General features: G+C 42.8%; 1 protein-coding gene across 1 annotated transcript; it reads left to right on the forward strand.

Moving 5' to 3' along the window:
* Nucleotides 1-390: 390 nt before the first annotated feature.
* On the forward strand, nucleotides 391-34,151 carry LOC139750819 (uncharacterized). The gene is made up of 6 exons (XM_071665586.1): nucleotides 391-528; nucleotides 30,606-30,716; nucleotides 31,755-32,760; nucleotides 32,896-33,001; nucleotides 33,280-33,596; nucleotides 33,729-34,151. Exons 2-6 carry the CDS (start codon nucleotides 30,660-30,662, stop codon nucleotides 33,899-33,901), a joined length of 1,659 nt encoding a protein of 552 aa, XP_071521687.1. The 5' UTR covers nucleotides 391-528; nucleotides 30,606-30,659; the 3' UTR covers nucleotides 33,902-34,151.
* Nucleotides 34,152-72,089: the final 37,938 nt, after the last annotated feature.

Below are 72,089 nucleotides of genomic sequence, written 5' to 3' on the forward strand. Positions count from 1 at the left end.
TTTCCCGCCGAGGAAACGCCCAGCTCTACACCAGAACCCGCCTGTGACCACCCGACGGGCCAATCCAGAGACCGGATTCGCATTCCTGTCGGAGGGGGGAGGCGTGTCTGGACCAATCGGGAGCAGGCTGGTGGGTGCGGCCGCCTCGCCCAGTCGCTGCTCCTCGCAACAGCTGATGGTTAGTGCTTCCCTGACCGCTGCAGGTGAAGGGTCTGTGTGCCACCTCCGTCTGGGATCAGGTGTTCTGTCCTGTCCTGCCAACCTTCCCTAGTCGCTTACTTCTTTTGGAAACCAGAAAGATAAATATATAAGAAACAAGAGAAATCACTGTGTTGAAAGATTGTGTCAGACACACCCTGTTGTATCACGAGAAAAGAGGGAGGTGATATTTGTGTTAACTTAGCAACGTGTGTGAAACAAACTATATATCTTTGGCCATGTACAGATCCAGCGGAATGAACTGCGCGTCATGAGCTGTGCTCTCGTGCACCTGTGGTGATCTATAGCCTCACCAGCTCACCTTTCCTGGTAAGTGTTCGATTCGTAGTGTACTTTGACGAATGTGTATGTGTGCGTTGAATGGTACATTTCAGCATGCCTTAAGCTCTGTTGTTTATACCCGCTGGAATACGAGAAAACATGGAGCAAGTAGATTTAGTCGAGGATCATTTCATGGGTTGTCCTCATACATAAACCACTTTATGCAGATATATATATATATATATATATATATATATATATATATATATATATATATATATATATATATATATATATATATATGGAAAATCAGCAGAAACGAACCCTGGAATATCTCTGATAGTAATACAAGAAGAAGTGTAGCACTAATGTACTACGAGCAGTACTGTCGAACTTCTTCCAGCAAGACTGGGCTCGTCTGCTATAGAGTCTTCCCTTCGTGGACACCGAGACACGCAGGGGTCGTGTGGTGCAGCCTATTTGCTGTGGTGCCATACGTATTCTGTCACCTCCATTCCTTTCTACCGTTTTCGCAAATCTCAGATTCCTCGAGTGTAACAGGTGAAACTTGGCTAAGCCAGCACCTGATGACTCTCAAAGTCAAAAGGTGTTTTTTACTGATAGTTTACGGTATATACATTTATGTGTCATGGACTCGTGTAATTAGGTCCTTTCATCTGTAACTATTTGCGATATTTAACCTGGAGAACGATTAAGTACGTGACAATACAGTAGTTAATCTGAAAGCAAAGCCTGTAATTTGACATCATATTGTACACCAAACCACTTACAGTAACCCTACATATCTGTCTCAATCCTAACACTGTAATACTAGTATGGTTCATACTAGAATTGTTCTATACGACCTAGTGTTGCATTGACTGGCAGTATAGAACACAAGACGTTCCGTCTGAGGTGCAGAAATTCGTGAGGATATCACCACGAACCTTAGTTCTGATACCATTTACCATCGTAAGTCAAGCTAGGCTCTTGGCTTGCAAGCAACTTCGTCTTGTTTATTCTCCTCATTTCATCAAATGATTCATCACCCGAAAATATAACGATGAGCTGTAAGTGCCCCAGGCGAGGGGTGCGACCACCCAGCCAACACCACGCCTGACTCAGGTTGAAACCCTTTGGCATCTGAGTCACAAACCCTCATCGCCAGGGAGAACGAACATCTTCGTATCCTGAATGAGACGTGAACCCTTGCCTATTATAATCATTACCGAAAAAAAGAAGTACTTAGTTGTAGGTGTGTGTGTGTGTGTGTGTGTGTGTCCTGGGTGGGACAGATGGAGGGAATCCCCTTCGCCCTGGGGCGGGCCAGTGGCTCTCCCGGCAGCAGGAAACCTACTTCTTTGTGCTCCTCCCGACCCTCTTACTGGAAGGTGGATGTTGGTCTGTGACGAGAGGGTGGCCACGTAGCCAGTCAGGAAGTGGAGGGATGAAGAAAATGATTCTGAAGTATGATCACTGACGAGACATTTTATATATATATATATGAACTTAACTTCCTTTGCGCCCCTCTTCCTTCACTCCCACGCACCTGTTCACCCTCCACCCACCCACACATCCCTCCCTCACCTATCACACCCTAGGGCACCAGGGAGCGTGTCTGGACTTCATGACTCCCCGCCCTCTCTATCAAGTGTCGCATCCCTCAGTGTTCTCAGATCTACCCCGTCTCGTGTATCAAGTGTCGCCCCGCCCAGTGTAGTAAGCTTTTACCCCACCCCTTGTGTGTGTGTGTGTGTGTGTGTGTGTGTGTGTGTGTGTGTGTGAAGTGCTTGGTACGTGGCACATATCAGAGTCTTCCATGTGTCTAACGGCTCCCTAGCCCAATGTGTCAAGTGGTGCCGTGTGTCAGATGTTGTCTATATCGTCTTTCATAACATATCACCCTGTAACTTGCGTGTCAAGTGTTACTTCGTCCTGAGTGTCAAGTGTCCTTCCTCTCCCAGTGTCAAATGTCTTAACTAACTCGTGTGCTAAAGGCCGAACGAACCACTTAGCGTGTAAAGTTTTGACACGCCTCAGGTGTCATGTGTAGTGTCATCCAGTGCCTTAGAATTTCGCAACGTCGGGCGTGTCAAGTGTCACGTGACACTGTGTGTTAAGAAGCACCTGATGTGTCAAGTGGAGCTGTAAATCCATTACCTTAGATTTCATACTCCTTAATGGTGGAACTTCACTGTATGTTCATTATAACATGATCACTATTCACATCCACTATATCCAGTGGTATTGCACTTACATCCACTGGCGTTCATTTTGGCCTACGTTCTCCCTCGTATTCGCTAGGGCAATACGTTGATGAAGTGTACTGAAAGGGTATTTTTCTACGGCTTTAGCCATGGGTAATTGACCCACGTTGCACCTTAATTCCAGTTATTACTGATTCATAAACCATTCTGGCTCGGTAAGCCTTCCTCACTGTTACCAGTAGTGATGAAGTCTTATAGTTCTATTGTACATTGTTTCTTTTACATCCGAGGCTTATGAACATTTAGTGTGGATCGCGTCCCGATTTCATATTTCGTAAGGGATTCAGTACCACGCCAAAGAGGTGAGTAAAACGTTCGTACTTATTGGTGAACATCTTGATAGTCTAGGAGTCTCACTGGGGGTAATGATGAGACGATAAGAGATATTATCTACTTGCTTACGAATCCTTGCGAAGAGGTATGGCCAAAGAACAGGAGGTAGCGAAAGTCGTATGTTTTAAGTGTTGTCAATTGTCATGTGTAAAATGGAGGGATTATATATTTGTGAACTGAAAGCCAGCCGCCCTGTGCGCGGGGTTAGAAAAAAAAAACAGCTGCCTGGGACACAGAAGTAACAATTGACAGCCACTGAAGTGTTGGCACCAATACGCAGGCCGTCACTGACGTTCCCGTTATAAGATCACCGGGGAGTATACCTGTATACACCTCCCAGAACTACGTACGAGAGAGAGACGAGAGAGAGAGAGAGAGAGAGAGAGAGAGAGAGAGAGAGAGAGAGAGAGAGAGAGAGAGAAGTGAACGCAAGGAAATACCTTTACAGCAGTAGCGTAGTAGATTTACCGAGTGACTTGCCGAGAGGATGTGGTTCATAATGGATTTTTTTTTTTTTTGGGGTGGGATGATGGAAGTTTTTTTTAGAGACTGGATAATTCCCTTTGAATGAGAGGGAACGGTATTTAAAGAATATCCTCAACTTCCGGATAAGGTCAGTAGGACCCAGAGGCCCTTGTGGTGACCGAAGTGTGTGTTACGTATTGCGGTTCTTTCACGACTGATGATTTGCTAAGATATAAAGGTATTCAAACAGCAACAAACCAAAAGGGTTTTAACGAAGCTGTTTGTGATAATCGAAGAGATGAGAAACTCATTGATTGGTGTGATAAACGTACATACACGTACGTAGTAACTAAGGATGTCACACACGGAAATTTTCACATCTGAATCGGTCCATCTCCACAAATCTCAATCTTTATAATAGATGAGGTTGGGTAGTCTATAGATCTACAGGAGGAAAGACTGTTCTGAGTTTGTGTTGGACAAGTGATCTTGGAGAGCATGTTTAGAGTGTCAAGAAATGTGTATAAATGATTGAAAGAAGAAAATGATATACGATTGAATTCTATATCAATACTGTTCTATTGAATTATGATAAATGCTCAGTATAAGAATGGAAAATGCAGCGAGATTTTGATGATGAAATATAAGAACATCAGTGTCATCTAGATTGCAACAAAAATATAAGTATTTCTGTCTTCGTTAAGTCAATGCAATGTTGCCTGTCACTTATAAGCTCATATATTCATTTCAAGGAAAACCTGATCGTGTATATTGCTCGTGAACTACAGTCAGCTGGTTGAGAAATGTGATTTGAAAGTAGACTTTCATTTGTGTGTCAAGAATAAAGAAAATTGGATCGGCACTTAATTGACAACTTGCATCTAAGTTCTAGATTATATAAAACTTTATTTATATCGATATTTGTATTAAGGCCAATGCTGAGAAAAACAGTCTCCTGCTATACAAATCAGAGGATGAAAAACATCGAGTTACATACATAACAGAAAAAGAAATATGCTGAAATCTAACAAGCCTGAATTACAAGAGAGAGTCAGATTCGACAAGAGAAGAATGAAATATCCTTGACACGTCAGTGTCCTGTACAATGTTTTGTTGACAGACTCCAACTCTTCCGTTTCGATTAATCTTTGCTGATACGTTTCTAAAGTTTCTGAAATCTGGTAAGCTACGAGTCTTGTATTACTAACTGTCAGTGGTATCATTCTGTGGTTTTAAAAATCTATGTTAGTCGTTATATCATCTATACAAATAGCAGTTAAGATCGAGTCTTACAAACATCAAGTCTTCAGGTCTTCCAGGAATACTGAATACGGCTTTCTTAGTAGTGAACCTCTCTAGATCGTTTGAATATGATATCAGAAATTAATTCAGCTATGAATGAACCCTCTTATTTTTCCGGCATGAAGATGAATCGTCCAAAAAAGGTTGCTTGGCTGTGAGTTATCTTTTCAAGGAGAGTAAAAGACGCTTTCATTTTCCGGTACGAAATAATAGTCTAACTGAGGATTATATTGGATTGTATTGTTCCCTCTCCCATCCATGAATTTTCTTTAAGGTTTTGAAATAAATCAAATGTTTCAAAACGTCTTTTAAAAGATTATGCTGTTGAATAAGTATGTGTGTCTTCCATAGGCTAATATCACTTCCCCCCTGTTCATGCCAAATACCTTTGCGTCTATTACGTACAGCCCTCTTTCTCCTGCATCCAACTAGCTCAATCTCTTCTCTCTGAGGGACACACCTTTAACAATCACTTAGGGATGAGGTGCGCCAGGCAGTCTCACATTAGTCTTAATGCTCTATACGTATTCGATACTCCTTAAGGTTATGTGCCACAAGTTAAAGGACTTTACGAAAACAAATCATATCTAGTTTTGGAATGGGTTCTTTCAGTATTATGGGCTTGCTAGTAGATTATACATCAGTTTTATCACAGTATTTTATTTTATGTGAGTTTCTGATCGTCAAAACCTCCACGATATGAAAACACGATTAGGTAAAGATATAGTAGAGGCGAGTCTACTGTAAAATAGATTCAAGCTTACGACAAGAACCTCTATGGTGTAAGCATATGACAAAGACTTCTTAAGTGTAAGCTTAGAACAAAAACCTCTATGGTGTAAGCTTAGGACAAAAACCTTTATGGTCTTAGCTTCTGGCATAAAACCCTGTATGATCAAAGCCTTCAGTGGTACGTTACATACAACACGATAGATCCTTCGATGCTTCAAGCCTACAACACATTAAACTATACAGTAGAGCATACTAATACGAGATGCTATACTCCAAGGGTCTGTCACAATAAATGTGTCAGTAGTAGAAGCATGTGGTATCGTCAACGAGCACTAAGTCCTTCTTAAATACAACTCTCTTGCCTCCAATATGCTGTGGACAACCAGTACTTCAGTGATCACCAGTGACTTAAAAAAAAAAGATGAAAATGGAAAGTTACGAACCTCTGTCGAGAATACAAAATAGATGATTTGTCCTTGGTGTGTCCAAAGCCAATCCCATAAAATATGTTTAATTATATGGCTTTCAGGAGGGTTCTGTACCCATGCCTTGGTGCAGGGTTGTGCTTCGCCCTCTTTTGGGTGTGGGAAAACATAATTTGCATACACAGTGGAAATTACCCTTTCGCTTTATATTCTATGCACCGTATGGTGTAAAACGTATATTTAAATCGCTAACCGTTCGTGTGACAGTGGTTTGTACTCTTAGAAGCGTATTGCTTCGGATTGTAAGTCAAATATGACACTTTGCACCTCTTATGTTAGAACGAGAGATTTATCATAACTAAACAGTATGCAAACATAACGCCACCATCTGGGGATGGTAGAAATGTACAATTAAACCTTTTCTAAGGCCAAATACATATATATAGAGAGAAAAGTAACAAAAGAATAATCACAGGCTAGAAAATAGGTTTATTCTTGGTATGTTTTCTAATTGCTCTCCACAAATGGCCACGAGTGTTGACGCTGGAGCCGAGGCATTGAGGGACATCTGTCATGTTTGCAGTCACACGCTTTCACCCCTCATAAGAAAATGACAAAAGTCAAGATGCAAATGGGGTCTCGGGTTTTATTGGCAGTTTAAGATCACACGTAGGTGTTTGGCTTTTCAAACTTGGCAAATATCTAATTCCCTGTGAAAAACTAAGCCCGTTATTCAAACATTTGTAACCAAAATAAGAGGTTCTCTCAGTGATTTTCTCAAGGGGGGGGAGAAAAAAAAAAGGAAATCCTAATATACTATGAGTTTTTTGTAATGATAGTTTAAGGTTTTCCATAATGTCATACGGTTGTTTGAACACATCGTCTACGTATGTTAGACACAGGCCCATCTGTTGTATATGGTTCGTAACTCAGGGTCATGTGAAAGTCAGTGACCATCAGAGGTCCTTTTTTTTTTCTCTCTCTTCTACCATCACCATTTGCCACCTGAATCCATGTTCATTTTCTTTCGCCAATAACTAGAATAAAGGAAAAAAAGAGAGAGAGAGTGAGAGGGCTGCTTAAACAGATGTGCCATCTAAATCATCAACATTTTTTGGGTATGGACCGCTGAGACGAGGCTCAATGAGAGAGAGAGAGAGAGAGAGAGAGAGAGAGAGAGAGAGAGAGAGAGAGAGAGAGAGAGAGAGAGAGAGAGAGGAGAAAAGAGAAGTCAAGACAGTAGAACAGACACAAAGATCTCGTAATGAAAGATGATTGAGGTGATTTCCTAAAGCTCTTATTTAAAGCTATCTCGGTCGCATCTTTACTGCATGAACGATCGGGCAGAAGGTTCTCATGATACGTGGTAAATTATCTCTCCTCAGATCGGAAGAAGGGCTTGTACTGAGTCTTTCCTTCGACATATCTCTTTTTTTTTTCTTCTTCTTCTTCTTCCTTTTTGTAACATGACCTGACCTAATGTAATAGACCAGGGCTCAGCCTGCATCGGCCGTCCTCGTGAGAAATTATTGGAAAGTTTGGGCTACGGAGGCGTGAGGTCGACGGCGACTTATGCTGAAGTAGTGGTGGTCTGAGTCGTGAATATATTCGTTAGGCACATTGTCATGCGGAGGAGGGACGTTTTTTCTCTCTCTCTCTCGCGCTCTCACATCTTTCCCCTGTCTATGCAATATCTTTTTCTTATATCTGCTTCCCGTCTCTCTCTCTCTCTCTCTCTCTCTCTCTCTCTCTCTCTCTCTCTCTCTCTCTCTCTCTCTCTCTATCTATCTATCTATCTATCTATCTATCTATCTACCCATTTACCAATCTATCCATCTATCAATCTATTTGTCTATCTGTCTATCTCTGTCGCCACCAGCACTTCACCAAGTACTCCCACCGATACCGCTCACCACCATCACACCAACCACCCACCACCAGAAACCTCCACTAAGACACCAGCTGAAAACAAGCACAAGCAGCACCTATAACCATCACTAACCACAACTACCACATCAACCACACACACACTAGAACCACCACGCTAACCACGTATCACCATACCAGGCAAGACTGCCACCGAACCATCATCACCATCCACCACTACCACTAGAACCGAGAGATGACACCCATCGACCTTGGTGCACGAGGCAGGTTGCTGCCTCAGCGTTCTCACGCCCACACGCCACCACTCCTGTGACACCCGCGCCGACTTCCTGCAATCCTGAGAAGCTGTGATCGCCTTGAAGATAGCGTGGCAACGCGTCCGAGACTCCTGGTGTTCTATAAGGGCGTTGCCAAGAGGGTTCTGTGGGACTCGGGGAGGAGGGACTGGGCTGTCGCGTGGGTCGGTGGCTCCCCAGCGTTGGCAACACCTCAACGCCAACGCGGAAGATGAGCATTTCTTCGCTTGCAGTGGGGGAGGGGACAAAAAAAAAAAAAGACAGTGTCCTTGTCTCAGCAGCGCTTCACCACTAGCAAAAACTGGTTAAAACTAACATTCCCGTTGCACCGTTAACCCTTGCCCTTGCCCGGTGTCGCATCGGGACGAGGCCCGCCAGGTGTTGCCTCTTTAAACCCTCATTCTATGGGAGAGTCAAGAAGAGAAAAGAATATGATGTGTCAATCCCATGTACATGATGGGTATCACTTCCTCCCTCTCCCTCCTTCATCGTGTGGAAAGCAAATCTACCACTCGTAGATTACAGTCATTGCTTCCTCATTCATCATACAGTGGTAAAAACGTCCACTGCGGTTAGCCTGTTTCACCTCCAAGTGAAGACAGCTCCAGAATTCTCTTCAGTGAAACACGACGGCCTCACCCGGAGTTATACACCTTTACTGGACGAAGCAAATCCCGTTTGCTTATAATGTCAAGCGTAATAATAGTTAAGGGAGATTTTACAAGAAGTTATCAGATTACATGACCTGACCTCATGTGTAGGTTGCTCAGATATACGTAATAAAACACGTTTCGTTTTTTTTTTTTCACTTATACGCAGGAAATGGATGCCCTGAGCAAGATACAGATGACCTGTAGTTATCTAGTGATAATGATTTTTAAGAATATGCCCACGTTACTGGTGGTAATCAAAGTATTCATGATAGTAGCACCAGTGAGGAATATTCTGCCCTCATATGTTGGCAGGAACGGTAGGTCGGCTGCTCCACCCTCACATGTTGGTAAAGGACAGTAGAGGCCGTTCCACCCTCACATGTTGGCAGAAGCATTGATAGCTTTTCCATTCTTTTATGTTGGCAGCATCAGCGGAGGCACCTCCACCTTCATATGTTGGCAGAAACAATGGAAGCTTGTTCCAGCCTCAAGATGATAGTGGCGGCTGTGGAGGACGATCCAACCCACCATACACAACTCGACCCTGAACCGCCAACAAAGATTACGATCTTGGATAAAAACTTGATTTCCCTGGCCATTAATCGGTGTAATGGTACTTTGAGAGAGAGACTTACCTCTTTATAATGCCTGGGACACGCGCGAGGAGGTAGACATCAGGTGTTCTACAACTTTATGCCCGTGCTCAAGATTACCGAGATGTTGGCGGTGATCGACCACTTCAAGTGTAGACATGAAGGTTAAATGGTTCTATCGTCTTCCCACGGTGATGTTCTGAGGTTACCGGGGCTTCAGAAGATTTGAGGAGAATTCTCTCTCACGTCTCTTTGAGTTCTGTTATACCCGACCACTCTTAAGCGCCCTCCCGTTGCATTACGTGAGACCTTGAGGAGCGCGTTTGGGAAGGCGATTTTGCTCTCCGTTGCGGAAACCCCACTATTATGTCAGCATGACGGGGCTTTTGTGTTGTGAGAGGCCGGCGGCAGAGGGGTTAGCCAGTCACAGACGCTTCGAAGTACTTCGAACTCGCCTCCTTCATCTCTTACATGTCCATACAGTGTGTTTCTCACCACTTTAATTTTACCATCTTATCAAAATCTGTGCTCTTATAACGATATCTTTTCCTAAACCCGAAATAACTGGGAATATAGTTGCTAACAATAAGAAATTTTAAAAAGAATAATCCTGGATTAGTAACAACGGAGAAGGAAAAAGTAGAAGAATGAATGCTCTTGAGACAACGGTGAGGAACTCAGGAGTAGTACAGTAAAGCAAGAGAGATTATCCATCACTCATAATATCTTCTGACACAAATCTCAGCGTCAAGATAGACCTTCAAGATTACACAGCGAGTGAGTGCTATTCCGTCTTGATATATGCTTTCCCGACTAGTTGAATTACAATGAGTTTGTACTTCAGTATTCATAGGATCGTCTCACTATCTCCATGCATGATGTAGCAGAATCTTTATGCATATCTCACCGCTCACTATGAATACCTCACCATCAGTATGGATACCTTAAAACTTGTATGAATATTATGGATATCCTCTCACCGCACTACAGACCAAAGAGACTGCAGACGACTTGAAGGGGTCGGTTAAGATCAGCTTTGCCAAAGTGTCATATTAATCACATATGATAGGCCTTGATTCATAGCCTGAGCTACATAACCCTCATCCTTTATCTTGATCAACTAGTCTGTTCAAGTGTGGCTCAGGCAGCCGTTCCCTGCGTCTCATTAGGTGAATTAGACGCCATATCGACAGACCCTGATTCTCATGGCGCTAGTTTTTACCCGGCTGCTGCAAGATAAACATCGTCCCGCTTAAATGAATGTTTGCAACGAGTGTGTCAGCATGTGCTACCTTCTCTTGACGATGTGTAAATCACTCGGCTTTTTTGTTAAACTCTAATATTATATATATATATATATATATATATATATATATATATATATATATATATATATATATATATATATATATACATATATATATATATATATATATATATATATATATATATATATATATATATATATATATATATATATATATATATATATATATATATATATTTCTTTTTCTTTCATACTATTCGCCATTTCCCGCGTTAGCGAGGTAGCGTTAAGAAACAGAGGACTGGGCCTTTGAGGGAATATCCTCATCTGGCCCCCTTCTCTGTTCCTTCTTTGGGGGGGAAAAAAAAAAAGAGGTGAGGATTTCCAGCCCCCCGCTCCCTTCCCTTTTAGTCGCCTTCTACGACACGCAGGGAATACGTGGGAAGTATTCTTTCTCCCCTATCCCCAGGGATGATATATATATATATATATATATATATATATATATATATATATATATATATATATATATATATATATATGAAGGAATGAACTAGGCTTTACGTTACAATGGCGTTATTAAGAACTGGAGAAGGTTCGTTCCTCAAACTACTACCGTAAGGAAACATTATCATTATCCCTCACTACCTCCATCATGCAGCTCTCAAGACTCTCTCATCCAGTCTGCCCTGCAAGATCACGTCATTCAACCCTCAATACCACCTCCTCCGGCCCCCTCAAGTCATCCAGACCCTCAAAACTCCGTCATCCACCTTGCTAAGCCCCTTAACCCACCCTGCTATGCCCCGTCATCCACCCTTCTATGCCCCGTTAACCAACCAGGTTTCCTCCATGTCATCCACCTTGTCTCCCTCACTCCGTCTGCTGTTCACATTCTCATTAACATAAGATCAACGATACGAACGAACCATTTGCGTAACATGTAATGAAGGTATCTATCCACTTTACATATATATATATATATATATATATATATATATATATATATATATATATATATATATATATATATATATATATATATATATATATATATATATATATATATATATATACTCAGTTATTTACAATCTATTTATGAATGTTCGTAGTATATACATTTTCATGGAAACACTGAAAATAACCGATTTTACTTTTCACCATCTGCCATTTCTTTTGTTTTTTGCCCTTGAATCAAAAACACCTGCTCTCAAAGACTATTGCAATATCTCTCAGTCATACATATTTCGACAGAATTTACTCACAACTTTCAATGAACCTCACAATCAACTTACAGGAAAATGAAAGATGTATTAAGATATATATCTTTTTTTTCAAGAAAGGCATCTCTTACCATGATAACCGCTTCCTCCATACTATATCATCCCTACCCCGATCTTCTCTCCCTGCGGTCATTCATTGAGCCACCCGCATCCAATGGGTCGATTCCGTGTTTGAAAAGACGAACTTTCTCTGACGTCATCCGCTGGTGTGGTCCGAACACAGATGAGCGAAGATGAGGAGTGTGTAGAGTGTGTGTGTGTGTGTGTGTGTGTGTGTGTGTGTGTGTGTGTGTGTGTGTGTAGGGGTGCATTCGGGTAAAGGCAGAGTGGAATGGAGATAGAAGAGTCTCTCACTCACAAGGTAAATCATCAACACCACATGAACTTCATAGTTGGTGAGTGATGGTCGGTTTGGCCTAATTCTATTCACATAAAATAACCCACGGAAGATGCTGAAGCATACAGCTCAAATGTGAGGCCTTAGGCAAGATCTGCATTGTTGCTATGGTCATCTGAGGAGATCTGCCAACATTCTCCCAACCTACTACTCTCCGTCACCTAGCTATTTAGGGTGAGAGAGGAGTGTCTTCCATCGGTGTATATCATCCATAAGCTCCGTCAGGGACGAAGCTAAAAGGGCTATGACAGTATTATACCATGCCTACACCCATATAACCACCACGCCGCCACCAACACCACAATACCGTAACATCAACGCGGATTCACACCGTCACATCGCCGTAACCACATCGTCACACTCACAGTATTCACAGGAACAGGTTTCTCTCCAAGGACGTCGTTTCTTGTACCAAAAAGCAACGGTTTTCCACACACTTATCTTCCGTAATTTGTGATTTTTCGTATTCGAGCAAGGAGGCTCCAAACGTCGGCCAGATACATTTTTTGCAAAGCTTTAGTCCCTACAGAATTATCACTACGAATAATTCAGATAAACAAGAAGATGCTCCTGTAATATTATGAAACCAGCAATGAATGTATCATGAATCATATATATATATATATATATATATATATATATATATATATATATATATTTTTTTTTTTTTTTTTTTTTTTATACTTTGTCGCTGTCTCCCGCGTTTGCGAGGTAGCGCAAGGAAACAGACGAAAGAAATGGCCCAACCCCCCCCCCCCATACACATGTACATACACACGTCCAGACACGCAAATATACATACCTACACAGCTTTCCATGGTTTACCCCAGACGCTACACATGCCTTGCTTCAATCCACTGACAGCACGTCAACCCCTGTATACCACATGACTCCAATTCACTCTATTTCTTGCCCTCCTTTCACCCTCCTGCATGTTCAGGCCCCGATCACACAAAATCTTTTTCACTCCATCTTTCCACCTCCAATTTGGTCTCCCTCTTCTCCTCGTTCCCTCCACCTCCGACACATATATCCTCTTGGTCAATCTCTCCTCACTCATATAAAGAGAAAAAGAAAGATAGAAAGAAAGAAAGAGTGTGTGTGTAAATCATATGATATGGGTTTTAATCATTCAAATTTAAAATGATTATATAATGCATTCTCATTTATCATGATCACATTCTACAAGAGACTTACATACCCACAATCATCACACAACACTGTTGTTAAACTCTCCTGCAGACTTTTACGAGTTTCTCTGGCATTGGTTTAAGGCCCCCAAAGATCTGCCTTTTGCTTTGGAAGGTTGCCATGCTGGGACCTGAAGGCCAGTAGGGTCGGCAGCAAGATGGGCTCACTTACTGGCTCAAGATCCGTCCTGGGTGACGCTTGCAGACAGTAAGACGGTGTGGGTGGGTCAGGCACGGGAGGGAGGCCAACAGGAATAGTGGAGGGTGGGAGTGAGGGGAGGGAGGAGGTCTGGGTTCGGGGCGAGAGGGTCGTCCAGGGGAGTTGAGAGAGAGAGAGAGAGAGAGAGAGAGAGAGAGAGAGAGAGAGAGAGAGAGAGAGAGAGAGAGAGAGAGAGAGGAGCGAGTTGGGGGAGGTGGATGCAAGAACGCGTGGGGGACGAGCGGGTCGAGGACGAGCCGGGAGGGTTGGTGGGGCTGATGAAGGGCAAAAGAGTAAAAAGAAATCGCAAAAGGCTGATAAAAAGAATAGCGGGAGTGTGTATAGGGCGTCGAGCGGGGTGACGGGGGGCAAGGGTATCGCAGAGAGAGAGAGAGAGAGACTGGGTCCTCTCTCTCTCTCACACACCAGCTAAGCTCCGCCGGGACCCCGCCTGTCGTCGTAACCAGGTATTGTCACGAGTCCACGCCATCAACACGCAGACAATAGGTGAGTTGCTTCGAGTCATTTCGAAGCAGCTTCGGAGGGCGAGAGAGTGAGACGTCATCCAGTCAACCCTAAACCTTTTATTTCTTCGCTTTTTCATGGGCAAGCTCATACATCTTTTTTTTTTTACCCCTTTCCCTACATTTCTTTAACTGTCTTACGAGCTACAAAATGATTTTATCAAGTCATACATAACTCCTGTTCTACATGATTTCGTCAGCCTCTCCCCCTCATGAATAACCTCAGGGGTCGTCTACAGCGACCCAGATCCTCCGGTACTCAGCATATTTCTACATGCAGGAACCGTTCTCCACCCGTCACCTACATGTACTATCATCCCATCTATCTTTACCGTAAAGCAACCCATTCTTGTGGCCCTTAATCCTTCTATAGCTTTCCGATGGTTCCCAAGAGCCCTCTCTCTCTCTCTCTCTCTCTCTCTCTCTCTCTCTCTCTCTCTCTCTCTCTCCGTACGTTGCATGACACCTCCCGTGGCAGGGTTTCTCCCTCCCATGGCCATGCACCCCACATCATAACCGTTTAGCCCCACATCATTTTCTCTTCACCTTGTTCGATCAGTTCCCACACACTGGCCGCTCCGCTCCCTCCTGATCCCTTGACGGGTCATGAGGCCTCTGATCCTCATGAGACCATCTTCCGTGACTCATTTTCCCTGCCTCATTTTACGTGTCTCATCCTTCGCCGCCCCCACACCTCCCCTTTCCCATTCTTTTTTTTTTCTCTCTCTCTCTCGACGACAAAGAGAAACAATACTGTTAATCAAGCAAAACATGTAGGGAGGGGTACGCTATAGTGTTGCGTGATGGAAAAGTCTGGTTGTAAGTACTCTCTCTCTCTCTCTCTCTCTCTCTCTCTCTCTCTCTCTCTCTCTCTCTCTCTCTCTCTGTTTTCTCTGTCTCACTGTATATGTGTGTGTGTGTGTGTGTGTGTGTGTGTGTGTGTGTGTGTGTGTGTCGTCTGTTGGTTTCTGTGCCTGAACCCCCAGTGTTTGGTGATTTCTGTGTCCCATCCATTGTTGTCTGGTAATTTCTGTTCCTCATACCTCGTTGCATTGAGGTTTTTGTGCTGAAACCACTAAGCCTGTTGCTCTCTGTGCCCATCTTTGGTGCGTTCTGTTTAATGTGTCCATTCTAAGTTGCCTGCTGTTTTCTGTGTTTCATCTCTCGTTGTCTGCTGTTTTGTATGTACTCATCTTCCATTGTAAGTTCTTTATCCTCTTATCGTCTATTGCTTTCTTTCTCATAAGGATGTTTGTTGGTTGCTGGTGTTATAATCCCCGTTATCTGCTGTTTTCTGTGTCTGATTTCTTTGTCTCAAATCCCGTCCTATGCTTTTTCTTTTTTTTCATTTCCACCCTTTGCTGTTTTCTCTGGTCACATTTTCCCCTATCATTTGCTGCTTTTACCACATCTCCTGTGTTGTTTTTCGTTCCTCATGTTCCTCGTCCTTTCTCGCCTTCTCGTCCTCCTCCTCCTCCTCATCCTCATGTCCTCTCCTCCAGCGAGGCCACACCAGCACCATCACCAACACGACCTCCTCCTCCTCCTCCTCCTCCTCCTCCCCCTCCGCCCCCTCCGCCGCCCCCGCCAAGGTTTGCGGCCGCGGCCCCATTGAGAAGACACCACCGTTACCCCATGGAAGATGCCAGGCAGCCCAGGCGGACCATGTCACTTCCCGAACCTCACTCACACCCTCATAACCGTCACCCACCAATGGACGAAAATGGGACATTCCTTCCCCCCGTGTGTGTGTGTGTGGACAATGTCATCACTCGTCTTCACATATTTGTCATTTTCCATGAAGTATAAAGCCGAATAGGGAGGTTTAGTACCATTTGTCCAAACCATTACGACTCATTTTCTCCGGCATGCGATGCCATATGGAGATGCCATTAACATTTACCCTCACGTTATGGTGATAATGTTTCTTGCTGTTGTTGTCCGAGAGTGAGGCAATCTTCCTCCTTGGCCAGTCGTTCTTGTCCAGTGTGAAAACCTCAGCACCAGTCAGTACACTGGACGCTTGGAGAAGGTCGCCAGTACTTCCTTCTTCCTTCTTCTTCTTCTTCTTCTTTCTGCTGGCGGGAGGGAACCTTGGAAAGTACGGCTACTCTGTGACCTCTCGCCCTGGCCGAGATATGGTATCGAGCCACAATTTAAACACCTTCATTTGACGGTGTGGGATCATGTTTTGGCTGAAATTGGATGGGTCACTCAGGTCTTTATGAAGGTGTTGAGGAGCGTCACACACGCGCATACCAGGAACAAACAACTTGCGTGAGTGTAATTTCGTCTCCCTTTTAAACACGCTAATCTATTCACCCTTGCCAAATTCATCGCTACAACTCAATCCTCAACACATGGAGAGGTAGGTGTGTTCGATCAGCACAGCGGCTGAACGCCCTCCCCACCCTCAGACCACTACATCCTCGAGCTTGAGCAATCCTTTACCTGACAGTGAATGGCTCCTTTTGTGCACCTTAATGTGATAAGATGACAGGCTCACCCTTTCTGAAGAGGTGGCGGAGCTCTACACTTAGCGCCTCAAGCAAGCTTTCCCCCCCATTGTCTGTACGTCAAGACTGGAGACCATCAGGCCGATCTCCATGCCTTACAGGGGTCGCGCACCCACCCAGTCATATCAGTTAAGTTCAGGTTCTTCCTCATGGGTTATGCAGGGCTCGTGGCACACTCAGCCAGTCTCTCTCTCTCTCTCTCTCTCTCTCTCTCTCTCTCTCTCTCTCTCTCTCTCTCTCTCTCTCTCTCTCTCTCTCCTACAGAGGTAAAGACGCTGATGCTGCTGCTACTACAACACCCACGTCTACTACAGAGTCGTAACATTTACTCCAGTGTCTCTAGGTGAAGATCCACTTCTCGTGCTGAGCTGGAAAGAATTAAATGAGTTTTTGACGATGATAAAATCGGATTTGAAAACATGTGAATGAATATAGATTTTCTAACTCGATAACGAAGTCTCCTTTAACCTCATGTTTACCATCTTACATGACCAGAACGACAGATTTTTGCGTTAAACTATCATAATTCCAGGTTTAAAACCACATCACCAGGACGGCAGACTTACACACCATACCACCAGGACAACAATAGATCCACACCTTACCAGGTCACCAGGTTTACAACCACACCACCAAAACAACTGATATAAACACAGCTCCATCAGTACCAGGACACTTGACGTACACAGTGTGACCGCGTCCGTCCATCCGTGTGTCTGTCTGTCTCCGTCTGCCGTGCGGTGCTCGGCGTCATGTTCATCTTACATTCAGACAGGCTTAGGACTCGATGGTTCGTGACCCGCAGCGCAGCATCATTACCGTGGGCAGGAGGAGTGGTTTCTGCCGACCGGATTGGCAGTCCACACCCACACGGAGACTACACGTACCTCTTGTCTGGCCATAAAACCCACCTTTTAAGTCATCTGATTGGCATAAGAGAACCAAAAGGAATTCGTAAATAAGGATACGTATTCTTGGTGGATTCTGCCTTACGGCACGGCTCGTCCCCTGCCACCAACCTCCTCCAGCCCTCTGTCCAACTCCTCCTTCCTCCTACATCCGTGATTCTACAACGTGTTTGGATCTTATCCACTACCAATGATAGCTGGTCCCTCACTGCACTTTGTAGATTATTAAGAACAGGTTTTTTTTTCTCTCAGTCGTCTGTGGCAGAGGAATGTTAGGAGTTAGTAGTCATGATGCGGTCAGGTAAATGAAGGGAGGTGATGGCACCATGTACGTACCCTCGTCATGGCTAGGGGCTGGTGAGGTGATTCCACCTTAAGCCTCGTCTACGACGAGAGCCTCTCTCTCTCTCTCTCTCTCTCTCTCTCTCTCTCTCTCTCTCTCTCTCTCTCTCTCTCTCTCTCTCTCCTGACAGCGCACTACCTCGTGTATGCGGCGGTGTTATGCAAATTAAGACAGCTCAGAATCACCGAATCCTACTCACTGGATGTGTCGTAAAAGTACTTTATTTGCTAAGTTCAGAGAGGGTGATGCCTATACATTAGACAAGGAATAAGGAAAGGAACGATGCTTATGTCATGGAATGATCAGTCTTTATCTCGAGTTGATCCTTTGCTTACCTTTCATAAACTCAGGTTCTACGCCTTTCCAGCCATCCGTGTCTTCTCATCTACACAGTGCTATACAGTACCGCGGCTTTCACTTCTCACCGTCCAGTTCCTTATTTCTTCATCTCTATTTTCGTATTTAGACGTCTTATTTTCTGATGTTTGTAAAGGTAGTGTATCCTATGATGTCTTCCCATCTTCTGTAATGCATTTCAGACTCCTCCTCTACTACTTTTAGAGTTGTAACTTATCCTGAACTTCTCTTAATCTCTATTGTAAAGATTATAATTTTTTTTTCTACCATTGTAAGAACATCTTCCAGACATCTTCCCAAGGTCTGGTCACTCCAGGATTGCCGTAACCCCCTTCCTATGTCCTTGCCAATCCTTGGGTTTTCCAAGACTTGTTTCCAGTGTTCTCCACTACCACCACCTCCAACTCCTCCTCCTCCTCCTCCTCCTCGTCCTCCTTCTCCAGCCCCTCCTCCTGTTTACTCCACGGAAGATCTGCCCCTGGTTTATCGCTTCCCACTTCCCTATATGTTCAGCGGGTACTACCTCGTCTTGACCGTTCTCCCATGTTCTCAACGCGCATAAGTCCCAGTACCGAATTGTGCGTTCTCCTCTCCTCTCCTTCCCCTCCTCTTCTTCCCCCTTCCTCCCCACACTCTCCCCCTCCTTGCTCCCCAGTTCCACCCAGGGCTTGCTTCTCACCCAGACTTGTTTGCCTTTCACCCTGCTTGACCTCCGACCCGGGCAGCAACGCCTGAGGCCGGAAGATTCACCGGACTCCAGCGATAATAAGGGACGTGAGGCGCATCCCCAACGGTGGCCTCATGAATGATGGGGCGGCGCCACCCATCGGTTTTGGCCCAGCCACTCCTTACGTCCTCATCGTGCTCCTCCTCATACTACCCCTCCTCCTCATATTGTGCCCATGAATGCCGGGACTCCTCAACAGAGAACTGATATTAGTAGCGGCAAATGTGGGAGGAGGTGGAGGTGGAGGAGGAGGAGGAGGCAAGCGACCGAACACCAGCGGTTCAGAGTCGGCTAAAAGCACGTTCATGGTGGCCGGGGTAAGAGCCGGGTCCCCCCCCCATCACGATTTCTGCCTTTCACCTCGCCTCAAGAATTTAACATTTTTTTCTCATTATTTATTGTGATTTAGCCTATAATGGGCGACCACAAGTGCCGGTAAATGGTGAAGACGCTAAGGATGAGCCTTTACAAGGAATGTACTCGGGTCATATAAGGTATGGGTCGTTGGATTTAATTAAGAATTTAACGTAAGCAGTTCAGAGAGAGGCAGTGTTTGGTGTGTCCTTAGGTCATATGCGTCGGTAAGATCAACTTCGTAAGAGATGTATGAGAAGATGAAGGCGTTGCATTGTGTTTATGGTCAACGTTTTCTCTCGGTTAAAGACAGTCAGTACCCCCGGAGGCGTTTAGAAAACGATATGGTGGAGAGGTTCTTCGCCGAGGAGGTTTCAACTCTGTGACGGAAGTTCTCTACTACAGAATCAACAGCAGACATTAAAAAAAAAAGTCTAATTGATAATTGATAATTGATTATGGATGCTTATTTATCGGCAAAATTGTGCCTCTGTACAGCCCACGGTTTTCATACCCTTATACTTTTTCTTCGTCGTCTCGTACGAGCCTGATGATCTACGTAGTTCCCAGGAACCTCGCAGGGAACCCCTCCCAAATTCTTCCAACTCTTAAAACCCGTCCCTCCAGTCGCTTCAACCATGAAGAAAAATATTCAAAACTTTATCTCCAGTCACCGAAAACCTGGAGCTACTTCCTCCTGCGCCGCCTTCGTCTGCCTTATCCAACACATCTTTCTTCATTTTCAATATTTCTTTTTTCGTACTTATTATATCATTCACCTCGCCTGCTTCGTTTGAGTCTCTTAATTCATCTAATCCCCCTTTGTTCTGCCAACTCTAGGAGAGAATCAACAGTTTCGCTTACTTATTTTGCTCGAAGGAATCAAACTCTTTTCTATTAATCTGATCGACTGGCATTACCATATTCGCTTATCATATCTCCATTATATATATCTACTTCATATACTCACAAGGTATTATCGCCTCCTACTCACATTTTATCACCTTTATTACAGTTCACTTAATATACATAATGCTCTTCATTTACCTCTCAATTGTGTCTTCCTTCTTCGTTCTCAATCCTTTTTCTCCTTGATTCCCTTCGGTCTGAATTCTTTTAAGTTGGATTCTAATCTCACAGGCTACCGTAAAAAAGGATACCTTATCTTCTTGTAGGAAAAAAAAAGTCGAAGTTAAGCGCGATACCTTTATCTTCAATAATGATTAGATAACCAAAACCAAATAAAAGGGTTCAAAATCGACTAACAGAGAGGGAGATAGACAGTCTATATATTGCAACTGTTCGAAAATGTTATATCATAAACGTGTCTCTAGTGAAGACTTCCTCGAGTGTGGAATTCTAAAGAGGGTTATGGTGTTGGTGATTTTTCATCCATCTGAGGTTAACACTATATAACTCTACGGAGTCCTAACATACGATTATAGGAATAACATATTTTGGTTTAGGAGGGAACAATTGCCACAATAATACCTGACATGTGATTAAACACCTGTCACTTAACACATGTCGTATACGAGCATATGTCACATGAAGACATGAGAACCTATTATACGAACACATGCCACGTGAACATCTGTCATACCAACACTTTTCATGTGAACACCTGTCATATGACCACTTTAAGAATGCCTCTCACACAATTACATCTTACACAAACACCTGTCCCATAAACAACTGTCGAGTGAACACCTCTCACCTGAACACCTGTGCTACGAACACTCATCATATGAAAACCTCTCCCATATACACAGGTCAAATGAACACCTGTCTCATAAACACATGTTGCATGATCACCTTATCACATGTGTGCAAGTTGCATTCAAGTTCGAAAGAACGATACTTTTACACACACACACACACACACACACACACACACACACACACACACATGCACGCACGCACACACACACACACACATGCCCTACGGGTCGCGGTCAGTGTTTACGACCATATACTTCCAGTCACATACCCACGCTTAAAGGCGTGAGAACGTTGCCCTCCCCACCTGGTCCTCCTTGTCGTTAACCACACAACAAGGGAGACTGAGAGAACCCCTTTTACCCTCCTCTTAAGTGGCAGTAAGTGGCAAAAATCTTACCAGCTACCTTACGCCACCAACATGGATGGACCTCATCAGTAATTTCTGGTCGAGAGCGCTGCACCATCCCCGCCACCGTCGCTTCCTGCCTCTAGAGAGGTCCCTCGTCCCCATGGTTGCAGTTGAACATCACTATCGCATCGACCTTAAATGAGCTCACGCAGACCGTAACAGAAACAGCCCCATTCCAGTTACTGCCAACATTCTAAATGACCCATCATCTTTGGGTAGGAGCTGTCCCATTAACAACCCTTGACCTGCAGTAACCCCTTTGTCTGTGATGTATGTATTATCCACGAATTGTTCAACCCTTATTATCATAACAATTATGATGATAGTAACCTAATGGTAACGATAATCACAATAACGATAATTATAATGATGATAACGATGATAATAATAATGATAATAATAATGATAATAACAATAATAATCATTATAATAATAATTTTAATGATCTCATTATCGTTATCACTATCATCATATCCATGAGGACACAAAAAGAAGAATCATAATCTGTGCGTTTTAGAAGGCGACCATGAAGATGCTCCTCCTCCTTTCCACCTTGTATGACCAATTTCCCACCAGAGGAACGGAGGAAGGAACCAAGAGAGGAGTTTTCTTCTGAAGGTTCATTCGTCTGTTCCTGGCACTATCTCGCTAGGGAGGGAAACGGAGAAAATGAAGAAGAAAATTTATAAATCACCATTTCACACACACACAAACACACACACACACACACACACACACACACACACCCACACACACACACACACCCACACACACACACACCCACACACCCACACACACACACACACACACACCCATGCGACACTCGGTCAATTGTTCCTCTCTCTCTCTCTCTCTCTCTCTCTCTCTCTCTCTCTCTCTCTCTCTCTCTCTCTCTCTCTCTCTCTCTCGCACAGCCCCAGAGCGGCGGCGAGTCCAGCCAATTACTGGGGTCATTTATCAAGACGTCATGCGGCACAACGCCCGCAGCCATAGAAGGTTGCGGGGCGCCGCAAGCTGCCGCAGGGAGTCGCGCCTACTTGGCTTCGCCACTAATGAACAAGGCAAGGGTTCACGGGATCTCCCAGACACAACGTCAAATGATTTGTGACATTACAACGTTAGTCAGTGTGACTGATGACGCTCATCCTAGCTGAATATAACTGAAAGTTTAGCACCTTATGCTACACCGTGTTAAGAATATAACTAAAGTTTAGCACCTTATGCTACACCGTGTTCAGAATATAACTGAAAGTTTAGCACCTTATGCTACACCGTGTTAAGAATATAACTAAAGTCTAGCACCTCAAGCCCCACCGTGTTAAGATAATGTCATCATTAGGAAATACATTAACACGAAGAACGCTGTTTAACATGGGACTTAAAACCATTATGTATAAAATGTAAACAAAGGAATTAATAGGTTTGTCCATATATAGTGTGAGGGAACACTACTCATCCCAGACTGGCCAACACTTGACCTCTTCCGCCCTTCTGTACCCTGATCATTCTCTCTTGTTTGTCGCTTTTTTTTTTTCCTATCCTGCTTGTTTTATCGACTTAGGTTTTTGTATCTTGATAGTCCTGGCTGGTGTGGCGTCTTCTTCAGTTCCATTAATTTCTTAACCCTTCCCTTCCTACCTCTTATAAAAGCAGGGTAGCCCCTTCCTTAAATCCCTGCCACACGAAGGGTGTGTGGTGTCTGCCATCCATTCCCTCAGGCCGCTTGCCACTCGTCTAGACCTGAAGCTCTGTGTGGGTATTCCCTCCAGCACATCAGGTCGTCTGGCTAGGCTGGGTTTAGTGTTTAAAGTGCGGGACTTGTATACAACTTCGCTCCAACACCCTTTCAGCGGTGGATTCCACTGCTTTTGTGGATGTTGCCTGGGTCTTTCTTTCAATATTTTCTACACTGATCAGTAATCTATAAATCTTTCTTTCATGTATCGAAATATCTATCATTCCCCTATAATATTTCTGCAGCAAAGAGAATCTTCAGTCACTTTTATGAAGAGGGTTTTTCTCTTGTTTTCGTCTCCTCACTTACCACTTATTCTACATATTCTTGAACTAACACCCACTTGAGTGGAAGTCTAGCCCTCTGGTGACGCGTGGTAGAACACCCATTGTAAACACCAGTAAAAGCTAACCCTTCCATCGCCGTTGATCCCTGGAGCTGTTAGTGGGGGTCTCGTAGCCACCATCACCGGTGAATGTCTGGGACACTGACACATTCCCGCCACCACCCAGCTCCTCCCGTGCATGGCGTTCCTTCAAGATAAGAATGGAATCCACCGTCGGTAGTCCCACTGGCTCTCTGGCCTTACTAGTAACGACGGAGGATCACTGTCACTCGTATCTTTATCGCCTCCTGAAGGTATGGGAGGTGCCACTGGATAGCCAGCCTGCCCGTGTCGAAGGCCACTCTAAGGGGAATCGTCATCGAAGAACCATACACTGGATTATAGAACTGAACCGTTGATTATGTCATCAACGTATCGTTCAGAATGGTAAAGGGTAAACGAACCCTCCTCCCTCCCTGTACCTTGTCTTGTTGACCAGGTATGATTGTACAGGGACACAAGTCCTATTAGCTGACCTTTAACACGCATGTGATAACTAACTATTCCCTCCAGCGTAGAAAATGCATTCCCATCCGCGTTGGAAATCCTGAGTGCATTTTTATATCAATTTACAACGGCACGCCTTGAGAGAACATCATTGGATGGGAAAAGTAATGTGACAAGGCAGAGCTTGCAGTCAAATGCAGCATTAAGGATGGCTCTTGTTGGAGTCACAATTACACTCATTCAAACAGCAATGTATGTCTCTTACGTTGACCTGAGAGGACCACACCTCACCATCTGTTTTCGGGATCTGGTTAACCTCGTCTGGTCATGATGAAGATCTGGGCCATAGTGGCTGTAGTGATGATGGAGGAGGTCATACTGGATGGTGGTTCTGACGAGTCACATTACGTTGTAAGCCATGAATGCAGATTTCGATTAATTGTATATATATATATATATATATATATATATATATATATATATATATATATATATATATATATATATATATATATATATATATATATAACGGTAAAAAGAAACCATTTGAGAAAAGCAAAGGATATAGTATAGCACTTTCTTCCTGCACCCAACAAAAACACAAGTGACCACACATCACTTAATGTTAAGTATGAGAAGACAATCCTGTATTACACCTTTCAAGTATACTTAAAAAAGTGTTAGACTGATATGCCATTGCAGGCATTTACTGGTAGCAAAACTTTTGTTTTTTACATTCTTTAAGTATATGCAAGAAATATTTACCAATTTATGTATTCATCAACCTACTAATCATCCATTGTTTACATTTTGATCAAGTACAGACAATCTTTTTGGGAGTGATAGGCCTTGCCTAGGATCCCTTGGTTGCCACATGGCAGCGTTGACATAATACGCGTCCATGGAACTCTGTATCACGACATGGCAGAGTTGACATTTTAAGTTGCTATGGATCTCAAGGTCAAGACACGGTGATGCTGACATGATACGTTGCCATGGATCCCTGGTGTTAACATGATACGTTGCCATGGATCCCTGGTGTTAACATGATACGTTGCCATGGATCCCTGGTGTTAACATGATACGTTGCCATGGATCCCTGGTGTTAACATGAGACGTTGCCATGGATCCCTGGTGTTAACATGAGACGTTGCCATGGATCCCTGGGTGTTAACATGAGACGTTGCCATGGATCCCTGGGTGTTAACATGATACGTTGCCATGGATCCCTGGTGTTAACATGATACGTTGCCATGGATCCCTGGGTGTTAACATGAGACGTTGCCATGGATCCCTAGAGTGTTAACATGAGACGTTGCCATGGATCCCTGGTGTTAACATGATACGTTGCCATGGATCCCTGGTGTTAACATGAGACGTTGTCATGGATCCCTGGTGTTAACATGAGACGTTGCCATGGATCCCTGGTGTTAAGATGATACGTTGCCATGGATCCCTGGTGTTAAGATGATACGTTGCCATGGATCCCTGGTGTTAACATGAGACGTTGCCATGGATCCCTGAGTGTTAACACGAGACGTTGCCATGGATCCCTAGAGTGTTAACATGATACGTTGCCATGGATCCCTAGAGTGTTAACATAATAAGTTGCTATGAAGCCAAAGATCACTACACGGTGATGCTAACATGATACGTATTATCATCTTTTTTTTCTTTTGGTACACACGAATACACTACTGCGTGGTAACATCAACAGAGATGACGTTGCCTATGACTCAACTATTAGGTATCGGTACGATATCTTTAACATGGACTGATATCATTAAAGTTCCAGTATCTTGTCGACTCCTGTATAAACAGAAGCGATAACCCTAAATATTGTGTGTGTGTGTGTGTGTGTGTGTGTGTATATAAAATCAATGGTAGAGAATTAAAACAGAAAACTTGGAGCTGTATAAATTGGTCGAAAACGCCATGACCTTCATCGAGAGACTGACAAGGAATCTAGCAGAAGTTTGGCAACATCAGAGGAAAGTTGTCACCATTAGGTCAGGTCACATGACCTGTCGTGTGGGTCGGGGTAATATGTGTACCTCAGAGGCGGCCATGGTTGAAGCATCTGGAATTCACTGCCATTGGGAAAGGCCTAACATTGCCCCTGTAAGGCAATGAATGCAAATCATATAGTTTTCCTTTTGAAATTATAGTTTAAATTATGCAATTGAGGCATTTCTCCAATCCATACTTTGGGTACATATTCAGGGATAACTGAGTATTCTTGGTGTATATACTTTGGCTATATGACTAGAAACAGCCGAGCGTTCTTGGCCTATATACCAACCACTTCTGTTGTGGTCACTGACCCTAGTGTGTAAGCCACGACCAGTTCGACCAGTCCACGCCTTATTACATGGATTGGTAGGAATATCATATGCGTATACCCGTGGCTATCCTTTGGTATACGTTGAGGAAGGTTTTCAACCAATGTTGTTAGCGTAAATGACAATCATTTTACTCCTGTCTTCTGTATGAAAATGTTCAGACAAAATAGAAACATTTGGACTTGCTTTATGGTAGAACTTCTTTAAAACGTCTTTCGTGGCTTAACATAAGGAGTTTAGCTTTATGGAGGTAAGGTTTGGCCAAATCTAATGCTTTACGCAAAAACTAATTTGAATATAGTAACTTCTCGAGTTAGTATTTTGTTATAAGGATGATCAGCTGGGAGTTGAACCTCGACGCACCGTCTGCCCACGCCATGGATCGAACCCGTCCCCGTGGATTAAAAGGTCAGCGAAACTAACCACTGTGCCAAATTTGGAAGGTGACGCTTTCGAAGAAAAGGAGGAATTCTACGAGACGTTATTTAGTGGGATGAAACGCCTGAGATTGGAGTTTAAACGTTGGTTGTTCCAAGATGCTAACTTCTCAACCAGAAGCAGACAGAAAATCAAAAGACGCCCAGAAAATAACATCTTATAGACACGAATTTAGACTGATGAAAGTTAAAGTCGTCACAATCGCCAACCACCAAATAATGGCTTTAGGTTAAGAGAAAAAAAAGGAGTAAAGCAAATAGTGCTATTGAGAAATCGCAACCTCTTGGAGCAACACATACGCTAAAAGGAAGTGATTAAACAAGGGCTGGGATAGGACCCACATAAAGCCAAGAAACCCTTCACTAAGGACGGAGCTCCTCACTGATAATCCTTTTACTAATGACCAGGAAGCCCTTCACGAATGACTCCTTTACTAATGGCAAAGAAGCCTTCATTAATGAATCTTTGCCACTGACGGGAAACTCCTCACTAATGACACGTTTAGTATTTGTAAGGAAACAGATAAGGACACCTTTGATGATAACAAATAACCCTTCATTAATAACAATTTCATTATTGACAAGGATCCCATCATTTATGACACTTATACTAAAGGAAGAGACAATGTCAGTGGACTGATGACATTTAATATCAAGGATCCCTCACTAGTTACAAGGAACACTTCAATAAACACGAGGAACCCGTCACTTATGATAATGTGAACAGCTTAGTAAAGTATTCTTTCGTTTATGTATTCGGATTCGGTTCTGACATTTCCCCAGAAACAGTCTGTCATCTTTGTTATTTTCCTTCGCTACGACACTGGTCATAGGTAAGGCACAGTGTTGACTGCCAAGTCTCCTTAACACACCGATTCATCAAGCTTATTTCCTCTTTAGATTATATTCGTACTGAAGGCTTCTTTCGCAATGTCCCATCCTCATTTATTCTGCATTTACGCTGGTAAAATTTCATCACCTGTGTATCAGACCGACTTTGGAGTTTGTCAAAGTGCTCTCGCAAGGTGATAATTATTCCTCCTCACTTTTTACGTCGCTCGTGACCTTGGCATCATGCGCTAACATATCCAGGTGGCAGTCCAACCCTTCCGGCAAGTCGTTAACAGATCAAGAAAAGTAATGGCCCCAGGACTGGACCCTGCGGCACGCCACTGCTGACACCGGACCATTCCGAGAAAACTCCCCTGACGTGCGTCCTTTGTTCCCCCTCCAGTAAGGTAATGCTCTGTTCATAGTAGGAGTATCACCCGTTATTCTCAATCGAAAATCCTCCTACGTTACCATCCTCTCGTGTGTTACGTTGTCGAATGCTTCGTGGTAGTTTAGATGCATGCAATCCATCCAGACATCTTCATTGTCGACAATAGTGATCACTCCCTCGTTGCACATGACCTCCTTTCTCCGAATCGTGTTGTTTCTCACTCAAGCAGTTCCTTCCTCGAAAAAAAACAACATGCATTTGCTTTCTAATTATCTTTTATATTGTTTCACACACCACAAGTCAGCACAACTTCCCGGCCTCCATTCTTAGGTATACCATTTGCCCTAATCTATTCCCTAAGTGTGTGTGTGTGGCTATCATTTGTGTGTGATAGAGAGTTTTCCACTCTTGTGGCCCCATCCAGAATCTCGTGTAAATGTACCATGTCTTTACTCCTGCACACACACACACACGCACACACACACACACACACACGCACACACACACACACACACACACACACACACACGCACACACACACACACACACACACACACACACACAACCAGCCTAAGCCAGGGATTCATTTATCGACCAACCTGGCTCGAGTGTGGGGCGACGGCCGAACCCGGAATTTGAACCCATGTGGGCCCGACCCCAGGAGGGCATGTGCTGACTCATGGTCAGTAAAGCTAACCAGTAACATGTGTGTAGTGCACGTTTGTGCGTTCGCTTGTGCGTGCGTGCGTGTGTATGCACGTTTCTATATACAAATATATATTTGTATGTTATCATCTTTGACTCAATCCTTTTCTACTCCTCTCTTGTCTTACGTTTCCCATCATCTCCTCCCCTCCCTCCCTCCCTCCCTCCCTCCCTCCCTCCCTCCACAACACCCCCCCCCCCTCCCCTTTACACCCCAGAGGGCGGCACCGTCCGCCCTCACCCCTCACGGTCATCCCCTATTAGGCAGTAATCGTGTGAAATTTGCATACCTCACTTAGTCATTATGGCTTATTAAGCAGTCAAGAGCAGCGTTGCTGCCATGTGCTTAATGATGTTGTGCTGAGGGCTGCCATTGTGAAGGCTGCGAGTGTGAGCGGACGTGTGACATTGGTACTACTGAACCTCTCTGGCTAGGAGAGTTAACTTGTAGGTTTTGACGACCTTCGTAATTATCGATTTGCACCGTAAGGGGAGGGAGTTCTGCACTTGTGACGCCCCCCCCAATCATCTTTTGAACTTTGGCCATCAATCAACTTTATAAACTTACGTGTGTTGTCTACATTACAGTGTCGTCAGTCAATTTATTCCATTTATTCAATAATCTTATACTGTAAAAGGACTTCTTTACATCGTATCTGACATTTTTTTTCTCATCCTCAGTCGACCAATTCATGGCTTCTACCCTCTCACTGTACCGTGGTTCTTCTAACCTCTCGTGCCATCATTGTTGCTATCCTCTTGTATGCTTACATTTGTGAGAAACTGTAAGAATGTGAATATTAGTAATGAAAACGAGATAATCAGGAAAATAATGGTACGTATACGCATTGTAACCAAGCTCTGCACACACACACACACACACGGGCCCGCATGGGTTCGATTCCTGGGCCCTGCAGCCGGCCCAAAGACACACACACACACACACACACACACATCCATAAACACTCGGAAAACTAAGTCATTCATCCTCGGTTTATCGTCGGCCAAGACAGACATATTCATCAGATTAAGTACCTAATAATTACACCAACATGTTTGTCTTCCTCTCTTCATAACATACGCCTCTCCTCCTCCTCCTCCTAAGCCTCGCGGTATTTCCCATCTGGATACATAATCGTCAAGGTCCTCCTCGATATCAAAGTTCAAGGCCTACGTAACCAGTCTGTTGTTACCTCGGGCAAGTGTTGCGAGTGCCACGCTGGATAACCCCGTCCTGCAGTGCTGTCTGGATTTGCCTAAGTGGGCTCATCACGCGATGCAGGAGTGACGGAAAGATCCCACTCGATAGGCTCGCCATGACACCTGTGCTCGCTAAGCTAGGAGGGCGAGGCGTGCCGGAGGGTGAGCAGTTAATCCCTCTCCTGATGCGTGGTGTAGATGGGAATGAAATGCAGTAGCTTGTTGGAATGATATTATGAAAGGATTTTCATTTACGCTTCCAAAGTTAATGACTTTTCGCGTTTCTTCTCTATCTCTGTTCATTTTTCTCCTTTATTCTTCTTTATCATTCGTCGACATGGCTCTCCATCTACGTTCTTTTTCCTCTTTATTCTTCTTTATCATTCGTTCGACATGGTCCTCCGTCTCTGTTCCTTATCCTCTTTATTCTTGCCCTACGTGGCTCTTCATCATCCTCCAGAGGACAACCAGGCACTAACCCTTCACTCTCCATTTTCCTTCAGGTTCTTTAGAGGAGTGGTTGGGGAGCGCCGCCCCCTAAACTTGCCCCCCAGGCCATGGTACCCGAGCATGACCCCCTCCTTTCCACGCACCCCAACACCATGTCCAAGGAGGTACGTGTCCCAAGTCCACAAGATATGGTAACCCTTATGTGTCCAATGTCCATAACATATGATAACCCTTATGTGTCCAGTGTCCATAATATATGGTAACCCATACGTGCCCCATGTCCATAAGATGTTTTGTGTGTCCTATGTCCACAAGATATGGTAACCCATTTGCTCTATATAGGTCCTCTATGTCCACAAGATAAGGGTGACCCATGTGTGTCCCATATCCATAGGATATGGCAACCCTTGTGTCTCATAACCACGAGATATTGTAACCTATACGAGATTCGACTGAGTGAATCGTGGTATCATCAAATTTATGTGTAAATGGAACACATTCACGCATACTGATGTGTGCCGTAAGGCTGGTCATAGAGGTTGTGATTTAGGTTTGGAAAAGTTTAATGTGTGTATAAGTCGACAGATGAGTGTCTCGAAACGAGGAAAACGTGTGTATAATTGTGTGTTCGAAGTGGGATTAACCTGTTTGTAATTACCTATTTGTACAGCACGGGAGTTGGGCCCGATGCCTCTGACTTTTTTTATTGAATTTCTGGACTATCATGAGACTTTTTGAATGTGTGTGTGTGTGTGTGTGTGTGTGTGTGTGTGTGTATGTGTGTGTAAAATTCAGGCGTTAACAGTTTAGAAAACGGGATCTGTAAAGGCGTAAAAGATAAATGGGGAGGTTTAAAGTTTCCAAAGTTTACAAAACGGGTTTTGTAAGTCCGTAAAAGATAGAGTGAGGAGTTCAAAGTCTGAATTTAGGTATGGTTCAGGATCAGATTGCAGGTTCTGTATTAAATCGTGTAATAATTTATAGTCATAGACTAAATGAATCGTCCTACCACTTAGATAATTTTGTCAATCGTCGACTTATGGCCAACACTTCACAACAGGAGCTAGGTCTCGTGAATGACAATAACATTTTCGTAGTAACGCTGTCACTATGTCTCGTAGCTGTCACTATGTCTCGTAGCTGTCACTATGTCTCGTAGGAGAGTGAGACAGCTGATGTGATGGTCTTTGTCTCTCCTACAGGCGGAGGTGCCACCCGAGCAGTCAGAACCAGTGGACTTGAGCGTCAAAACCAAGGAGGACCAACTAGCCGAACCGCAGCTCGGCCCCGACCATGTCCAGCCGCTCCCCAGGCTGCCAGCGGTCCACGGCCCTCAGTGTGCGCCCCAGGGCTCTCCCCCTGGGCTGCAGCCGCTGCCTGCTAAGCCCAGCCCTCACCCTGAGCACAATGACCCTCCCGGACCGCCCTCAGGGCCCATCAATTACAGCCCTGTTAGGGTCTCGGGTGACAAGCCCCGCAGGCCGCCGCCAGATGAGCGGTTGCCCATGATGAGCGAACACAGAGTCTCGAGCACCCACGCCCAAAAGATGCTGTGTGAGCGAGTACAAAAAAATTCAGGTAACCGTGAGTCAAGCGAGCGGGTCCAGAGGCCGATTAACGCAATCTCCAGCGACGTCAAGGCAATTGGCGACAAGGTTCAGAGAGCGCAGTGCGATCGGATACCGAAAATATCCGGCGATATACAGAAAATTTCCGAACATCGGATCACCACTAAACACCCAGAGTGCCCGACCTCCTCCTCCTCTTCCTCTCCCTCGGCTGTGAAACAAGTGCCACGTTATACAAAAACGACCATAGACGCCCGCGTGTCGCCCAAAACCTCGGTAACCTACAGTGCCACATCTTTACCCGCGTCGCACACACCATCTTCGTCGACGACGGTGACCGTCCCTCAGTGCCTGACGGTGGAACCTCACAGAGCAGCTGTCACCTCGAGCTCCACCTTCGTCAATACTAGATCTCCGAAACCCTCCCCTGATCACAGTGGGCTAAGCGCCCTCGACCTCCCAGGCCTACACATGGGGCTGCCCCTGCAGAGCACAACCTTCCCCTGTGTGAGCCCTGAGGATCTTGTGAGATCGAGTGGCTCGCCTCTAAGGAGTAGTGACCCATCTTTCCTGCTCCATATGTCGAGGTTCTCGGGCTCCCTTTCTCTACCACTTGGGCTGGACCTCACAATCAAAACTGGTAGGTAGTAGTGTGGGTTAAGCTTTTCAATCGTTGTTTAGCATCATGCACATAACTGTCTGTTGCAAGAGGAATTTATGATAACAGACGCCTGTTACGGTATATCTAATTTCCTTTTTACACTCGCTTTTGCAGAATTAGGCAAGAATCCCATGGACGCTCTCAACATGAATTTGGAGAGTGCTTTCCACAATGGAACGTCGCCTTTCCTTTCCCTGCAGAGGATACGCGAAGCGTCACTGTGAGTCTAATATCTAGTTCACGTACCGAACAGCATACTATCGCTGAATACCATAGCCATTTAGAGCAGTTTATCTGTCATTCATTCATTCTTATCATCTGAAATTCACAACAAATGATTCACATTCATCGCAATAGTGACTCAAACTGGCAAGGATTCAGTAATATGCCAACTGTGCTGTTCACATATGAGATGTATTACTGCCTGCAACATTCTAATTTCAAACCACATCTACGTACTATGTATCATGAAGACTATCATGTTCTTGTGTTGCGCAGAGCCCTGTACGGAAAGCGCACGCTGAGTGAGAGTCCGTCCCCGCCGCCCCTCGGTGGCTCGTCGGGCAGTCACTTATCCTCACCCCCACCTCAAACCACAACACTTACCTCATCCACCATTTCGTCGTCATCCTCGTCTTCGTCGTCTCCTTCGTCTCCGCCGGCAGGAGCTCGGCCCCCTGGCCGACCCCCTCCTCAATCTGCAGACTACTCAGACGCCCTTAGACGACGGAAAGCACATCGCTGCGACTTCGAAGGCTGTCAAAAAGTCTATACCAAGAGCTCTCACCTCAAGGCTCATAAGCGCACACACACAGGTACGTCTGGTGCCAACCGCAGATGATTTCTTGCCCAAAGACTGAATTGATTTTACATGATTGGCTTCTGTCTGATTGTTGGCTTGCGTCCTTTTTGCGAAATGACAGGTGAAGGGTTTTTATCTTTTGCAGGAGAGAAGCCATACCACTGCACGTGGGAAGGATGCAAGTGGAGGTTCGCGAGGTCGGACGAGTTGACGCGCCACTACCGTAAACACACAGGCCAGAAACCCTTCAAGTGTCAGCTGTGCCAGCGGTCCTTCTCCCGCTCAGACCACCTCTCCCTCCACATGAAGAGGCACTAGGGAAAGCAAAGACGCGCCAGTCGTCCCCCCAATAACTTGATCTCTCTCTAATCTAAACGCTGCGAGGATGGCGCTCGAAGTATCTCTACTGAGCCACAGTCCTCCACATCGATGAAATTAAAGTGGATGGGTAAATACGTCTAGATGTGGTCCTACTGTGACCACCCTTGGTTAAGAATAAGACGGAGGCTGCCGGTGTAGTAATACTGGAGCCGACTGTCTTCAAACATAGCCTGTATTTATTTCTGTAGCCTCAATGAGCTTCAAAAGAATTCTCTTTTAGATTTCAGACTGCATCACAGTTCTGTTGGGACAACCTCTTTTAACTGTGATATAAAGCAATGTCGCCAGTTCTCTGGTGTACAAATTACCATTTCATCCTCTCGATCAAGGTTAGAAAGTAGCGTGTTTGTATTCCCCAAGATCATTACTCCCCCATAAGATATAAATCAATGACTGACTTTAATCGAACTCTAAAGCTGTAATAATGTTACATTTCCTAATGAAATCTTTTACCGTACACCCACCATGTCAACAATAGATTTGATCTGTTGAGTGGTGCAATGAATGCAGCTGCGCATAATGACTCAAGTCTCATCTTGAAGACGCGCAGGTCTTGCGGTCTTCGCATTATTTCACGAACGTCAGTCAGTATTACGTGCCAGTCAACAGTTTGCTCCCCGCATATCACTTTTTCTCATATATACCCAAACAATAATCCCATGGCACCACATGACTGTAGGTTGAGGAGTGGGAGATGATAATAAAAGAGGCCAGTGACCAGAGGCCATTCTCTGGTTTCGGCAGCTGGAGTTCAGGTCAGCCCGGAAGGAAAGGGGTTGACCATTCTCCTGTACAGGTGACAACATCTAAACATATCAGTTACTGACGAATGAAGGAAAGTCCACAAATAGAGTATATAAGAGGTATATATATTTAGTGAGGGGAATTATAAGGTACATATATCTTAATAGAGTATATCAAAGGGAAATTTTTTTAAAGAAATATTATATCTCTCCATTTGTGGGTTTTCACTTACATGTGCATATTTCTTAATGTGTCAACCGATAGGAAAAGGAATGAAAAAAAAAAGTGTATAATGCACAAAAAAATGTAATGCAATATAGTTATGTAATGAACAGAGAAAAAAAAGAATATATTTTGTAACAATGGTGCTACTAATGACACAAATATATATGTAAAAAAACATGAAAAAAAGATAATATCTTGTGTTGCTAGCAACCTTTCTATCATCTCTTAACAGTAAGATATATTTTCCCAATCGCATTCTATTTTTGTACTGCCGTAACTCAAATGATTTTCTGTGATCGCGTGTCCATAGGGTAAGAGCTTTTCTTTTTTTTTTTTTTCGTGTTATCTACTTTTCAGAATCTATGTGTGCAAATTAATTGATAGGTGTGTGACTATGATGATCGGGGTTCGGTGTAGGCAGAGGGAGGGGAATGTGGTTGGTATACAGGTGTTGATTCTATTGGTATAGCAATTTTAAATGTCCACTTGGTGTTCTTCCATCGCTTCTGTGCTCTACACAAGGCTGTGTGATCCAGCCTCCATTTTACACCTCCGTATCGACAGAAACATTAAAGGAAACTTAGAAGAAAAAGGGAAAGTTCCTCTCCTCTTGACGTCCTCTGGGAGCTCTGTCTCAGACGATACGTTCTGAGGCCTGTCATATCTTTGCGTCTTGGACGTGAGTAGCTGTCATTGCCACTCGCGTCATCCCGCTGTCACCCGGCAATGACAGCACCTACAACCACAACCTTGGAAAGGAGGGAACGAAAACCTCGATGATAAATGGGTCAAGGACCATGTTTTCGTTAGAAAGTTTATACTTGTTGAAGGTGGAATTGAGACCGTCATCTCAATATCATAAAAAAGAAAACGAACGATGATGATGATGTCCCTCCTTGACCGAAGGTGAGACAAGGTCGCATCGTATTGCAAATTGGACTTTCGTGTCCAGCCAGAACGTGTGTCGCTACAAGATACAAACTAGAATGCGTAATTACTTGTGCACGAGTCTTATTCTATACTGATTAGACAACCGAAGTGATTGCATATTCTATCAAGAAATCCAATACTTTCTATGAGATTCTATTTCAAATTTCAGTTTTGTCAAAGCAGAGAATATATATATATATATATATATATATATATATATATATATATATATATATATATATATATATATATATATATTAGTCATAATGAGCTCTGTTTAGTGGAGACAGAGATGTGGCAATTACATTACACATCACTGAAAAGTAAATGTAAAAGGTAAGTGGTGTTTTCGACATTGTACTGACGGCTGACAATATCCGACTCCGAGGGCTGACAGGTCTGTCGCTTAGTAAATCCTCTGCCAGCTGACAACTTTGTGACGATAAATCCGCTGACGGTCGCTGACTTTCCCTATCAAGCATTCCTTGAACGACTTAGAGTTTGAGTTCATAAATCCGCTGGCGGCTGACAGTTCCTGACGTGATGTTAATCCACCTTTAACGATTTACTCTTGATAAAACCCCCGTGATGGATTCGAGTTTCTCACGATCAATTCCCAGACAACTGACAAATCTATGACTTGATTAATCGCCTAAACGATTGTCAGTTTCGGATTTCTTAAATCCCCTGAACACAGGATTATTTTCAACACATAAATCCCCTTGATAGCAGACTGATACTAAATTGATGAATCCTCCACTGACTAACACTTTTTTGACAATAAATCCCTAATGGTTATAAGTTGATTAATCTCCTCATAGAACAGTGTTGATCGATAAATCACCCGATGGCTGACTGTCCGAGTCTTAACCAATCTCTGATAGCTGACAGCTTCTGACACCGACATTCTTATGAAGGCTGACAGTTTTATGATATAAACCCCCTGATGGCTAACAGTTTTATGATATAAACCCCCTGATGGCTGACAGTTTTATGATATAACCCCCTGATGGCTGACAGTTTTATGATATAAACCCCCTGATGGCTGACAGTTTTATGATATAAACCCCCTGATGGCTGACAGTTTTATGATATAAACCCCCTGATGGTTGACAGTTTTATGATATAAACCCCCTGATGGCTGACAGTTTTATGATATAAACCCCCTGATGGCTGACAGTTTTATGATATAAACCCCCTGATGGCTGACAGTTTCTAACCCAGTGATTCCGCTGACGGCTGACACTCTGACTGTTTAAAAGTCTGACGATTTGCGTCATTTGTGACATCATAAAGTTTACGGAGGTCGATAGTGTCTCACTGCTGACGGCTGATGAATTCCCCTGACAGCAGATAGTCAGACCACAGATAATCTTCCTGACGGCTGACAGACGATGACAGGTCTCCTAATGACTGACAGTTGATTTTAAATCCCCTGACGAGTGAGAGCTTGATTGCTTATAGTTCTCCTGACATCTGGGTTTTGATAAATCCCCGGAAGGCTGACTACTTGATCGCTTATAAATACCCCCTGACAGCTGACAGTTTTCGACTGTCGCCCGTTTCCAAATGTCGCTTTTGTTTTTGATTTTCCCAACTGGCTGACACTTTGTGAGTGTTATTAAGTCCTCTGACGGCTGACGGTGTCTGGTTGTTGAGAAAATTCCCTTCCAGGGCCAGGCATCGCTTAGAGACCAGCCAACGTACCTACATCTACTCAAGAAAAACGAGAGAACAAGAGACGGAGACACTTATTGATTCCCGTTTTCCCTTGTATTCCAAACATCATCCTAAAAGAATACTTTAAACTTCTTTTTTCCCTTTAAATGGTTCTCGCCTTTTTTATTCTTTTTTTTTCATATAGAGTACAAATGGCCTTTCTGTTTTTTCCTGATCTCCATTTCCTAGAATCACGTTCGATGTCGTACGAAAAGCTGTAGGGACTTCTTGAAGGTGTTGTACCACCAGCCACTCGTAACTTTGTAGTGAAAATACATATCATTCAGTGCAATTTTCTGTGCAAATTATAGCCTTATGTGAAGGAATGCTCCTATGTAGTTACTCTTAGATTTGTTTCAGTTGTTGGAATGGAGGCTCAAGGTGAGAAGTGACACTCGCCGTTCCACTCTTAACACTTGTCGTATTCGGTGAGTGATTTGTGGACAAAGAGAGAATCATATGTTGTCATAAAAGCACAACGTCTCCATCGCTACGAGATGACAGAAGCAGCCTCAGCATGAACTATTTTTACCACACAAGTAATAGTCGATTATCCAGATGGGGGTTAAGACCTACGACGATCCATACTTATAACGGTTTGGTAATTAGAGACACAACATATATAGGATTATAAGGAAAGTACTGTGCCATTTCTACTGGCTGCATATGAGCCATTACAGCAAGACCTCCCTCAGAAGCTGGGAACTTACTTCGGTAGGTTACAGTTTGTAAATTCACGCGAGGCGCTGAGGGTATGGGTGACGATTATATTCTCGTCATTCTATGTTCAAAGATTTGGGTGTTAAGAGGAATATCAAAAGAGTTACATAGGAAGTTAATGAGCACGTCGCCCAGGCTGGCGGTGGAGAAACACAGGAACTAAGTCTATAACAGTGTGACCTCTCCTTGAACACGATGGCATGATCCCTTGAACACGACTGTATGATCCCTTGGACACGACGACACGAATCCTTGAACGAGACGGTGTGACTCCTTGAACACGACGGTGTGACTCCTTGAACACGATGGTATGATTCTTCGAACACAACGATGCGAATCCTTAAACACAAACACAAAGGTGTCATCTCTTGAAATTGACGTTACGACTCTTTAAAGACGACAGTGCAACCCCTTGAACATAACGATGCGACCCTGGCATATGATAGCGCAGTCCTTTGAAAAACGACGGTACGACAGCTTGAACACGATAATGCGATCCTTCAGTCCGACCACACGACTCTTGGATGTGACTGGTCTGGCCTTTGACCCGACCTTACTTTAGGGTTAAGTCAAAGACATTCCCATTATATCCAAGGATCGTTCCGTCGTGCTCAAGGATAGCAGCGCCGTCTTGTGTTCAAGGGTCGTAACGTCGTGTTCATGGGATTAAAGCCGACCGCTTGATACAGGCTCGCTAACACCAAGCGAATGATGTTTTCTTCGTCATTGACTAAAGTCATCATCTGGGTGACTCTCGTAACACCACGAGTGGTCAAGTAAGGAAAACACTGACGTAATCCCGTCAAGATCGTTTTGCCAGCGGAGGTAATCTAGACTTGAGGTTTCCCTGGTCAGTGTTGGTGAGGGAACGCTGAGTTCGGTGTCGTTCCTCAGCGACAACTGATGTTGGCGAGCTGGTGTCAAGTAACTGCTCGCTCGCGACCTCATCCGAACGACGCGACGTCTCTCGGAGGAGCGATGATTCACAATGACTGCAGATTAATTCAGCACACGCAGTGTAATGACCTGAGAGCTATCAATTATCAATGCACGTTAACGAGGATTCAAAATCCGGTAGAATGAGTTGGTTAGGTCTTGGGTTGCTTTCGTGATCCAGCAACCTCAAAAACATTCAACTTACTAAAGTTATCAGAGTTTTGTGCCAGAAGTGATGGAGAGCAGCACCAAAGCATGGAGTGGATAGCTTCTGAGTCACAATGATCAGTGATGGTGATGATTGAGACATCCCGAGTTGTTATCATCTAAGCCAGCAACCATACTCACGAGGACTAACCCCCAATTTCCACTTAAGCGTTCACTTGAACCACATTTTCAGTGAAAATTAAAAAGAAAATTAGATCCCCTTTTGTGAGATATGATAAAAATTGATTAGATATAAAGCAGCAAGAAAGAACTGAAATCAAAAATCACCGTCAGATATTCATAGAGCACCAGGAGTTTCTTCAAGTCAATCTTCCTCAGAGATGGACACCGTCAGAGTGAGGAGGATTCCTGTTTCATCCTCTGATCCAATAATGCGTTATGTGGGTGCAACAAAGGGACTGGATCATTTTGCCTCGATTCCATTTAGACGACTTTCTTTTCTCTCTCTCTCTCTCTCTCTCTCCCCCCCCCCCCCCCCAACACTCTCTGCCGAAAAAGATATATGTTCAGATAATCTAGGTTATTACCCTTAGGTTTCCTATGGACGTATTTTTGCGGGTTTCATGTTCGTCCATTGGTCCGGCAAACCAGATCGTCCAGTGTTCGTCCTCTTGGTAGTGGTATAACATTAGTGTCTTTTCTCTTTTCGTCAATTTGACAATGTTTCAGTAGCGTCTACTTCGATTTTAATTTTCTTCCCCCAGTGGTAAGGCATCAATCAAAATGTAAAATGTGAACTCGTCAATTCATGTTTGTTCTCTTTTATAATACGGCAGGTCATCCTGGAAATGTCCACTGCTTACACGAGGATTTGTGTAGCAAGTGGTAAGCAGTACGAGAAAGTAGTGGACAACGTTTTTAAATACAAACACCCACACAGTAATTCCCAGTGGTTGTGTCGCCACTGGGAATTCATATCGCCATAGTTCATATACCGTGACAGAAGAAAAAAAATGTATACATACTGAATAGTGAAGGGCTGTTGAAACCGTGAGGCGTACTGATATTCAGCAATACCTGGGTAAAGTTTGAGGTGTGCAATAGATAATTAACACTACCTATGCTGAAGAGTGAGGTAATATGCAATATATACATGGTAATGCCTGGGTAAAAGCTTCGAGGTGTGCAATAGATATTCGACGCTACTGTGGCAAACTGTTGCGCACAGAGTTCAAATACTTTCAGGGGTGCAGTGTGTGCAGTGCCTAAGCGCCTCGATGCTTCTTTCGTGAGCTGTGTGCTGGACAGGTCCTCATCGTGGCCTCGGTACATTACGCGATGCTTCGACTTGGAGCGAGACGTTAAGTCAACCCTTTGGCGTCGAGGTCTTCCTTGAGCGGCACCTTGACTGAACAGTGCAGTCGATCAAATTGCGAGTGTGTGTGTGTGTGTGTGTGTGTGTGTGCGTGTGTGTGTGTGTGTGTGTTACTCCCATCATCTTCCTTTCCATTCAACGGTAATCCATAAACACTTCAAAGTATCCCAATCTCTAATTGGTCTCAATCCTTCTTTTTCTGGAGTTCGGATGACTCTATAAACCCCCCGCCCCGCTGAGTACTTACGATTCAACCCCTAGGAATACGTCACTATTACCCCCCGCTCCTTCTCCTCCTCTTTGAGTACGATGACCTGAATGGTCGCATCAGTAGTCGAGGGAAGTTGAAGTCGGTCTTATTAAAAGGAGTGTCAAAGACGGCTCACCCACCGAAGCGTCCATGACTGGGTCACGGCCGTGATGGTTAGTGATGATTACCCTTCAGTGCTCTGTGAGCACAGATTATGGTGGAGAAATTATCGAACCTCAATGACATAACGAAACTTGGGGGACTCTGATCATTCTTAAAGAAAGTTGTAGTTTTAAGAACCTCTTCTGTTTGTTGTCAAATGTAATTTACGTATTTGGGGAGGGGAAAAAAATTACTTTAAAAAGAAGTATATAAAGTGTACTCGAATAGTATGAGGAATATCACCTTGGTATTACCCTTGTAATGTTGAACGTTGGTATATACGTATGTGTGTGTGTGTGTGTGTGTGTGTGTGTGTGTGTGTGTGTGTGTGTGTGTGTGTGTACAGGCTCCGGTAACGACGGGAATGTCTTCCAAGATACAGTTTAGTCCTTTTCTAGATAACTATTTTTGTAAGATAACGCAAGAGTGAAGAATTCCATAGTATTATATAAAGTGTAAATCAATGTAAATACGATTTCATTTATAATATAAATAATATAATATAATATAGTTGTCCCTGTTATTTGTTGTTTTCATTTCCCCTTTCTCTTGTCTTGTCGAACATTGTTGAATTAACTTCATTGAAAAAAAAGAGAAAGAAGATAGCCAGCAGTAGAAGGGATTGAGTTATCTCGGTCGTCTGACGGGAGCTAACAAAAGATCCAGGTATTACTGAAATTGCTTATTAACATATAAGTGCAGGAGAGCTGCTAGTGTCCAGTCTGCACCAACTAGCTTCTGGAATTGCCTGTTAATTTCTGTGTCTTCCTATCGTCGTCATCACAATATACGAGGGAGGAGAACGAAATAAAGTATGTCTGAGGTGAGCTTAAACTTCGAATACTGACCATGTAACGCCTCTACGAGAACATACGGTAGACTGAAGAAAATGTAATTCGCTTACCTGAAGACCCATTCTAAGAAGAGAAACATCTGTGTTTCACTTTTCCACAGGGATGTAGATATACCTGAGTACGACAGTAGGCTCCTTAAGGAAGAAGACGTTACCCTTGAGTACGACAGTCGAAAGCACGACAGTACGATCCACGAGGACAATGATACGACCCTTAAGCACGACGGTATGTCCCATGAAGACTACACGACCCTTGGCGGCGCGATCCTTGAGGACGCTGATATACGACCCTTGAGCTCGAGGTTACGTCCCTTGGATATGATGGCCCGGCCACTGACGCTTGACCCGTAAGGGTAAGGGTAAAGGCCAAATACTGATACCTCAAGAGTGCTCACACATCGTCACCGTCGAGTTCAAGGGACAAGGCCTCTCTGATTCAAGCCTTTTTCGATGGCAGGGACGATATATCAAATGCACATTCGTCGTTCAGAATCTGTCTAAGACTTAAACCATCATCAGTTACCCACGCTACGAGAAATTTGGGGATGATTGATATCTCACAATGATATGAAAGGTAACAAACTTGTCTCAAGGCAGTCACCAGAAAGCGTTACTTAGTCTTACGAAAAAAAAAAAGGACATAATATGAATCATTAAAGGTATGAGGAATATCGTTAGGCGAAGATCATATCTATGACTGTAGAACTTCCCACTGACTCCAAGCCCCCAGGGCTAGGAGTCAGCCGAGGCCCAGTCCTTAGGCTAGGAGTCAGCCAGGTGATGGTTAGGGGGTCGTGGTAGGAGTCAGGTGGTAACCAGACCTCGGGCTAAGAAACAGGGCGAGCGGGAGCCACACCACGACAGCGTGAGCAGCCCTGAGCGAACCGTAGCGAGAAACACCCTGCAAACTCCACCCAGCTCCGGTTTCGAACCTGTATCCCGGAGTCTGGAGGTCAGGAATTCACCCCTCTTTACAAAGGGGGTTCCCCGCTGATGAATAGATAGAAGGAAAGATATCTGTTAATGAGGATATAACTGGGATTTGACGCCAATGCAATGTACCAAACTTTCCTATCTGGACGCAGCACTTCAAATCCTCTTTCAGCCAGTGTTTCCGAAGAGACTCAACCCATCTCGACTGGATCATCAGCTAACACCACCATCCTATGATTTTTCTCCTTTGCTTTGCATCTCAGATTTAACTGAACTGTGTATACTCAAAATTTCCGTCAACGTGTCATTCACCAAAACGATAGAGGCAACTACTTTTTTTTTCTAACAAACTGAAAAGTGAAGTTCTGACTAATCCACTTTAAAAAAGCTCGAGTGTCATCTTCGCTACCTTCTCTATACAGCCAAGCACATCTGTATTAGACAAAGCATTCGTATATATAGCAACATAATATTTTCTAATATCTGCTTCTGTATCGCGGAGACTAGACCGATATCTTTCGTATTTGGTGTTACACAAACCTAAGACACGACACTAGAGGGAGAATTAACGTCCTCCTGCGCCGTAAACAACGAGTCTGCAAAGTCAGCAGATCCGAGCGAGTGCTGGTGTGCACACGCGGGTGCTTCACCAACTGGTTGAACTTGCCCTGATTCTAATTACCTACGGCGTAGCAGATAGCTTATCATCAATGCAACACCTTAAAAGTAACAAAACGTTACGCTTGGGATGAAAAAAACTACTCAACACGGTACAAGCCTCACCCATGAAGTCCTTTCTGTACCGTGAAAAAAAAAAGAAGTCAGAATAATGTATGAAAGAAATTTTTTTTTTCTCTCTTTCTCTCGTTTTCGTTATAACTGCCTGGAGTGATCAGGCTGGAACGCAAGGGTCCTCCAACACACGTCCTCCCTCGAGACATTTTCGTGACCTGGCGCTGTGTTCACCCCTGATGGGGTTCGGCGAAGGTTGAGGGGTTGGGGGGTCAGAGGTTGTGTAGGCGTTGCGCCCCCTCTCACAGAGACACACGACTGGGAGATCTCACAATGTTGCCAATACACAACCACAACTGATGTTTGATGGATTATTCTTGAGGTATAACAAAAAAAAAAAATCCAATTCGAGTTAGATGATTTCTAAATCGTGTAGCATTAATGGCTGAGAGGGATATAGACTGCTATAATGACTAGACTGGCAAGAAGACTGTGTATTCTTATGAATCCACGACATAGATTGATATCTGGGATTAGTGTTATCAAGGAGAGGAACATTTAAGCTCAGGAGATTAGAACGCATCAGTATTCATGAGTATTTATGTACGGAGTGGAGAAAGTGACATTAGACGAATACATTTACATAGAAAGTACACCTTAAAACACGGTACACCTGGGATGGGGAATCTCAAACCTGGTTATGAATTTGAATGTAAAAACCAAAGGACAATAGTACTACGTGAAGGAAGTTGATGATCAACGACACTACGGCTCCTCGATTGCTTACTGTGTGACACCCTCAGATGAGCCTGGCGAAGATGAGTGGCTTTCTACAGTCCTCGAAGATAGAGCGCTCTTCTTATTTTTCATCAGAAATGATAAATACTTTAACAAATGCTTCTTCTATACTACATGATATACACACGTCCTTCGTGAGGTGTATGCAGTGGCCGTATGACATACTAACAGGAGTATCATACACCTACGCCGCCTCACTCATCCCACTGGTGTACCTCTTCGGCGTAAGACCAACGTAGTGCGTAAGATCCAAACCTCTTAAGTCCACCAACTCCACACAGACACTCAGCAGTCTCGCCTGCTGACGAGGCATCTCTACCCCTTTAGGGAGACTCCCGGGGTGTCTCTGTGAAGCGCAAAACCCTGACGAGCGTCCTACACTACCCAGGTCTACCTACCCGAGAGTATCTCTCGGGCCTACTTCTTATCTCTGCATCTTGACATCCATAAATTTCCGGGAACAACACACACACACACACACACACACACACAGTCGCTGCACCAGAGGAGTGATCATGGTTATCTAAAACATTACATCGGGTTAATGAAATGCATACAAATAGCTTAATTATTTAATGATTAATACGAAACATTAAAGGCAGTTCATATAACACTTCAAGTCATTATAAAAGATACGTGACTGAGGTACACAGTAACAATTATACTATTTGCTACTTTTTAGATATCCATATACACGTGAGCATATCACTACATCATAAGTGGATTTTCTCTTCAAAAAAAAGCCATCATATATGGATGCAACACATGGTTATATATATATATATATATATATATATATATATATATATATATATATATATATATATATATATATACATTATTATCTAGCCCTCCTGCCAAAGGGCGACCTTCTAAGGGGCTCCTGTAGTGCTCAGGAAGCAGGCCAAGTCCACTGGGTGGAACAAGAGGTTCAGAAGTGTGCTGATGTTGTGTATATATCCAGTGCCTTTCGTGCAGAAGTTGCACCTTGGGCGTGAGGGGTTCTGGTACCAGAGAGAGTCGCTGTTTGTAGTGTTGGAGAAGTCGATGGTGCCCAGAGCACCAATGAGAAAGTGTCATTCGTAAGTACCTAGGGAGTGCAGATCAAGAATGACTTATAGTCTGGGGGAGTGGAGGAAAAGACTGGATTTGGAGGACTGTTGTCTGGCGCTTGTTAAGTCATTACGGTTCGTGTATGTTTTGTCAGTGTCGTGTCTGGGGAGGTTAGGGGGGGGGGGGATTTCTAAGTCCAAGTTGTTGAAGTGTGAAGCACTTTTTGTTTCTACTTGGGGATGGTGGTTGGATATGGAAGGGGTCTAGCGCTGTTGATGTATACCTGAGTGCGTGTCTTATATCCTCCTGTTTATAACGTGTCTTATTTTCTCTTCTATCAATTGTGTCTTCTATTCACCTATGTATCATGTATGTCCTCTACCCCCTATGTGTTCTCCTTCGTCTATCGCGTTCGTTCTCTATCGTCTTGTGTATCATGGGTGTGTCTTCTATTCCCTTGTCTTCTATACCACAGAAACGGTGCAGACAACGATACAGTACACTCAAACCTCATATGAGGTATATAAAGCTGATGCCAGATGTGGTCCATGGCGATGCAAATGGAAATGGAAATTAAAGCCATGGGTTTGAATCAACTTAGGATATATGTTTCCTTTGATAAAGATAGTCATTGAGAGAGACGTATCCTTACGAAGAAATACGTGACTGAAGAACCAGATTTCTTACTTATATCGTTTGTCTGTACGAACGTTTGTCCCGTTTCGGCTAGAGAACGAAGCCAAAAGGCTCGAAAAGTCATAAATACTATCAGAATCGTAACCTCATAGCCATTGCATCGCGTGGATTCTGGATCGCATTTGTGTGATGACCCGACTCACGATCCTCGTCCCCTCCGCTAGCGGGGTGATTCCTATCTGGCTATATCACCACTCACTCACTCCACCATACTGACTCCTCCCCCCACACACACACACCACCCCTACTACAGTCCCAGCCTCACACAAAAACCCATGATGAACCCCCGGCCTATTCTCATGCGAATCTCATCGAACGGACTTTGTGCTTGAACTCTGACCAGTCTTTGATGGCGAAATGGGGTGAAATTGTCCATAAAATAGGAAGTGGTGTTCCGACGTGCACGACTGTACTGCACGGGCCACAGACTTGCCCAAGACTTGGTCACCTACTGGTCGCTACATCTCTTTCACCTTACATTGCAAAAAGCTAAGGGGGATTCAGTGTTATACTGGTACTGTTCATAAGTGTAACACTCGTGTCCCAGGAGGGTGTCAGGGGTCTGGTGTTCTATTGGTAACATAACATCAGTGTCCCAGGCAGACGTCAAGTGACATGTGTTATACCCCTAAAGTAACAGTAGTGGTTTGGGCATGTGTCGCTCTTACTCGTTCACTCATACACAGCCTATTTCCATACGATGATGCCACACCAGCATTCATTCCTTCTGCTTCAAAGGAACTCTCTCTCTCTCTCTCTCTCTCTCTCTCTCTCTCTCTCTCTCTCTCTCTCTCTCTCTCTCTCTCTCTCTCTCTCAGACCTGTTTTTCGTTTGTCATATCTTTTCATCTGATGGCTTGTCTGACCTCCACTGACTCTTCTCAGCATAGCCAAATAAGCATCTCTCTCTCTCTCTCTCTCTCTCTCTCTCTCTCTCTCTCTCTCTCTCTCTCTCTCTCTCTCTCTCTCTCTCTTCCGATGTCACCCCTGCCATGAGATGAATCCTGTCATGTTGTTACCATATGATGATGTCACCCCAGCCATGATGTTAATCAAGCCATGATGTCACCTCAGCTGCAAGGTGAACCTTGCCATGATGTTCCCTGTCCCTGATGTCAACCCAGCCATGAGGCTGACCCCTCACATGACATCATCCAAACCATGAAGTTAACCCAGCCATAATGGCACCCAAGCACTGACGTCAATTCTGCCATGATGTCTCGCTCTCGTCTTGATAGCACCACCCTACCATAACCTCTGCCATGATGTTACCCTATAACATCATATCATCTCTGCTACGACATCACCTCCGCCACCATACCATCCCTACATTGATGTGTCACCCCCCGACCCATGGTGTCGTTCTAGCCAAGACATCACACCAACCATGATGTAAACCCTACCATGACTTCACTCCTACCATGATGTAACTCCTATAATATTGCTACCCCCTACAGCATTGCCAACCCTTCCGTGATGTCATCCCAGCAATGATGTCAACCCTAACAAGATATCAATCATCCTTACCATGACGTAACCCCATCTATGGTAACTCTGTCATGATGTCAGTGTATTGATATTTCCCTAGCCATAGTGTCATCCTTACCATGACGTCATCCCTCTCAAGATGTCACTGTTACGTCACTACAGCACGTAGGTTACACCGTACCACCTCCTCCAATACCCATCTGCAGTCAGGAGTGCTCTCCTGCTGTACACACTCACTCTTCCAGTACATCGCAATCCTCAAATGAGGGATGCGCTCTCCCTTCACTGTTGAGCTCCGTCCACACACACACACACACACACACACACACACACACACACACACACACACACACACACTCTATTTTCATCCTCAAACCACTTCTAATGAAGTCTTACTGATATGTTAATGTTCTTCGATGGTTTTAACAATGCAGCATGGTCATTTTTTTTTCTATGATAGCCAAAAAAGGAATACTAAATACGAAACTTAATCATATTCTGTGTTGAAGATCACAATTATCAATTTCTCCCGCGCTCTGGAGCAGATGAAGACCTATTTTCTTGCCTATAGCAAAAGGTTTGCTTAAACGTTCTCTTGTTCTTATGTAGAGAAAAAGATAAAAAGCTTTTACATAACAGCATCCCTCCTTTTCCAAAGCATTTGAAATTTCCATTCGGCTCGAAACCTGCAATCTTACATCGTTGATGAAGATAATGGACCCTCCCTCCCTGGCTCCATAGTCGTGCACCGTAAGACCAGCACAAAGCATCCTCCCCTTTTTCCTCGAGGTCGTATAGGAGAGGCTATTCCAGATCAACTTGAAGTCGTGCCGAAGCGACGCACCTCGTAAACTCGACTGAACTACTCGACCGCTTGATTTTAAAAGGGTTAGAAGTCAGATCCGAATTACCACATAAAAACCTCCCGAAGGCGAGGAGTAAGACGGGAGATCGATGCTGGCGAGTCTGTGTAGCGAGTGAACGCTAGGGTCTTCGCTAATATTTTTTTTCACGTGTGTTGTGTGCGAGAGGAAAGATCGAACACCTCTTCCCTGACCTACATTTCTAATGACTCGCTCCCCATAACTCAAGTGCCTACCGTCCTCCTCCTCCTCCTCCCATCATTGCAAGACAATCACTCCAGAGCGACACCCTCAAGTTACAAGTACCGGAAAGCTCTGAGGTGTGTCCACAAACCACGGTTTAGAACCTCCTCCCGTGTCCCACACCTCGGGTGGATGCTGAGGACGTCTGCCTCCTGTTGCGACGCCAGCGACCAACAAGATAAGACAGACTCTTGTGTCTGCGTTCCGGTCTCAGCTTTATTCTTACACATGTAGAGAACTGAGGTGTGTGATGCGTCGGTTATCAGATCATGGCTTTTGATGTTACGGTCCGCTAATGTCCACAAACACTGGTACCTGTTTCTCTAAGTCTGAATGAAACGCCCCCCTTCCTGCCCTACTTAAAGTAACATCAGATGTGAATTCTTTTCAGGAAAAGTTAACACACACACACACACACACACACACACACACACACACACAATAGCAACTTGAAAAAAGCATTATTCTTTTCTCGACTAACTGAAACGTATTGTCTAATTAAAGGAAAGAAAATAAAAGTTTCCAGTAAAGTATACATTCTAAACCAATTTTTCTTCTCTCTCTCTCTCTCTCTCTCTCTCTCTCTCTCTCTCTCTCTCTCTCTCTCTCTCTCTCTCTCTCTCCCCGCTCCTTAAGAAACTACATTTTTTTCCGGAAATTTATCAAATCAACAACTACCATCAGAGAGTCGAGGCTTTGACACACACACCAGAGGATGGAGCCTCGCTCACTATTGTACCAAGAGGTTCATAATCTGCTCCTCCGCAGGACTCTCAATATAAATAGCACTGAGCTCTTCTCTGACAGCATGAGAGAATGATTTACAAGCATGAAAACTAAAAATGGTGTCCAGGAACAGACCCCCCTCCTTTGCCCAGACGCGAGAGAATGGCCTTGCTGTTTCTGTTATTGCTAACAATATGCATAGGGGAGTCGTGTTCTCACTGGGAGTGTTTCAGATAATGAAAGAGAATGATGACACGTTGTGTGATCGAAGGCATGATTGATGGAGGGAACGTACCAAGCATATAGTGTGTGGAACTCAATGCCAGCATATTTTATATATATATATATATATATATATATATATATATATATATATATATATATATATATATATATATATATATATATATTTGGTCTCCCACTTCTCCTCATTCCCTCCACTTCTGACAAAAATATCCCCTTTGTCAATCTTTCCTCACTCATTCCCTCCATATGACGAAATGGTTTGGTCACATAGAGAGAATGAGTGATGAAAGATTGATAAAGAGGATATATGTGTCAGAGGTGGAGGGAACGAAGAGAATTGGGAGACCAAATTGGAGGTGGAGGGATGGAGTGAAAAAGATTTTGAGCGATCCGGGCCTGAACATGCAGGAGGGTGAAAGGCGTGCAAGGAACAGAGTGAATTGGGACGATGTGGTATACCTGGGTCAACGTGCTGTCAATGGATTGAATCAGGGCATGTGAAATGTCTGGGGTAAACCATGGAAAATTTTCTAGGGCCTGGATGTGGAAAGGGAGCTTTAGTTTTGGTACATAAGATATGACAGCCAGAGACTGCGTGTGAACAAATGTGGCCTTTGTCTTTTCCTAGCGCTACCTCGCACGCACGCGGGGGGAAGGGGGTGCCATTTCATGTGTAACGGGGTGGTGGCGGGAATGGATGAAGGTAGTATGAATGAATATGTACAGGTGTATATATGTATATGTCTGTGCATGTATATGTATGTATCCGCTGAAATGTATAGGTATGTATATGTGGGTGTGGGCGTTTATGTACATTCATGTGTATGTGAGTGGGTTGGGCCATTCTTTCGTCTGTTTCCTTGCGCTACCTCGCCGGTTCCCGAGCTAGCGAGGTAGCGCAAGGAAACAGACGAGGAATGGCCTAACCCACCCACATACACATGTATATACATAAACGCCCACACACGCACATATACATACATATACATTTGAACGTATACATACATATACATACACAGACATATATATATATATATATATATATATATATATATATATATATATATACATATATATATATATATATATATATATATACATATATATATATATATATATATATATATATATATATATATATATATATATATATATATATATATATATATACATATCCATACCTGCTACTTTTATCCATTATCGTTGCCACCTTGCCACACATGAAATAGCACCCCCCCCTTCCAACAGGGATTGGAACCAAGACCTTTTGCTTGGCAGATGGGAACGCTAACTGCTCGGATACAATCACCTCTAAAAGGGAAATTACTATATCCGAGCAGTTAGCGCTCCCAACTATCACGTAAAAGGTCCTAGTTCGAATCCTCGCTGTTGGAGGGCATTATGCGTTGTGCGAAAAGTGTGCGTTCATATGTACTATACTCGTATGTATATATATATATATATATATATATATATATATATATATATATATATATATATATATATATATATACCACTAGTCAACCCTAATGTAGTTTACAAGTACAACTGCCCAGTTATATATTGTAAACTTCAAAAACAACGTGAACAACATCGGTATGACGACTATATCACTCAGTCGACGCTTAACACTTCAAAACGGACGCCCTAAACTACATATGCAACAGCAACATAACATGAATCTCACTCGTTAACTTCTTACTGCAAACACGATAGTACTGACTACATATAACAGAAGCCATGTTGGAAAGGATCACAATTTTGCGCGTGATCAAGATATTCCTATGAGTCCACGGGGAAAATGAAACACTTTTCGTGTTCCATTTTCCCCGTGGACTCATACGAATATCTTGATCACGCGCAAAATTGTGATCCTTTCCAACATGGATTCCACACGGCTCTTCTATTACTTCTCTACATGCTGTCCTGGACTGTCTCCTTTCGTTACTGCTTTCTCCAAATCGCTATAGTTTTGCAACCATTTGTAAATGGGAATTTTTCTTGTTTCATTTTCCCCGTGGACTCATAGGAATAACAGAAGCCATGTACATAAGTGCATATAATCTCTTCCTAATCATCAAAGTACAGGACAAACAAAGATTCCACATTCATAAACAAAGATTCCACATTCATAAACAAAGATTCCACATTCATAAACAAAGATTCCACATTCATAAACAAAGATTCCACATTCATTCTCTACCGCACCCCTAAATGACCCCACTCTCTACCCCCACCGCACTTTCCCAGGTGCGGAGACCTCAGGCAATCCCTCCTCCCTCCTCCTCCATCCTCCTCCTTCCAACCGTTGAACCAACGAGTTTGACCCCTACTGACCACACTACCACACATGAACTCCGAGCGAACACGGTCCACCAATCAACATATCATCTACGTCACCGCCCTCATCTATAACACTTCAAGATGTGATGACGTCTCTGTTTTGTTCTCTATATATTGTGTTGTATCGTTTATAGTCAGTTTGAATGACGGTGAGCAGTGCTTGTGTGCCCGAAACGTGTCGTGTATTTTGAGAATAAAGTGAGAATGAACATCGGGCGTTTTATCACACTTTATCTGACGAGGGAAAACGTGTGATGAGATAAAAATGAATCAGTTGTTTCCGATTCATAAAAATGAATCTCGTGGGAATATATATATATATATATATATATATATATATATATATATATATATATATATATATATATATATTTCATTATACTTAATGGCTGTCTCCCGCGTTAGCGAGGTAGCGCAAGGATACAGACGAAAGAATGGCCCAACCCACCCACATACACATGTATATACATAAACGCTCCCACACGCACATATGCATACCTATACATTTCAACGTATACATACATATACAGACATATATATATAGACACATGTACATATTTATACTTGCTGCCTTCATCCATTTTCGTCGCCACCCCGCCACAAATGAAATGTCACCCCTCTCCCCCCAGCGCGCGCGCGAGGTAGCGCTAGGAAGAGGCAACAAAGGCCACATTCGTTCACTCTCAAGCCCCTAGCTGTATTGATCATGTATTGAAATGATTTGGTCACATGGAGAGAATGAGTGAGGAAAGATTGACAAAGAGGATGTATGTGTCAAAGTGGAGGGAACGAGGAGAAGCGGGAGACCAAAATGGAGGTGGAAGGATGGAGTAAAAAAGATTTTGAGCGATCGGGGCCTGAACATACAGGAGGGTGAAAGGCGTGTAAGGAATAGAGTGAATTGGAACGATGTTGTATACTGGGGTCGACGTGCTGTCAATGGATTGAAGCAGGTCATGTGGAGCGTCTGGGGTAAACCATGGAAAGTTTTGTGGGACATGGATGTGGAAAGGGAGCTGTGGTTTCGGTGCATTATACATGAAAGCTAGAGACTGCGTGTGAACGAACCTGGCTTTTTCTGTCTTGTCTTTCCCTAGCGGTACCTCGCGTGGGGGGGGGGGGGGGGGGGAGGAATGCTATTTCATGTGTGTGTGTGGGGGGGGACGAGAATGGATGAAGGCAGCATGAATATGTACATGTGTATATATGTATATGTCTGTACGTATATGTATGTATACGTTGAAATGTATAGGTATGTACGTGTATGTGCATGCGTGGGCGTTTATGTAGATACATCTGTATGTGGGTGGGTTGGGCCATTCTTTCGTCCGCTTCCTTGCGCTACCTCGCTAACGCGGGAGACGGCGATCAAGTCCAATAAATAAATAAATTGATATATATATATATATATATATATATATATACATATATATATATACATATATACATATATAGTGATGCCTTGTTTAGTTATATTGACCTTTTACACCTACCAAGTGTTATAAGGCCATCAAAGGAAAACTATATATTTTCCACCTTCCTTAGTTGTTAAGGATGGCACTAAGACCACACAGACTCACGATGTAGGTGACTAGTGTATCTGCTGGATTTCTAACTTTCCTGAATCCTCAATATTTACATGTATGACAATTTACAGTCTTGATTTACCCATGAACAATCTAAATTCCAATTATATGCAAAACTAGCAATATTTCATATATATATATATATATATATATATATATATATATATATATATATATATATATATATATATACTTGCTAATTACAAGGCTAGGCTGTAAACAAAGTGTAAGAAGCAAATGGCGTCAGCTGGTTTGACTAGACTCGTGATGGTGACTGATGAACGACGTTGAATACAAAGAGTTGCCAAACCAAATTTCGAGAATGTCGCTAAATCTCCCCGCGAAATGTCGCTACAAAGTCGCTCATTTCTTTGATAAAGACCGTAATGACACTCGCCGGATGGAGAAAATTTCCTCCGCATATCATTTAATTACTCTAAATACGAGTAGGATTTATATGAATTCGAGCACAATATAGTCAAGCGCTCCTTCCTTACTCATGGAGCTGCTAACCTGCTTGTTGTGAGTGTCCTGGTTCGGCTAGATAATTACAAGCCTACGTTGGTGCAAATTTATATCACGGTCTTTGACTGCTCGTTAATATGAAACATTTGCAACGTCACTTCAGGCTACTACTGTGTCTGTGTTCTGAAAAAAAAAAAAGAATGTCGGAATTCCTTCTGCTTTTTATGAATATTTTTTTTTTTTTCCCAGCTTAATTGGAGAATGTTCCGTCACTGGTTCGTCAACAATCGTAGTGATGGTTATCCTGTATCACAACTTGGCTGCTCAAGTGAGCATATACTTCTTGCAGAAACAATTTCAAAGCATCTCCTACTTAACAAAGGCAGTGTAAACGAAAATACTACGTGTAAGTCTTGTTCACTTTCATCGAAAGTGAAAAAGAGAAAAAAAAGGGGATTTGTAAATGCTACGGGATTAAATTGAGCGAACATCGTGTTGAGGAGTATGTATGGCTTCACTGACCGAAGCACGGTGACACATTGTTAGCGCTTGGTGTATACAGATAATTGTAAGACCATACGTGTTCACACAGCACACAACGCCCTTGGAGTGTCATATCCCGAAGCTCTGTTGTAACGTACACTTTGACGCCATGTAATACCTTTTATTTATTATACCTTTTGTTCATATATCTTGAAACTGATAAGAATTGCTTATCCTATCATTTGTGAGTAGCTTCTGTGGTTTCGTACATTACACATAATGGCACAGAGAAGGCATTTGAGCGAATGGAGGACTTTAGTTTGCCTATTTTTGACGCTATCTCGCTAACACGGGAAACAGCGAACAAGTACGGAAGGAAGAAGGATTGCAAATGTCACCATATTTGTTGCTAGATTTTACGAATAATCGTCAAATTAACGCAGAAAGCCTCTCATCCCCACCAAATAGAAAGTCGCTAAATCAAATGGTCGCTAACTAGCGAAAAAAAAAAAAGGCCATATGGCAAGTCTTTTTATCAAAAGTTCGGGCCCTATTATAATGATTAAGGCCACCATAGACTTGATCATGTTTGCTTAATCATTAGGATTGTGTGTAGGTAGAATTGAAGACTTGCGTAAGTGATAGCAGATAATCCGACAGTTTGATATTTGGTCGTTAATCATAACGTTTGCGTCTTGTGACTGACGGTGTTTGGCAACGATTATGCAATCACGTTCAGTGTATTACCAGCAGTCGTGGAGAGTGTTCGCAAGAATTCAGGCGTGAATTTATCGAACTATACAGAGGATTTCTAGCATTCTGGAATGTTAAAAGTGATGAATATAAGAACAGACTCATGAGAGGAGAGTGTTATAGAAAATTCGTTGAAAAACTGAAAGAATTAAACAATGTAACTTAGAGTTTGGTGACCCAAACTATCAATTCATACCGATCCAACTACCGGAGGAAATTGAAAGCTGTTGTCAGGAGCCGGGACAGATGATGTTTACAGACCATCCCAGTGGTGTTTTGATGATCACCAATTGCCACAGGGTCAAGATATACAAGCCCCAGTTAAGCCGGTAAGTTTATACACCAGTTTTATCATAATCATTTTTGTATTGACATTTCAAATACATTATAAATGATAATGTGAATAAGTCTCCCCTTATTATTGCAGTGTCATATTTTTACCTCCGTCTACATATCATAACTCGTTTTTTTATATCTATTTATTGTACTTGATCGCCGTTTCCCGCGTCAGCGAGGTAGCGCTAAGAAAAAGACGAAAACGGCCCATCCACTCGTATGCAACACTGACGGTTTAATTGTGTTTTAGTTTTGATTTTATGGCAAGGCCAAATACAAGTTGAACACTAAGGATGAGCGGAACTAGTTTTCGAGGCAGCTTGTTCTGGATTACTTGTATGTAGGGAGGTAAATGAACGAGGAACACGGAATGGAAGGGTGATGTCATGTAGTTTCTGTTGAAACGACCATTACTTCACCTTTGTGGAGCAGACATTGAGTAAAGGGCTGCTTCGCTTGTCATGAATGGATGAAAGTGGCCAAAACATAAGGGGAAGGTGTTTTTTTAAGTTCAGCATAACAACCGTAGCAATCATGAATGTTGGCAGACATGCAATTTGCGGTAAATTATTTTGGCGTAATGTTTTCCCACTTTTTCTATCGGGCAATTATTTGAGGTAGGTGACATTATCCTTCATTTCCATGGTACTTTTATATTATGCTCGTGTTCATCATATCTCCGCATAGGCTAGATTGTTCATTTCTTTGTAAACATTGACATTCGCGTGTCTGTGGTTACACCGTTGTGTGAAAAAGTCATCAAAGGCGAGGCTGCAACATCATCAGTTGACGGTGGGGGGAGTACAGACAGCCTCGTCGAAGAAATGCTCACTCCGAAGGAATCCATCATGTCCCTGCTACTGGAAGTAGCACATCTTTAGAAAAGAGGAAATCTAGAGTGATACCAGGACTCTTTCAAGAAAGGAGTCCTGAGGCAGCTATGAATATATATGAATAAATGAATTATCATTTATTTGCCGCGGTACGTTTGAGCCCCACGCCTTCGCTTGCGCTTTTCTTGTATGCGTGTAACAGTCATTTTGGGGGCGTGCGTGCGTGCGTGTGTACCTTGCTGGTAAACGAATACTTATTGAATGTCATTATACTTCGATATCAGCAATTTGTTATTTTGTCTGAAAGTTGCTCGTGGTTGCAGTCTTGTAGGTGATAAAAAAAAAAATAGTCATTTCTCCCAAGATCTGAGAAACATGAAATGAAATCTTCTCTCTCGCAAGTATTCATTAAGGCGAACGGGAAGGTTAATATGTTTAATTACCGAGAAAGAGACTGAGCGATTAGAGAAAATAATCACCCAAGGGAAATATCTTAAGTGAAGTTCTATATGAACACTCAATCAACTTTATGAAAAATGTGCAACAAGGGATTCCTTAATTTTGACCGGTTCATATATATATATATATATATATATATATATATATATATATATATATATATATATATATATATGTCATAATGGGAAAGACACTTGCAGGAGAGAGAATCATAAGTGTGGGGACCTGTATCAGTGGTAATTATCTTGCCATTAATAATGTCTCACTGACTTATTGTTCGGTATCAGACATGGACATTAAATCGATTGCATTAGTAGAAAAAGAAATACAAAAAAAAAAAGAAGAAAATTTATCATTGATGTAACAAGCAAGTTAAGAAGTATAGAAAAAGAAATCTTCCTTTGGCATTATAATTAGATGGAGTTGTCAGATATTTTTCCTTACCGTTTCTGCTGATATTAAAGACACATTAATTAAGAAATCAAATCTGTGCACGTTTTGATCAATGGAGGTAGATGAAATGAGCCTTTTAAACAGGTGTCTGGTGTAATAAGATATAATTATCAGTTTATTTACGATAGACGACTTAGGAGAATTATGAGGAGAGTCTGTGTACTCCAAGCATTCCTACTCCAAACCCCCCTAAGTAGGCAAAGATACTTTTAAGGCGTAAGAATGTTGCTTCTTTAGATATGATTTTTACCCTTATGGGAGCTCCAGACCCAACCCCTTCGTCGTGACCTGACCCGGAGATAGCGGAGATGATCATCTTTGATTATAACCAGGAGGAGGAGACAGTGGGAGATGATACCTCGGCTTTTAACCGATTGCTGTTGATTCCAGCTGGACCTTGGAGATAACGCTGGAGGTTATCCTACCAGCCTGTGAAAGAAGACGAAGGATACCGATGCATCTTTGACTATCGCCAGACCATGTACTAATAAGGTTGCTAAGGATAACAGAGCTTGTACTAGTAAGGTTGCTAAGGATAACAGAGCTTGTACTAATAAGGTTGCTAAGCTCTAGATTTAACGATAACAGAGCTTTTATTTATTTACTGCGTGTGTTATGTGATGCCAGTTGGAGCTTGGAATATTATACCGCTGGTACCACATTATGTTCATCACTTGAATTTGTAAACGAGTAGAGGTTGTTCGGGGTGTTTTGGTCCAGTAAGGTAGGGGGAAAAAAGTCGGCAAAACCAGAGTTAGAAAGACCGACACTATCAAGCGAATACAATATATCTTTCTATATACACAGTAAACATCTTTTCTCTTGATTCGTATGAAGCCATGATTTTTGTGGCATTTAAAGAAGTCTAAAAAAAGAATTATCAAGTCATGATGTATCAGACATTATGTCAAGTATGTAGAAAGATATCTTTATGCCAGATTTTTCGAGCTTTTCTACAATATAGCCAAGTATTGGCTACGTTGGTTAGATTATGTATCTGACATACGTGTAGTATCGGTCGCGTAGAAACGCATCTTCTGCCAAGTTTCGTGAACGCTGGCAGAAATATGCTTCAATATGACCAAAGGAAATTTGTCCCTTCCTTAGTGTAGCGGTTAGCGTTCCCGACCGTAACGCATTCATGGCCCGCCCAGAGTAGACCGCATTAGGTTCGAATCCTGGTTGTGGCAGTCGGTCCACAGTCAACCCAGCTGTTCATCCACCCTTAGAGGTTGGTCAAAAAATGGGTACCTAGCTCAGGCTAGGGTATGTTTATATATTGCGTTAACGAGATGGCCTTGATTAGGGCCTCAGTTGCCCGTGCCGTCTCAGCTAACAAAAAAAGAAAAAAAGTTTTTTCTGTGCATCGTATGGGGCTTATGGAGAGGTATTCCTATGCAGTGTTTCACTTCACCTGACTGATGATGTAAGGATCAAACCCAAAATATACGTTTTGATCGCTGTCCCACATTTGATCCCATCCCTTTAAAAAAAAGTTTAATCGTAAAAGAAAAGATAATGGAGAGGCCGTCTAGGTGCATTGAACAGGCTTACCAAACTTCATGTCGTCCCGTCGTATAATGGAGGAATGGTGCAAAACCTTGACTGTTGGAAAAGAAAAGAAAAAACACCAAATAATGAAAAATAAATATGTCTTCCTCGCCAGGAAGGGAGGCATGTGTGAATAATGTGACGAGGATCAAAGGTCTATCCAGCCACTACGTGCGTCCTGTGAGGTATGAATATACCTGCATGGAAATGATGCATCATGTGGGAGGTATACTGTGTGTGGATGGTACAATGTGTGTGGATGATACAGTGCATGGGATGGAAAATGCATTTGTTGGGAGCTGCTGGGATGGTATATGTTTTTTTTGGGATGGGATACTGCATGTGGATGATATAGTGCATGTGGATGATATAGTGCATGTGGATGATATAGTGCATGTGGATGATATAGTGCATGTGGATGATATAGTGCATGTGGATGATATAGTGCATGTGGATGATATAGTGCATGTGGATGATATAGTGCATGTGGATGATATAGTGCATGTGGATGATATAGTGCATGTGGATGATATAGTGCATGTGGATGATATAGTGCATGTGGATGATATAGTGCATGTGGATGATATAGTGCATGTGGATGATATAGTGCATGTGGATGATATAGTGCATGTGGATGATATAGTGCATGTGGATGATATAGTGCATGTGGATGATATAGTGCATGTGGATGATATAGTGCATGTGGATGATATAGTGCATGTGGATGATATAGTGCATGTGGATGATATAGTGCATGTGGATGATATAGTGCATGTGGATGATATAGTGCATGTGGATGATATAGTGCATGTGGATGATATAGTGCATGTGGATGATATAGTGCATGTGGATGATATAGTGCATGTGGATGATATAGTGCATGTGGATGATATAGTGCATGTGGATGATATAGTGCATGTGGATGATATAGTGCATGTGGATGATATAGTGCATGTGGATGATATAGTGCATGTGGATGATATAGTGCATGTGGATGATATAGTGCATGTGGATGATATAGTGCATGTGGATGATATAGTGCATGTGGATGATATAGTGCATGTGGATGATATAGTGCATGTGGATGATATAGTGCATGTGGATGATATAGTGCATGTGGATGATATAGTGCATGTGGATGATATAGTGTATGTGTCGGTATACTGTATGTGGATGGTATACTGTAAGTGGATGGTATACTGTAAGTGGATGGTATACTGTAAGTGGATGGTATACTGTAAGTGGATGGTATACTGTAAGTGGATGGTATACTGTAAGTGGATGGTATACTGTAAGTGGATGGTATACTGTAAGTGGATGGTATACTGTAAGTGGATGGTATACTGTAAGTGGATGGTATACTGTAAGTGGATGGTATACTGTAAGTGGATGGTATACTGTAAGTGGATGGTATACTGTAAGTGGATGGTATACTGTAAGTGGATGGTATACTGTAAGTGGATGGTATACTGTAAGTGGATGGTATACTGTAAGTGGATGGTATACTGTAAGTGGATGGTATACTGTAAGTGGATGGTATACTGTAAGTGGATGGTATACTGTAAGTGGATGGTATACTGTAAGTGGATGGTATACTGTAAGTGGATGGTATACTGTAAGTGGATGGTATACTGTAAGTGGATGGTATACTGTAAGTGGATGGTATACTGTAAGTGGATGGTATACTGTAAGTGGATGGTATACTGTAAGTGGATGGTATACTGTAAGTGGATGGTATACTGTAAGTGGATGGTATACTGTAAGTGGATGGTATACTGTAAGTGGATGGTATACTGTAAGTGGATGGTATACTGTAAGTGGATGGTATACTGTAAGTGGATGGTATACTGTAAGTGGATGGTATACTGTAAGTGGATGGTATACTGTAAGTGGATGGTATACTGTAAGTGGATGGTATAGTGTATTTGGATAGTATACTGCATGTGGATGGGACACTGCGTGTGGATGATATAGTGCATGTGGATGATATAGTGCATGTGGATGATATAGTGCATGTGGATGATATAGTGCATGTGGATGATATAGTGCATGTGGATGATATAGTGCATGTGGATGATATAGTGCATGTGGATGATATAGTGCATGTGGATGATATAGTGCATGTGGATGATATAGTGCATGTGGATGATATAGTGCATGTGGATGATATAGTGCATGTGGATGATATAGTGCATGTGGATGATATAGTGCATGTGGATGATATAGTGCATGTGGATGATATAGTGCATGTGGATGATATAGTGCATGTGGATGATATAGTGCATGTGGATGATATAGTGCATGTGGATGATATAGTGCATGTGGATGATATAGTGCATGTGGATGATATAGTGCATGTGGATGATATAGTGCATGTGGATGATATAGTGCATGTGGATGATATAGTGCATGTGGATGATATAGTGCATGTGGATGATATAGTGCATGTGGATGATATAGTGCATGTGGATGATATAGTGTATGTGTCGGTATACTGTATGTGGATGGTATACTGTAAGTGGATGGTATACTGTAAGTGGATGGTATACTGTAAGTGGATGGTATACTGTAAGTGGATGGTATACTGTAAGTGGATGGTATACTGTAAGTGGATGGTATACTGTAAGTGGATGGTATACTGTAAGTGGATGGTATACTGTAAGTGGATGGTATACTGTAAGTGGATGGTATACTGTAAGTGGATGGTATACTGTAAGTGGATGGTATACTGTAAGTGGATGGTATACTGTAAGTGGATGGTATACTGTAAGTGGATGGTATACTGTAAGTGGATGGTATACTGTAAGTGGATGGTATACTGTAAGTGGATGGTATACTGTAAGTGGATGGTATACTGTAAGTGGATGGTATACTGTAAGTGGATGGTATACTGTAAGTGGATGGTATACTGTAAGTGGATGGTATACTGTAAGTGGATGGTATACTGTAAGTGGATGGTATACTGTAAGTGGATGGTATACTGTAAGTGGATGGTATACTGTAAGTGGATGGTATACTGTAAGTGGATGGTATACTGTAAGTGGATGGTATACTGTAAGTGGATGGTATCATCATCATCGTTTGAACTGTATTTCAAGTTTGGCAACCGTTCGGGAAATCTACCGTAAGGTACAGAATTTCCCCGGTACAAAATTCTTCATGTAGTCCTTATCTCACGTCAAGAATGTACTGAACACTACATATTCCAACGGATATTGGCTCGCCTGTCATTACAGTTCGCTGTAGTTCACTAAAGGGAAACGAAAGCTTCTGTATCTCGTCGAGTCAGAGCATTTCTACAAAGAGTTACACTGTCTTCTCAAGAATTCCTTTGGAAAAAGTTTGTACATTTTAAAGGAGGGAAAATCATAATTACCAAATATCTAATCACTTATTGATAGTCGTTAGACCTCAACTACTGCGCTTTAAGGGTCATGATCAAACGATTATACATTTCCCTGAAAATAGACATTACACAGGCTTGTCGTGACCAATTAAACGATTCGTCAAGTGATACTCCTGGTAGAACCGGACACCTGTTGTGTCCCGGACAACGAGTTACCTTCCCTCCTGCCTCGCCGCCCGACGGCATAAATGCAGCTACACCGCAAGCAAGCAAGCAAGCAAGCAATTTGCAGTGTCTCGAAGACCAGGAAGAGAATACTGTGTGTTCCATTCTTAGATTAAAACAATTCGAGGGTTTTTCTGTCTAATTGTATATATACCTCTCTCTCTCTCTCTCTCTCTCTCTCTCTCTCTCTTTCTTCGTGTACAAGACAACTGTGTATTGGAATTAACTCTGAAAGCGAGGCAGGCTCGTGCTGGGAGAAATTTATAAATGTTGATCGCCTTCAAATCCCATACTAGCAAAATATATGATTTAGTTAATTAGGAGGACCGTGCTGTGCACACACACACACACACACACACACACACACACACACACATGACGTGCAGCTGCGTGTCGCTTTGAAGTGTCGGTGCTCTCGTGTTCTCCTTCCCCTTCCTCGTTTTCCCAAGGAGCGAGGGAGAAGAGGAAGTGCAACGATGTTATATTCATGTTAAATTCGGAATTTGTCTCGAATCAGTGGATAGTAACACAATAACATACATTAATCTATTAACACACACAAAATTGGGAAATGCATTAAGACTTTAATGATAAATGATATGAACATGTTGAGGATACTATGAGCATTACAATAATGAGAAACTTAATTGATACCCAAGAGTAGATGGGAACTTCTGTGGGCGACTGCATGTTCTTCCATTGTATGTACAAGCAAGATCAGTCTTTTAACGTGCGCGGGTTTACTGTAAAAGTGTGTTTACACTATTCATAAAAATCAGCGAGCCCATAGTTAGCTCTAGGTTTCTACGGAGCGTCCACAGTAACGCGTGAGGAAAGCGACAGCAGCGGAACGAATTTTCTCGGCGTAGACACTATATTATCATTCTTATGAATATCCATTGTGATATCTATTTCTATTATTACATTATAAAGACTGTGCATTTAGATATGTCTAAATGTGTATGTAGAATGTAAAACATTAAAGTTATATATCCAGCAAGATATCATGTTCAGACCGTCAACTGACCACGAGCGAAAACAAACATTCAGAGAGAGCGGCAGCAGATACACTCTTGATTTTTTCCTGTAGCCATGCTTTTACCCAAAGCCTTTTCGTTTTCTATTTCTCAACTGCCTGTACACTCTCGGGCAGTTTAATGTGGCGATAGTCATCAGGAATTGTTCAGGCTTCCTCACTGAAGGACTGTTTGTTTACACTAGAAGTGCTGGGCTGGGACGGTGGTTCTCATTGCAGTGTGAACAGAACGGGTGGATGGGGGAAATATCCAACCCACAGATAACTGTGTATCCCATTGGTATCTATGTCTGGCGTAAACGTAGTTTAAACAAACACATCTGATAAACGCATAGAAATGAATTACCAGGTATGTATTTTATGTACAATAAACGAAACATGTAGTAGGATGCAAAAAGAATGCAATTAAATTTTGACGCATCTAAGCATAGAAAATGTTAATCATGTCATGGAAGAGTAACTTCTGTATTAAGACTTGATATACTAATTACGAACTCTGGAACATAACCACAACGACATGGGAGGTTGGTGTCGCAGCCACGCGTATGAAAGACGGATGAACTGGACTCGCTACTGCTTTGTTATTATTGTTGTTTATATTGTGATATTTGTTGTATCATGTTCAAAACAGCAAGTTTACGATTATTCTCCAAGGATATGAGAAGCGGAAAGGGGGGGGGGGGGGTTGATAAGGAGGTTAGAGAGGGTGGGAGTGATATACCCCATGTGGGAGTCTTCAAACCTGCTGTCACGACCTTGAACCAGATTTTATCGTCTTTGCAAACCATCACTGAGGATATGGCTAGATTGTTGGTATGAAGAGAAGTGGAGCCTCAGTTGCTTAAAATGCACAAGGACTGGGTATGTATACATATCCCAGACTTACAGCAAGTGGTGGAGAAGGTGGCGAATGATGGTAATGTGGGATTTCAGCAAGTGAGGGAACCCAGAAATACTACACCCGATGACTTGTGTCCAAGAGGCGATAGATAGTCCAGTTACCAACGCTGTTGTCATCAGAGAACAACTGTCTACAAGTATCGCGTCATACAGTCTGACGACGTCTGAATGAAGGCGTCATTTACCACAAGATCCCCGCGAAGACGGGAAAAGTTGACTGAGCTGCACCATATAGCTCGAACGTCTGGCTTCACTCAGAGATACATATACGAAACATTAGATTTCTAAGCGAGGGTTATCTCGTCTGACGAGACGACACTTTCCTCAAGCACCCTCGGCCAACTCAGCTGGTTATCGACGGATTGGCATACCTTAAAACCGAAACAACACACTTACAGCAACCTTGGTATGGTTGCCAGAGGCGGCCACATAACGGTCAACGTGTGAGCGTGGACACTTCTGATTGGTGTGTGAGTTGGCCATTGCCACCGATGGTCATTTCAACCCAGAAACATGTCTGGAAATACTGAGGAGGTGATGGTGTATACATTTCCAGCTGTGGCTCTACCTTTCCCTGAAAGGATTATCTTAACGTAGTTATGTTATCTATAATGAAGACTGTATTCATATTTATTAAACGAGTTTGATTTGCATGATGATTGTCACTAGTTTCTATGAAATGAAATATATTAAGGATTTTATTGTCTACCTATCTACTGCCTAGGTCGCTATATCTATATATCAATCAGTCTGTTCATATCAATCTTATTTTACCATAACCTAGACCCTAATATCCTCTTTTATTAGGACAACTGCCCTGTACATAATGCGAGGGGTATCCGGCAATGGTTCACAGAAACAGTGATCTGCTAGAGTAGCCTCGCCAAGCTTGCCATGTAAACCCAGTTGAGAACTGCTAGAGGGACACATGGTCCGGTCGTGGGAACAAGAAAGACCAACACATCAGCTTCTCCAACACAGTAGGGAAGAGTAGGAGCTGTGCAGAAGAAATGATCAAGTTGTGCATAACACAGTGGTTTCATTCCCACATCGCTTGCGAGAGTCATCGAAAACAAAGGTGGCTGGACAAACTTGGCACATGTTTAGCCTACCTGTCGATCTTTTGTTTTCTTATCCATTTCAAATTTGGATTTGAGAATATATCTTAAATTTGAAGATAATACATTTGTTTTTATACGACTGTCAATAGATTACAACGGTATTTAACAAGTGGTTCTTTCCTACTTAGAAGCAAACCATTTATGATGGCGGTGGTTGGACGGAAGTAAGAAAGCAGCGAAACGAGTCCGAAATTCTGGTTTAGAAAGAGTATTACTGACGATTCGAAACTAGATAAGAAATGAAAGAATCTCGTTGCAGTTAACATGTTAATATCGCATCAAAGTAATTAAGTCTAGTGAAAAACGAGGAATTGGATGTACGTGGAAGCGGTTGGTGATCGGGGATATGAATGCGAGCACAGCATTAAGGACCGACGGGCGAGCCGAGTGATATTTGACATTAACACCAGTAGTGAAGCACAGAAATAATGCTTTTTTTTTTTTTTTTTTACTCTGTTCAATGCTGTCATACAAAAACTGTTGCTGGAAATCACTGAGGACACCTGTTACCGCAGTAAACCATCACACTACCTGCTTCTCCGCCTCACTCACCCCCTCCCAATCCTCTTCCTTCTTCCACTCTGTACCTCTACCTCCCTCCCTCCCTCCACCTGCCCAATTGCCCTCCTTCTCCCATCCCCTTTCCCCCTTGCCACGTCTCATACCCTAGGAAAATAAACTTGATACAGCAAAAAGCACAATTTCATCAGCATCAACAATTACTAAAATGATTACAGAACAGTAGCCAGTGTCCATATCATCCGTCATTCGTATGTGTGGTTGCGACACCATTCCCCTTCCCCCTCTCCACCGATGTTGTGGTTACGTTCCAGAGTTCGTAATTACTAAATTCATATGTCTTACTACAGAGGGAGTTACTCTTCCACAACATGACTAACATATTTTCTATTCTTAAATACGTCAACATTTAACCGCATTCATTTTGCATCCTAATACAACAGGTTTCGTTTGCTTATAAAATGCACTCATGGTAACTATTCTCCATGCAGTTACCAGATCAGGCTGCTGACAGCACATTACGTGCATTAAAATAACTCCCGATCTTGACTCTACATATACATACTGGGACTACGTACTCGGCTTTTAAATCACGACATCTATAAAACAAAATCTAACTGACATGTGAATGTTAACCGGGAGATCCCATCGCTTGTCCCTCCCATATGGGCAACCAACTAATAATTTGGGGTATGACCTGGCAACGTTACGTATATTCAAAAGGGTGTAACCCCGATACGCATATAATGTCATGGAATATATTACTCCCTTTCTGATCCTACCTGTTCGCTGTCAGTCACACAGCCATAAGCGTCAAGTATCAGAATTCAGTCCCACTGTCAAAAGGAAATGCATTTAACACACATAGTGACATGTTTAAGTCTTGGCGGCACAATCTTTATGCTTGCACTGTCCGTTTCCCTCATAGTGATGATCACGTGTGGTATGATCCTACTGGCGTTTGTATAATCATGGGAATGATGTAGCGAGATTATCATTTATCGATCATTATCGAAATACTACTCTCACCCCTTCCTCATTATCTACTTTTGTCATCGTTGTATTCTCGCTTGATAAGGATGACATTGCCTTACATTTGTCAGAATTTCAACAGTTGGTTAGATCATGGAAGAAGCAAGCTGGCTCAAGGCAAGGTTAATACGATAGCTCGCTAGTTAAGGCAAAGGGAGCAAAACAGAATCGTCTACTTCTGTGCAAGTTGGAGAGCAACGTTAGCCCTAACACGGTAATCATTCTGGGGCCAGAGGTGTCATTACATACGAGGCTATAATTCAATTCAGATTTTCAAGTTGAAGTGATCCTGTGACTTCTATTTTCACGGATGGTTAAGATTGGTAATACATTTCATTTTGGGTATATATGGTATAATACAAGTAGTTTTGGTCCATTACATACGATAGTTAAAAGAATTTATGTGATCGAATGAGGCCTTTCGTCTGTTTCTGGCAATATTCCGCCAGTGCGGGAGAAGGCAAACAACTATACAATATATATATATATATATATATATATATATATATATATATATATATATATATTTTTTTTTTTTTTTTGCTGTTCCCGCGTTTGCGAGGTACCGCAAGGAAACAGACGAAAGAAATGGCCCAACCCACCCCCATACACAAAGTATATACATACACGTCCACACACGCAAATATACATACCTATACATCTCAGTGTACACATATATATACACACACAGACACATACATATATACCCATGCACACAATTCACACTGTCTGCCTTTATTCATTCTCATCGCCACCTCGCCACACATGGAATACCATCCCCCTCCCCCCTCATGTGTGCGAGGTAGCACTAGGAAAAGACAAGAAATAAGGCAATACCTTATTTTAGGTGTTTTAGTAAATGACTGAAAATATCAATTATTGAATTACATGGCTACCAGATATGGGCATTTCCTTAAATAATTGATATTTCTCAACTTTTCATTTAATGCCTGGAAAAACTTGAGGGAACCTCACAAATTGACTGACAGGAAAACAAAACAAACTATGACTTTTCCTCATAAGACAACTAATCATAGTGACAAATACGCAACACTCACAACAAAACATGTTAACTTTGTTACACCAAACAATTTAACATGATGACTGTCACACCAAACGGTTAAACACGATGATTTTGTTACACCAAAAAATACAAACATGATGACTTTGATATACCACAAAACCAAACGTGATGTCTCATACATCATACAGTTAAACACAGTGACTTTGTTACACACTATAACTTTTATGCGACAAAATTAAACGTGATGATTTTGTTACACCGAACAATTAGATATGATAACATTGTAACACCAAACATCTAAACACGAAAATTTGTTATACCAGAACTATTAAACACGATGACGTTACTACCCAAAAGACAACTGAAAAAACACAATTGCACAAAAGAGAACTAAACATGGTGACTCCTGCACAAATACATAGCGAAGAAAATATTTGCACAAAAAAAGAACAAAATATATGATGACTTACCTGCACACATACAAAGCGAAAACAGAATCACAAAACAAATCTTAAAATCTAAACTTTCACTCGATTGCCATTATTTTTCTCTACTATTCACAAGGTTCCATGGTATTTCATGTATCCCTTTATCTTCCGTCTGCATGACGAGTAGTAGACAGCAACTCAGTGGCTACAATCTGTACTACACTTAGACTCATTGGTATTGTTTATCATTCTCTGGCTTTACTTTTATGAGCCTTTCTACCCCTGCCTTTTCATTCACTATCAAATTTTCTTCTATAATCAGCTATCAACTATTCTCCTATAATCCCCTCGTCCCCTTTAATCCCCTCACTCCGATTTCTATAACTTAACCCTCCTCTCTGACCTCTATAAAACCCCTCCTCTCTGACTCCCGTCACCTCCTCTCTGACCTCGATAAACACCCACCTCTCTAACCTCCTGTAACCTCCTCCTCCTCCTCCTCCTCCTCCTCCTCCTCCTCTGCGACCTCTGTACACCCCCTCCTCTCTGATCCTTGTACCTCCTCCTCCTCTTCCTCCTCCTCTGCGACATCTATACACCCCCTCCTCTCTGATCCTTGTACCTCCTCCTCCTCTCTGACCACTATAAGTTCCTCTTCTCTGACTTGTACAACGCCTCCCTCTCTGCGCCCTCACCGCAGACGCCTAATTCGGTGACAATTGCAGTTGAGACTATGCTAGGACCGGAAGGGACTCTACATTATATGCAAAATTGAGAATCAACTTACCTTTAGTCGTAGCTCCAGTTCACTGAAGACTTTCTTGGACTGCTTCGTTAACTGCTCCCACAACCTCATCGTATTACTTCCCGTCAATTTAGATTTTTTTCAAAAATACTGTGAATTTCTACTTTAATATTGTCCGTGTAAATTTTGCAGAACATACTCTTGGCACTTCGCAGCACTGGTAAAACGCAAAAAAAAAAAAAAAAAAAAAAAGGTCAGACGGTAAATAACGCAAAAGTTTACCGGCCGGTCAGACACACACACAACGCTCGACCGTAGCCTAACTTACGGACGGTGTGGTTCAGCCGAGGTAAGGGAGTGTGGCGGGCTTCATGAACCGACTACCACAGGGGTACTTCACAATCATACGACCAAACTGAACTGTAAGCGTTGATTTTACATTTCCGTTGCTGATCATATCTATACCACTGAACCCGTAAGTCATTCTGATAAATGTAGATGACGTTTGTTTTATTCTATTCACATACACTGCTACATTAAAGTGAAGTCGGTTGGCTTTGTTGTTTATCAGTCGTTTTCTATAACCGCGCAGTTGCCATTTGGAGGAAGTGGGTTGTAATTTAGGACGAGTTTTGCAATTAGGTAAAAAGAATACCACAGATATTCAGGCATTTGATTGAATGTTTTTACATTTTAGTTGATAATGTGAATGCCTGACTAACTTTAGCATGAACTATAATTGAAAATTTAGTCATTTGATGTACTTGATTTGAAAAATTGCGGCATATATATATATATATATATATATATATATATATATATATATATATATATATATATATATATATATCCCTGGGGTAGGGGAGGAAGAGTTCTGCCTCCGTATTGCCTGTGTGCCGTAGAAGGCGAGTAAAGGGGGGGATGGATGGGGGCTTGGACCCCACTTCTTGTGTTTCATTTTCTAAATGAAGGAACAGGAGCCAGGCAGGGAGTGCTCGTCCTTCACGAAGGCTCAGGCTGGGGTGTCTAAATGTGTGCATGTAACCAAGATGAGAAGAGAGGAGAGATAGGTAGTATGTTTGAGGAAAGAAATATGAATGTTCCGGCTCTGGGTGAAACGAAACTCAAGGATAAAAGGGAAGAATGGATTAGAAACGTCCTGAAAGTAAAGTTAGGGGTTGGTGAGAGGACAAAAGCTAAGGAAGGAGTAGCACTACTCCTGAAGCAGTTTTGGAAGTATATGATAGGGTGTAAGAAAGTAAATTCTAGATTGATATGGGTAAAACTGAAAGTAGTGGTGAGATGGGTGATTACTGGTGTTTATGCAACTGGCCATGAGAAGAAAGACCATGATGGGGAAGTGTTTTGGGAGCAGCTGAGTGAGCGTGTTAGCAGCTTTGATGCACGAGACCGGGTATTAGTGATGGGTGATTTGAATGCGAAGGTAAGTAATATGGCTGTTGAAGGTACATTGGAAGGAGGGGGGAGGGGGAATCATGGAATCATCAGTAGAGTGGATGGAAATGTTGAAAAGCTTGTAAAGTTGTTGTATGCTGAAAGAGAACTGGCGACTTGGAATACTTAGTTTAAAAAAAAGGGACATACACAAGTATACGTATGTGAGTAGGAGAGATGTTCAACGGGCATTATTGAATTACGTATTGATTGACAGACGTGTAAAAGAGACTTCTGGATGTAAGTGTGCTGAGAGGGGCAGCCAGTGAGATGCCTTATGGAGGCGAAGGTAAGATTTTTAGAGATTTTCGGATAAAAGAAGAAACGTTATGGGTGTGAAAAGAGTAGTGAGAGTCGGTAAACTTGGAAAAGAGAGTTATGTGAAGAAATACCGGGAGTGATTTAGTGTTAAGCGTAGAATGGCACAAGGTGAAAGTAAATAAGGCTTGGGGAGTGGGTGAGGAATGGGAGGTATTTTGCTAGCATGTGTGAGGGACGCATGTGGCATGCTTACGGTGGTAGGTTGGCAGTTTTAAAAGGGAAATGAGTGGTGAATGAAGTGAAGTTGCTAGTGAAAGAGAAAAGAGAGGTATAAAGGCAGTACGTACAGGGAAGGAGTTCAAATGGTTGGGGGGGGGGGAATAGAGAAAGCGGTAGGAGGTCAAGATGAAGGTGCAGGGGTTGAAAAAGATGGCAAATGGGAGTTGGGGTGAGCGAGTATCAGTAAACTTCAGGGAGATTACGATTTCTTGGAAGGAGCAATATTGTGAGCGACAAGCAAGAGAACAAATGGAAATATCGGTGAAAGGTGCTAATGGGGATATGGTAACTGGTAGTGACGGACTTAGGAGATGGGATGAGTATTTAGAAGTACTGTTTAATGTGTTTGATGATAGGGTTTTTTGGCCTGGGTGGTATGCAAAGTGAGAGTCATGGAGAGTGGTTTGGTGAAGAGAAGAGGTGATAAAAGCCTTGCGTAAGGTGAAAAGTGTCAAGGTGGCTGAAGGGGATAGTATTGCCATTCAATTTCTTCAGAAATAGGGTGACTTTGTTGTTGATTGGTTAGTTGGGATTTCCAATGTATGTATGGACCATAGTGACGTGCCTGAAGAATGCATGTATAGTGCCATTTTATAAAGGCAATGGGATAAAGGTGAGTGCTCAAACTACAGA

This window comes from Panulirus ornatus, chromosome 10, assembly GCF_036320965.1.
Source record: "Panulirus ornatus isolate Po-2019 chromosome 10, ASM3632096v1, whole genome shotgun sequence".
In the NCBI taxonomy this organism is placed as follows: domain Eukaryota; kingdom Metazoa; phylum Arthropoda; class Malacostraca; order Decapoda; family Palinuridae; genus Panulirus; species Panulirus ornatus.

Bases quoted from the DNA above. Each gene is read 5' to 3' on its own strand.
- LOC139750819 (XM_071665586.1), top strand. From the start codon at position 30,660: ATGGTACCCGAGCATGACCCCCTCCTTTCCACGCACCCCAACACCATG. The intron at 30,717-31,754 runs GTACGTGTCCCA...TCTCTCCTACAG, and splicing joins CCAACACCATGTCCAAGGAG to GCGGAGGTGCCACCCGAGCA. The intron at 33,597-33,728 runs GTACGTCTGGTG...TATCTTTTGCAG, and splicing joins TCATAAGCGCACACACACAG to GAGAGAAGCCATACCACTGC.